This window comes from Hemibagrus wyckioides, linkage group LG07 (genome assembly GCF_019097595.1).
Source record: "Hemibagrus wyckioides isolate EC202008001 linkage group LG07, SWU_Hwy_1.0, whole genome shotgun sequence".
Taxonomy (NCBI): Eukaryota; Metazoa; Chordata; class Actinopteri; order Siluriformes; family Bagridae; genus Hemibagrus; species Hemibagrus wyckioides.
Window position 1 is genome coordinate 753,555 of NC_080716.1, and position 72,089 is coordinate 825,643.

At 40.0% G+C, this 72,089-nt stretch overlaps 4 protein-coding genes across 5 annotated transcripts in view; 2 read left to right on the top strand and 2 right to left on the bottom strand.

Moving 5' to 3' along the window:
- Positions 1–11,794: 11,794 nt before the first annotated feature.
- cdc73 (cell division cycle 73, Paf1/RNA polymerase II complex component, homolog (S. cerevisiae)) lies at positions 11,795–39,480 on the bottom strand. Its single transcript, XM_058394265.1, has 17 exons — positions 39,318–39,480; positions 38,136–38,241; positions 37,788–37,857; positions 37,644–37,706; positions 34,881–34,933; positions 34,709–34,797; positions 33,926–34,139; positions 32,319–32,417; positions 30,237–30,315; positions 29,244–29,308; positions 20,335–20,392; positions 17,059–17,094; positions 16,462–16,549; positions 15,963–16,124; positions 14,824–14,924; positions 12,782–12,923; positions 11,795–12,490 (listed from the first exon to the last, which is right to left on the bottom strand). Exons 1-17 carry the CDS (start codon positions 39,446–39,448, stop codon positions 12,454–12,456), a joined length of 1,593 nt encoding a protein of 530 aa, XP_058250248.1. The 5' UTR covers positions 39,449–39,480; the 3' UTR covers positions 11,795–12,453.
- LOC131355785 (beta-1,3-galactosyltransferase 2-like) lies at positions 22,512–27,330 on the top strand. The gene is made up of 2 exons (XM_058394266.1): positions 22,512–23,069; positions 25,993–27,330. Exon 2 carries the CDS (start codon positions 26,014–26,016, stop codon positions 27,202–27,204), a length of 1,191 nt encoding a protein of 396 aa, XP_058250249.1. The 5' UTR covers positions 22,512–23,069; positions 25,993–26,013; the 3' UTR covers positions 27,205–27,330.
- Positions 39,481–39,913: 433 nt separating the features above from the next.
- Positions 39,914–46,714, bottom strand: ro60 (Ro60, Y RNA binding protein). Of its 2 annotated transcripts, XM_058395807.1 has the most exons (10): positions 46,566–46,714; positions 46,349–46,464; positions 44,785–45,360; positions 44,462–44,682; positions 44,229–44,375; positions 43,994–44,131; positions 43,777–43,893; positions 42,512–42,628; positions 42,133–42,279; positions 39,914–42,034 (listed from the first exon to the last, which is right to left on the bottom strand). In XM_058395807.1, the coding sequence occupies exons 3-10, from the start codon at positions 45,347–45,349 to the stop codon at positions 41,882–41,884; spliced, it is 1,605 nt and encodes a 534-aa protein (XP_058251790.1). In that variant the 5' UTR covers positions 45,350–45,360; positions 46,349–46,464; positions 46,566–46,714; the 3' UTR covers positions 39,914–41,881. The 2 variants fall into 2 exon arrangements, with proteins under 2 accessions (XP_058251790.1, XP_058251791.1); XM_058395808.1 differs by lacking the exons at positions 46,349–46,464; positions 46,566–46,714 and adding an exon at positions 46,019–46,318.
- Positions 46,715–71,009: 24,295 nt separating this feature from the next.
- htr5ab (5-hydroxytryptamine (serotonin) receptor 5A, genome duplicate b) overlaps positions 71,010–72,089 on the top strand; it is a 20,220-nt gene continuing 19,140 nt past the window's right edge. Inside the window, exon 1 of the mRNA XM_058394154.1 lies at positions 71,010–71,109. The gene's annotated coding sequence lies outside the window, so the exon portion shown is untranslated. The remainder of the gene's footprint in view (positions 71,110–72,089) is intronic.

Below are 72,089 nucleotides of genomic sequence, written 5' to 3' on the forward strand. Positions count from 1 at the left end.
CTGTTATTATACATTATAGTGTACTGTTATTATACATTATAGTGTACTGTTATTATACATTATAGTGTACTGTTATTATACAGTATAGTGTACTGTTATTATACAATATAGCGTACTGTTATTATACATTATAGCGTACTGTTATTATACAGTATAGCGTACTGTTATTATACAGTATAGTGTACTGTTATTATACATTATAGTGTACTGTTATTATACAGTATAGTGTACTGTTATTATACATTATAGTGTACTGTTATTATACAGTATAGTGTACTGTTATTATACATTATAGTGTACTGTTATTATACAGTATAGCGTACTGTTATTATACAATATAGCGTACTGTTATTATACAGTATAGCGTACTGTTATTATACAGTATAGCGTACTGTTATTATACATTATAGTGTACTGTTATTATACATTATAGTGTACTGTTATTATACATTATAGTGTACTGTTATTATACAGTATAGTGTACTGTTATTATACATTATAGTGTACTGTTATTATACAGTATAGCGTACTGTTATTATACATTATAGTGTACTGTTATTATACATTATAGTGTACTGTTATTATACAGTATAGTGTACTGTTATTATACATTATAGTGTACTGTTATTATACAGTATAGCGTACTGTTATTATACAGTATAGCGTACTGTTATTATACATTATAGTGTACTGTTATTATACAGTATAGTGTACTGTTATTATACATTATAGTGTACTGTTATTATACAGTATAGCGTACTGTTATTATACATTATAGTGTACTGTTATTATACAGTATAGCGTACTGTTATTATACAGTATAGCGTACTGTTATTATACATTATAGTGTACTGTTATTATACATTATAGTGTACTGTTATTATACAGTATAGTGTACTGTTATTATACAGTATAGCGTACTGTTATTATACATTATAGTGTACTGTTATTATACAGTATAGTGTACTGTTATTATACAGTATAGCGTACTGTTATTATACATTATAGTGTACTGTTATTATACATTATAGTGTACTGTTATTACACAGTATAGCGTACTGTTATTATACAGTATAGCGTACTGTTATTATACAGTATAGTGTACTGTTATTATACAGTATAGTGTACTGGTATTATACATTATAGTGTACTGTTATTATACATTATAGTGTACTGTTATTATACATTATAGTGTACTGTTATTATACAGTATAGCGTACTGTTATTATACAGTATAGTGTACTGTTATTATACAGTATAGCGTATTGTTATTATACATTATAGTGTACTGTTATTATACAGTATAGTGTACTGTTATTATACAGTATAGCGTATTGTTATTATACATTATAGTGTACTGTTATTATACATTATAGTGTACTGTTATTATACATTATAGCGTACTGTTATTATACAGTATAGTGTACTGTTATTATACAGTATAGTGTACTGTTATTATACATTATAGTGTACTGTTATTATACATTATAGCGTACTGTTATTATACATTATAGTGTACTGTTATTATACATTATAGTGTACTGTTATTATACATTATAGTGTACTTTTATTATACATTATAGTGTACTGTTATTATACAGTATAGTGTACTGTTATTATACATTATAGTGTACTGTTATTATACATTATAGCGTACTGTTATTATACAGTATAGCGTATTGTTATTATACATTATAGTGTACTGTTATTATACAGTATAGTGTACTGTTATTATACAGTATAGTGTACTGTTATTATACATTATAGTGTACTGTTATTATACATTATAGCGTACTGTTATTATACAGTATAGCGTATTGTTATTATACATTATAGTGTACTGTTATTATACAGTATAGTGTACTGTTATTATACAGTATAGTGTACTGTTATTATACATTATAGTGTACTGTTATTATACAGTATAGTGTACTGTTATTATACAGTATAGTGTACTGTTATTATACAGTATAGTGTACTGTTATTATACAGTATAGCGTATTGTTATTATACATTATAGTGTACTGTTATTATACAGTATGGTGTACTGTTATTATACATTATAGCGTACTGTTATTACACAGTATAGCGTAGTTATTATACATCATTGTGTACTGTTATTATACATTATAGTGTACTGTTATTATAGTGTGCATTATTATGTACGATTTACAATCTAAGAGGGCTGGAAATTGTACAGAATTGCATGTTGTTCGTTTTTATTTATTTAATTATTGTATATTATGGTTTAATTATTATTATTCAATTCAACATGCTGAATTTAACTTGAACTGATTTTCGACTACTGAAGCCTCAAAAATCTCGTAAGGCCATGGCAGTTTTCCAGCACAGGTGTGTGGCCCTCTGCAGCTGGCGACAGACCTGCTCCTCACCAGAAGGTATGTATAGAAAAGACATTAAGCCATACATAGTCATCACTTTTTTCCAGATTCTCCCACTCAAGTTATGGAGGAGAATTTGGTATGTAAATATCTCAGTATATTATATCTGAAATATCTGACCTAAACTCTTTAGCCATTGCTTAAATTTTACTGCCGTATATGTAGACTGTTAATGTATATTTTTTTCATCATCTTGTTTTAGGCATACTGGCACAAGCTGGTGCTGTTCCCATCAGGCACAGTACTTCTATCAAGCATGGTCCCGACGCCGAACCCACATTCGCACCCTGGACATGGACCCTGGACCCTCAGCAACCGGCACTCCCCAGCCCAGCAGCACTCCACCCTCCGTGATGGTCCATCAGCCGAGACGTGTTCCTCCAACTTCAGCATTTCAGCCACCTGTGCCACGCCAACCACGTGCATACATAAGGTGAGTGGAAGGCTGACACTTGCAGAAAGTGTGGTCGTTATAGGACATCAGCAACTGGACATAGCCAGTACAAGGGCAGAATTTATTGTCCAGTGACAGAGATGATGACAAATGAGCAGTCGCTCAAAAAAATATATTATATATTGCTATCTTATAATTTGTCACTGTATTTATTGTTAGGGTACATGTAATGTATTATTTGAATTGCATTTGCACATGATTCAACGGCTGTATTGTCTCTTTGCACTTATAGTGTCTTTTGTCTTGCACTGTTTGCACAAGATGCACACGATGCACTTTATGTAGCTATGTCTTGTGCTGTATTATTCTTATCTTTGTAAAAAAAAAAAAAAAAAAAAGAATATTTCTAACAGTACGTATAATAATATGTCAGGAATTAAACAAGTTAATCCTCCAACAGAGTCAAGCTGAAAGACGTTTTCTTCTTTTCAGCTCTGCAGGTGTCGGTTTGTCCGATTGAGCCGTCGATACAGATCACTGTCAACACAAGCGCAACACAATATATCTGAATATTAACACTGCAGCACAGACAGTCCTACTCTACTGATACAGTTATTATTCTTATGAACTTACCCATCCGTGGGGACCTACAAACAAAAAAAACAGCCATCAGAGATCATCACAATAAAATCCACCAAATATTCATCCTTAATCAAGTTTTTTTCAATTGATCAAATAAACCTTGTTGAGCATAATAATAACCACAGGGCCTAATATCAATTCTGGAGGCTAAAGGACAGTAAAAAATCTCTCTTTGACCCTCCAGCAGATATTCTTCACCAAGACCAAGATGAATTCGGCTCCTGTCCAGTTTACGGTGCTGAGAAATTCAAAACAGTAATGAACCATTTAGAAATGCTGTAGAATTCTGTCCTCATTTATATAATGTGTGTAATTAATACTCACGTTTACACATTGGGAGATCTGTCCACTCTCCAGAAACACATCTTACTATTTTATGTCCCACTCGTTTATGTAATATCTTACAATGAACTCGTAATTCGATTCCACTTGGTAACACTGTGAAATATCCATTTTTAATGTGGGGTCGAGCGCCGCAATCACGGACTGAAATCAGAGACACTTTGTGTGATTAAAGGAATAATAGTGTATAATAGCACTTCTGTCAAGAGTTAAGCACGAGGAAGTTAGTCAGCATCCACTGTCTAATGTCCTTAACACATTCTTCAATCTGTTAGCGTAAAGAACTTTAAATGTATTGAATTCATATCTAGATTTTTGTCTGATACCTAAATCATCACTATAAATGAACGCAATACCTACTATGTATATAACTGTGGGCAGACTAGCTACAGAGTCGTTTGGTTTAATCCACGTTCCTGTGAAACACATTACTTTAAACTCCTGATCAGTAATAAGTTCATTGGCAGTAAGTGCTTTAGATGTAAGAGATCTATTTTTTAACAGTCTTAGCTCCAGATCAAAGGTGCTTTGATTTATGCAAATCAGATTTCTAAAATAAATGTTATGGTTTTCTACATTTTTGTTTAGCTTGGGGAACAGACAGTCTCTATGTTGTGAACCCTGGGTGATGACTTATTGTAGCTAGCAGACGGTCGGATTAGCCGTCTTGTCTGCTTTGTGGCTTCGTGGCTACCGATTAACTAGACCTACTCTAAGACACCCAGCCGACCCATTCCTATCTTCTGCATCCTCAACACTTGCACCCACTAGCTTCATATCCTCATTTATTACATCCATATTCCTCCTCTTTGACCTTCCTCTTTGCCTCCTGCCTGGCAGCTCCATGTCCAACATTCTCCTACCAATATACTCACTCTCCCTCCTCTGAACATGTCCAAATCATCTTAATCTGGCCTCCCTAACTTTGTCCCTTAAATGTCCAACATGAGCTGTCCCTCTGATGTACTGCTCCTAATCCTGTCCAACCTTGTTACTCCCAAAGAGAACCTCAACATCTTCAGCTCTGCTACCTCCAGCTCTGACTCCTGTCTCTTCCTCAGTGGCACTGTCTCTAAACCATACAGCATGGCCGGTCTCACAATGGTCTTGTCTACCTTCCCCTTGATATCACACAGAACTCCCGACACCCTTCTCCACCCATTCCCCTGACAACTGCTCCATCACCATAGCAAACAGGAAGGGGCTCAGAGCCGATTCCTGATGCAGTCCCACCTCCACTTTGAACTCCTCTGTCTGACCTACAGCACACCTCACCACTGTCCTGCTCCTCTCATACATGTCCTGCACCACTCTGACATACTTCTCTGCTACTCCTGACTTCCTCATACAGTACCACAGCTCTTCTCTTGGCACCCTGTCATACGCTTTCTCCAAGTCTATAAACACACAGCACAACTCTCTCTGACCATCCCTATACTTCTCCATCAATATTCTCAAGAGCAAAAATTGCATCTGTTGTGCTCTTTCTGGGCATGAAGCCATACTGCTGCTCACAAATTTCCACTACCTTCCTTAACCTAGCTTCCACTACTCTTTTCCATAGCTTCAATGTATGGCTCATCAACTTTATCCCCCTATAGTCGCTGCAACTCTGCACGTCACCCTTATTCTTAAAGATCAGGACTAATACACTTCTTCTCCATTCCTCAGGCATCTTCTCGCTCTCTAAAACCCTGTTAAACAAACTAGATAAAAATTCCACTGCTGCCTCTCCTAGACACTTCTAGACCTCCACCGGGATGTCGTCAGGACCGACTGCCTTTCCACTTTTCATCCTCTTCAAAGCCTTCCTGACTTCATCCTTTCAAATCTTATCTACTTTCTGTTCCACAGAGTTCACCCCTTCTACTCTTTTTTCCCTCTCATTTTCCTCATTCATCAGCTTTTCAAAGAACTCCTTCCATCTCCTCCGTACACTCTCCTCACTTGTGAGAACCTTGCCATCTCTATCCTTAATAACTCTAACTTGCTGCACATCCTTCCCACCTCGATCCCTCTGTCTAGCTAACCTGTACACGTCCTTCTCTCCGTTTCTAGTGTCTAACCTAGTGTACAACTCATCATACGCCTTCTGCTTGGCCTTAGACACCTCCCTCTTCACTCTGTGGTGTAACTCCTTGTATTCCTGTCTATTCTCTGCAGTCCTGTCCATGTCCCACTTCTTCTTGGCTAACCTTTTCCTCTGAATACTATCCTGAACTTCCTCATTCCACCACCAAGTCTCCTTATCTTCTTTACTCCTTCCAGATGACACACCCAGCACCTTTCTTCCTGTCCCCCTGATCACTTCTGCTGTAGTTTCCCAGTCATCTGGCATTCCTCCTTTTTCAGCTTCCACCACTTGGTTTTATTCTCTATCTCTATCTTTGACCTTTTCTTCTTACAGACCATCAAAGTCATCCTACACACCACCATCCTATGCTGTCTGGCTACACTCTCTCCCACTACCATTTTACAGTCACTAATCTCTTTCAGATTGCCTCTTCCACATAGGATGTAGTCTACCTGTCTGCTCTTACCTCCACTCTTGTAAGTCACTCTATGCTCCGCCCTTTTCTGAAAATAAGTGTTAACCACAGCCATATCCATCCACTTAGTAAAGTCCACTACCATCTGTCCTTCAAGGTTCCTCTCCATAACTCCTAACTTGCCCATCACCTCCTCATCACCTGTGTTCCCCTCACCAACATGTCCATTAAAATCTGCTCCTATCACCACTCTCTCACCCGTAGGAATACTCTCTATCACCTCATTTAATTCACTCCAGAATCTCTCTTTCTCCTCTAACTCACAACCTACCTGTGGGGCATAATCACTAACAACATTCAACATCACCCCTTCAATCCTTGTTCAGGACCACACCTATCCCATTTCTCTTACTATCCACACCATAATAAAACAGCTTAAATCATGCTCCTATACTACGAGCCTTGCTACCCTTCCACCTAGTCCCTTGTACACACAGTATATCCACCTTCCTTCTCTCCATCATATCAGCCAGCTCTCTACTTTTCCCTGTCATAGTACCAACATTCAGAGTTCCTATTCTCAGTCCTACACTCTTACCTTTCCTCTTCTCTCTCTGTCTACGCACTCTCCTCCCTCCTCTAGTTCTTCGACCAACAGTAGCCCAATTTTCCCCGGCACCCTGTAGGTCAATGGCGGCAAAGGCCTCAATCGATCCGGTATGAAATTCAGAGTACTGACGATTCACATGGTTAAATTTGGCAATGTTTTACGCCGGATGCCCTTCCTGACGCAACCCTCTCTATTTATCCGGGCTTGGGACCGACACAGAAGTCACTGGACTGTAACCCCCATGGCTAGACTACTAAGACAATAAGTCAATACTTATACATAAACTAGGTCATGAACATTATGGCTTTGGTCATCATGTTCCTCAGGAAGATAAGTTTCTGTGTGTTCTGGTTCCTTTCTGTTCTATAAACAGCAGGAAATTTCTAATTTACATTTATGCCTTTTTTGTTTTACGGCTTGCTCATTTTTCCAGAGTGCTGCTCAGCCACAACTATTATGGACTATTAATAGTCCATAATAGTTTGTAATAAGGACACTTACTTTTACAGACCGGCAGCCACCAAGTTCCATCGCCACAAACTGCGTAACGTGTTCCTTCAAACCTGTAGCCGTGGTCACATACAAATCTAACAGCTTCTCCAGAACTATAGAAGTTCTTTAAATCGCTCGTCGGCTCGGCGTTAGGTACACTTGGGGAAACACATGAATTCATGCCTAGAACAACAAACAGAATAACATTTTATTTATTTATTTATTTGCAGACATGGTGCAATTTACTTAATCTTCTAAATCTATTATATTACTATTATATTTCCTTTTTTTCTATTGCATAAGTAATTGGCACACAGCATGTTTAGTCAGGATTCCTGCTGAAAAAAAAGTAAGATAACAGGGTGAATATTATTCTTTTGGAGTGTCAGTGTTATTTTTGACAACTCTGTCCGCGATGATGGTTGATTTGAACATTAACTGAAGCTGCTGGATGTATCTGCATTGCACTGCTGACAGACAACTGGCTGATTTTAGATAATTACTTGAACACATGAACACCAGATTGTGTTTCTATTAAAGTGTCCAGTGAGTGTATAATTTCCAGCAAGGCTTGAACATTACTGTTATTTTTTCCAGAAAGTCCTTCCCAGAACTTGGATAGAATTACTGAAAGTAAACAGTTCTAAATCTAAAAATCTTCATCTTCTTCTTTGTTGCTCTTCTTCCTCAGATCACAGCAGAAAACCTTCACATGAACTGATGTATGACTGCAAAAACAAGCTGGGTTAATGATTTACCCTTCAGCTTCCTTTTCCAGAAACCACCAATCGTTTCATCACTCCAAATGCTGGCATGCCAAATAATACAAAACAAACCAATAGTTTTACAACTAAGATTTATCACATACATACATAATAACATGAGAAGTATCACAGTGTGCCTTGGACACTTTAATAGAAACACCTGTGACACACCAGGCAATGTTTTTTCTTCTTCTTTTTGGTCCAAATGAATTTGAATTTGAAATCTCCTTTGAGTTATTGGGTTTTTTTTGTACTATCAAAGTTCAATCTTTTAATCATTCTCTAGAAATCAGTTGAACACAGATGACTGACTGCTGGGAAAATCAAAAGTGGACAGTTTTAGGCAACGGTGCAATTTACAGCAGTGGAAAGGTTTTGAGAATTACATAAATATTAAATTTCACAAAGTCTGCTGCCACTTAATCCCAAAAAGAAGCCACTTCTCTCCAGGAAAAACATCAGGGACAGACTGATTTTCTGCAAAATCCCCTGGGGCATCTGTAAAGAAGCTGGTCCAGAGAAAGGTGAGCGCTGCCATCAGTCCTGTGTCATGCCCAGTGTTAGGAAGGTTACTTTGGAAATGTAATAGGTTACAGATTACATTGTTACACAAGTTACACTGTTTAAAATGTAATAAGTAGTGTAACTTTTCAATTACTTTATAAAAGTAAAGTAACTGATTACACTTGATTACTTTTTGATTACTTTTAAGTTTCTAATGGATATTGTCAACTAAATCATTTCCAAACATTTACACCAGGCAGGGTTAACCTTACAGTAGAACTCAACTCTGTTTACTGTTAGAATTTTAAATCTTTCATCACTTGAATTAAGATTATATTGATTTCATTTTAAGCACAGCCACCACAAAACCAGACTTCAGAACAAAAATTGTTTAATACTGTTTTAGGAATCAAATCTTTGCATAGCTATGACAGGACACACTGGCAAGTAACAATGCATTGGAAAAAAAACCCCGTTATATTAGATCTGACATTACCAACACATTTACAAGGAGGAAAAGTGTGAGCTATATATTTTCTGTCAAAGGGTTCATCAATAGAAGTGTGCCTGGTAAAGGAAGGTAGCTAGCAGCAGGGGCGATTTTAGGATTTTCATTGGCTCAGCCCCCAATGAGGGTATAATAATAAAAATAAATAAATAATAAATAAATAATAAAATAAGGTTTGACTAACAGGGTAGGATGGTAAACTTATTGCAGCATTCCACTGTATTGCATAGATATGTATAACATTTGAGTACTGAACAAACCAAATACGAGTCTTCCTGATCACACACTCGGCCTCTGATCCTCGCTCTGTGACGTCGCGGTATACATATATACACACATACATATATATAATATATCAAATTATCTCAACAGGTCCATTGTAATGCATGTGATAGATGGATGCATGCACAGTGTGTGGGAATGGACACTTTGCAGCTTCAAACAGCCAGAAAAAAAATATGGAAATACTGCTTGTGTGTTTAAGAAGACTACTGTGTAATAACAATAAAAAATGGTAAAGAAGAAAGGAGTTAAACAAATGAAGAAAATAAACAAATGAATAAAAATCAATGAAGACATTTTTTGGGATAAGAAGAGGTGTACCTTGTGAAGGTATCCAATTAGATTATTTTGGTACTCGTTTAGGGTCACAGGGTCACATGACCTAGAAGCTATTGAAGAAATAGTAGGGGTTTTTTTTTTAATAAAAATTAAAATAAAAATAAAAAAAGAGATTTTTTGGGATACAAAGAGGTGTACCTTGTGGGGGTATCCAATTAGATTATTTTGGTACTCGTTTAGGGTCACAGGGTCACATGACCTAGAAGCTATTGAAGAAAGAGTGTTTTTTTTTTAAATAAAAAATAAATTAAAAATAAAAGAAGGGATTTTTTGGGATACAAAGAGGTGTACCCTGTGGAGGTGTCCAAGTAGATTATTGTAGTACTAGATTTGGGTCACAGGGTCACATGACCTAGAAGTTATTGAAGAGATAGATATTTTTTGGGATAAGAAGAGGTGTACCTTGTGAAGGTGTCCAATTAGATTATTTTGGTACTAGATTTGGGTCACAGGGTCACATGACCTAGAAGCTATTGAAGAAATAGTAGGTTTTTTTTTTTTTAATAAAAATTAAAATAAAAATAAAAAAAGAGATTTTTTGGGATACAAAGAGGTGTACCTTGTGGGGGTATCCAATTAGATTATTTTGGTACTCGTTTAGGGTCACATGACCTAGAAGCTATTGAAGAAAGAGTGTTTTTTTTTTTAACCAGTCGTACAGAAATTTGTCGACGGTCCCTAAACTACCGCTTCCGAATGTCTGTCTAATGTCTGAATATCAATCTAACTTCACCGCGGTTGAGTAGAAAATGTTGGGGGGGGGCTTTAAAATGGCCTAGCGACGCCCATGGCTAGCAGACTAGCTAATTTGTTCTGAATGTTATGAATACAGGTCTTGAGTACTCTATGGGGTCGATGAACGCGCAGGCGCGTTTTAGTGGATTTTTTTCCACGTAGCAGCTACAATAAATCAACTGACCACTCCGTCACTTTTTATTATACAGAAACGACTAATATATCATTCGAAACTAAAGGGTCTGTTTTTACTTCTGTGCACTCACAATAATGACAAAAATTTTACATTTTAAATATATTATAAAATAAAGAAAGGCTAGTTTCCATACCTGCAGATGCTTCCTCAGGTTCAACATTGAAGCCTTTGATGCTGAAAGCATTTTAACAGCCGGCAAACAAATTTCCCACTGAACTGTTATATTTGCCCCTTATTGGATTTCAGGACGAAATTATTTTTAGATTTCCAGGACTGCAATGCATTTTTATCACTCGCCATGGTGGTAACTCTCAGACAGTGCATTAGCCTAAAGCTTTCCGAGGCAATGTGGATTAACATAATTGGCAGAAGCGCCGCAAATTCAAACCAGAGAACCAATCAAAATCATCAGAATAGCACCGCTTTAACAAACTCTAACAACAAATTAATATCATTCAACATATCCCAGTTTTTTTTTTTTAAAGAAAATACTGTAACTATTTGTAATCTTTAACATTTTCATAAGTAACTAATTTAATTACATATTTTTCCAAGTAACTGTAACGAGTTACTGTTACATTTATTTTGTCATTTGAATTGCAGAGGTCTTGAAAAAGAAGGGTCAACACTGCAAATATTGACTCCTAACGTAATAAACTTAATGTAATTGCCAATAAAGGTCTTTTGACCATGGATGTACACTTCAAAACATTTAATCTGTAGTGAAGTTTTACAACCCTGAAATTATTGCCCATTACTGCCACCTAGTGCAGAAAAAAATGTAGTTGCAATCGGCGAAAGTCCCAAGTCCCAAGGTAATTTTCTCATCATTAAGGTCTGGATAATAGAATGCTCTAGAACGCGTTCTTACTCATCTTGGTTTTAAACTGTCCTCAGAACTGATTTCTGCAGACACGGAAACCTTTTCACTCAGTTGATGTTCTCTTTAACTGACCAGGAAATAATTAACGAAACTGGACAAACTGCAACACAGCTGGTTGTAGTTTAAAAAAAAAAATAAAAATAAATAAATAAAAATCCTTTAATGCATGTAGCTGAACCATGTCTACACACCACACATTTTAAACGCACCTGTGTAATTGATATTAAACCATTTATTAATTAATACATTCATATTTGAAACATATTTTATGAAGGCGCCACTCAAATGGCTGTAGGAGAAAACAGGAAGTGTGTAAAGGACGAAAAGTTGGATGTGGAACTGCTGCAGTCGAACACCGAGTGACCAATCCAGCAGCCCTGAGCTACACGTGTGGGGTTGTGTTTCGGTTGTATTTGTCTTTGCCGTTGTCGAGTTTCGGAACTGTAGTGTCGTGTTGCTGTCAGTCAGGATCCTTCCTTTTACGTCTGTCCATTAGTGGATGTGCTTTACACCGCCCCTAGTGTGAAACCGTGCCACTGCGAGTGAGCTGACGAAAAGAAACCCAGCCTACAGCGAGCACTTTTACAAATGGCAGTTTGTTTTATTAACCTCAAGAAGGGACATTCTCCACTTTAACCATTTTACATCAGAATACTACAAAAAAGAAAAAGGAAGAAATCCCCGAAAGAAATGAAAAATAATGGAAACAGAAAATAAGTTCTAAATGATCTCACTTTCTCGCTGAGATCTTTTTTCTTCTCTCTCTGTGTCTCTCTCACACACACACACACAGTTGTTGAATGCCTGACAAAGTGCTGCTGGCTGCATCAAGGCCATTCCACACGTCACGTTTGTAGATGATAAAGCAGATTCAGAAGCGCAGGTGTGACTTGTGTTTCACCATGTACCTGTAACAAAAACACACACACGGGTAAAAAAGTATGTAGTGGACAGTGTGTACTTTTATTGTATTAACTGTTCTGTATGTTTACGATGCACAAAAACACACACACACACACAAAAGACACACAGATGCACACAAAAAGTACAAAGAGAGACAATGCACACAAAAGAAAAATGCATGCAAAGGCACATACAATCCTCTGCTTATCAGTATATTTAGTCTTTTATACAATACACACTCGTCTGTGCCCCACAAATCAGACAACCTCAGTGGAGTTGTTGTGGTGGTGTCGTACCTGTCCAGCGTCTCCCAGAAGCGCAGGAAGACAGGTCGGTCCAGGTGGCGTTTGTGGTGGCTCAGCTCCAGCACGGTCACGTCCCATTTCTGCACGTTGGGGTCCATGCGCGCCTCGTCGTACTTCAGGTGGAATGCTCGGACTGAGACAGGAGAACATGACACCGAGTCAGAACCAAGGACAGGATGGACAAGAATGGACAGGGTGAGGACAGAGCAAATCTCGCTAGAACGCTAGAGTCCAGGCACGACGCTTCATCCCTTATGCTCACTGCTTAAATACATCCATCTATCCATCTATCCATCTATCTATCTATCTATCTATCTATCTATCTATCTATCTATCTATCTATCTCTCTATCTAAACCTGTAACTGGAACCGTTTCGAAAGACGATCGTTTGTTTCCTCACACGGCTGTGATTTCAGCAAGTGTGTTGTAAATAAATTCTACACAAATCAGTCACGATGCTCTGAAGCAACTAATCAAAGCCACTGGCTTGGGCTTAACCCTTAGGAGTCGGCAAACCCGCCGGCGGGAACACTTGCATTTTTTTCTGGTAACGGTGAAAAGAACTTAAAATGCTCCGTCATTTTTGATCATACACATAAGTGTAGTACATCATTTGAATCTGTAAGGGTCTACTTTTATTCATGTACACTCACAATATCCACAAAACATTGTGCTTTTGTAAAATAAAGAAAATAAACAGGGTGCTCTTTCAGCCGTCTCGGTCTCCGCGAAAATATTTTTGAAACACGTCACTAAAATGAACTGAAACTCCGCGAATACTGCACACACAGACATGAGGAATATATCTATAGAACGCTTAAAGGGTTTACTTTTAAATGATGCAAGTCACATTGAAAACAAACATTCTCAGTTTATGTAACCCGTGTGAAACCAAGGAGAGGCACAGAATTTCTGTCGCACTTCATTATCTGATAATGACCTGAGGCAGGACACGCCCACATGCTATTCACAGGGAAAACAGTCTGGGTAATCTACATACAAGGCCACGCCACCGGCTTGCTGTTGCAGTTTTACCCTGCATGTATTTTTTTGGACAGTTTTTTTTTTTTAAATATATATATATATATATATATCCTACACTGTTTTTGTTTGCACCATTTTACCCTGAATGTCTGTTTTTACACTTTTTATTTATCTTGAACTGTTCCTGGGATTCTTACAAGTGAATCCTGAGTTATTCTAAATAAACTACAAACAAATGTTTTTGTCCTCAAATTATTTTCTTGTAGCACCTTCCTCAGTCACATACCTGACTGAAAGGGGTAATTATGCAGCTCATTATGCGGGTCTTTGTCTTCTCTGGTGTGAATTACAGCATTATTCATGATCATTCACACCTCCTCGATATATGGCCTTTCTAAACAAAAAGTGTCTTAGAAAATTTAAATGAATGTATTGTTTTCTGTGAATAAGTGAGCAGGATTGTCACATCATTCCGAAGTAAAAACTCCAAGCTACAAGATCCAGGTCACAAAAGTCTTGTACAAAAATGTTATAAATGTGTTTTGTGGTCTCATTTCAGTGACTTATTTTTCGTTGTTTTCAATAAATCACGCATAACTGTTATTTTCTCCAATATACAAACTTGTACATACATGCTGCTCACATATTATTGTAGCCCAGTTTGTGCTGAATACAGTGTAATCAGACTTTTATATTTATATATAGCCATTTATATCTTTATAAGTAACTGAAAAATACACAAATGTCAGGACATGTCAGAACTTCTTCAGGGCCCCAAAACACCTGCAGACTCCTAAGGGTTAACCATCGAGGTCCGACGCTCGATGTAGAAAGAAATTCATTTGCGTGTTCACTTGTTAGCTTTAGAAAGTGGATTTAGCTATTTTGGGTAGCTAAATCCAAAAACAAACACACAATGCTTTGGACAGGCCACGCCCACAAGTGACATTACAAACGACTGAAAGAGTTTTTTCTGTAATCCCTACGACAGCACGTGTCACTAGCGTTTCAAATTTTAAAAAAAAAAAAAAAAATCGAATCCACATACTTTTGGCGAAAATGTCCACAGGAGATCCGTCAGGCAGAAGCCACGGCCAGCCCTTAAACTGCCAGGCAGGACCCTGAACAAACACGGCCACCACACGGTCCCTGCAGGAGGAAGAACAAAACTTCATTAACCTCAGAAACCAGTACGGTCAGTTACCTTGTTTGGGATAATTATTACTGCTGATTTAAATATATTTAAAATAAAATATGCTATGAAATATTTTTAGCTTTATTAAACCTGGTCTGTTCAAATGAGCAGTTCCAAGAGTAATACCTTCAGGACATCATCATCTCCTTCTCCTCCATGCTGATGTCATGAAACAAGTCTACCAAACTATAAAGCAGGAGTGTGAGCGATGCTGGAATTTTACATCACCTCTAATTTTTGTAGTTTAATCATTGAAAAGTGATGAGATGAGAAGTGTAGTAGTGTGTAAAGAAAACCTTTCCACGCATTAAAACGCATCACATTTCAATATTTGTTGATGGAAAGTGAAAGCTCTCTTATCAGATCCCTCAGGTCCAGTTCCAACTGCGAGTCTGAGAACATCTGTTCTATCTAAGGAACTGCTTTGGATTTTTGGGAGAATCAAGCAGCTCATTTTACAGTGAAAGCATCCAAAACACAAAGAGACAACAGGACATGATGGCTGAAAGCCACGTATCCACCGTCCACGCGCACCACGGCAAATCCACGCCTATTAAAAATGCATAACTCAAATCTCACGCTCCTGCAGCAAGCCTTAAAATATTTAAGGGTTTAAACAATGTCTGACCTGCCTACAGTCTAATTTCCCCTGCTGTTGTTTCAAAAAACTAAAAATAGCCATAAAGACCTCGTTGGAATCGGAATTAATTATGAAAAAAGTGTAGCGCATTGACTTCATTAACTTTCAGAGAAAAGGCATAAAAACCTCATTTCAAGCGGAATTATTTCACTTAAAATGAACGGCTCATTTCTTTCACTCTCTCTTGCTTGCGATGAAAAGCCACCTAGTGGCAGAGAAGAAAGCAAACAAACAAAAGTGGCTTTCTTAAAAATGACAAAAGAACAGGAAATAAAAGAACAGATTTACATGTGATGAAACGACCCAAGATCTCTAGAACCCATAAGTGTGGGTGTGTGTGTGTGTGTGTTACCAGTCCTGAGGTGCCAGTTTGAGTGGCTGGTCAATCACTCGGTAGGGAACAGTGACGCTGAGGCTTGACCCTCCAGGCTGAAGCTGCTCTTTACGCCTCTGCAGCAGAACCTCATTGTCCCGCTGGATGCCCTGCTTCTTCTTCTCGTCGGACGTCACGAACCTACGAGCGAACAAAACGTAATTTCCGTATTTTTTTCTTTCCCCTCTGAGATCCGATGATGACCAGGTGACGCTCTGTATCTTAGAATATATATTGTGGTGTCACAACAGCACCGATCTGAAGGCGTTTCACAGTTAATGCTGGCAAATTAAAGCTTCATTGGCTTCACCACTCAAAGAAGGAAGTACTGTATCTTAACAGCTAAACCACTTCTTGCCCAACTGTCATGTCATGTGTGCTTCATTCGTTAGTCTCAAGTTTTCTCTGAAGTAAGAAGTGGCTTCACTATCGTGAAAGTACTCCAGCGAAAGCAAGGAGAACAGTTCATCCCACTTACTTCAGGTCCTGCAGGAGGTCCTTGGCATTGAGCATGGTGATTAAGGAAGTTGTAGCAGCTGGGATGATGATGATGGGAGTTCTCGAGCCTTCAAATAAAACAAACAAAAAACAAAAAAAAAAGACCTTTCTGATTTTCTGGGCTTACTTATTAAATGATTGGTCCATAAACAGGACCAAGTGAAGCTTAAAAAGATGAGGATTTCTGCATGAGCATTAAGGTTTCACACTACAATGCATGTCAATAGGTTATAAATGATTTACAGCAGCCACAGGCTTGATATGCTGCTCTGCAATTCAACCAGCTCAACAGTCAAGAGGATAAATAAATAAAACTGGAGCAATAAAAACAGCAGGGCGTGTGGCATCAGATGTTAAGTGATGCAGAGATGCTAGGATCCAATCCATCACCATTACCAAACAACTTTCGGTCGATACACTCTGTTCGGAATTGCTGTAGCGTAAATATTGACACAGAGTTCAGCACAGAAGTTCAGCACAAGATTAGACTTTAACAGCTTTAAATTCAGGAGTGAAACATTAACACCCTGATGCTTATCTAGTTCTTAGGAGGATGAGAAAGAAGAAGTGGCAGTACCTTTCTTTTGGTTTGGGGGAGGTCTTGCTTGAGAGACTGCAAAAAGAAAAACGCTTGAATTAGTTACACCAACGTTAATTCCATTATTCTAGAGTACACTTATGCCGGGGTATGTATAAATAGAGGAATGGGTAGATAGAGGATGGGTGGATGGATAGAGGGGGAGAGACTGGCATAGGATGGGTGGATGGATAAAGGATAGGGATAGCTGCAGAGAACAGGGGATGGATTGTCATATTTGGTGGGTTTGATAGAGGATGGGTAGAGGAATAAAGTTTGGGGAATGAATAAATAAGTGGATGGATAAAGGACACAGGGTAATGGTAGATGGATAAAGGGATAGGGTGGATGGATGGATGGATTGGGGATAAAAACAGGACAGGGATAGACTAAGGATAGGGGGGTGTTCAGAGAATTGGTGGATAAATAGAGGATGGGTGGAGAGACAGGGAACTGGAGGATGGATAAAGAATGTGGGTGGGTGGATAAAGAATTGCAGATAAGTAGAGGATGGGTGAATAGACACTGTACTGGTGGATGTGCGGTGGCCGTGTGGATGGATAGAGGATGTGGGATGGATGGATAGAGGATGTGGGGTGGATGTGTGGATAGAGAACTGGTGGATGGATAGACATAAAATATAGATGAGTGAAAGACTAGCTAGAAGATGAATGACTAGACATGTACAGATGGACTAGATGGACAGATGTGTGGGTGGATGTATGGACAGATGGATATAAGGATCATGGGTAGAGAGATAGACTGCTGTGTGTCAGGATTGTGTTGATGGATGGATGCGTCTGGATGTAGATGAAAAGATGGATGTATTGTGGGACAGACAAGTATGCATGAATGCTCTATGGCATTTCAGTGGATTCTTCTGATGGATAGACTGATACATGCAGTTGGATGAAAGGATGGATGGACGGATGGATGAACACTGATTGGAAGTACTGCACGACTTCGATAGTAAAATACGAGTGCGCAGGAGGAAGCTTATAAACGCTGCACATTTACATACTCTACTGATGTCCTGCAGCTATAACCAGTGATGTTCCTCCACACATTCTATTGATTTTTTTCCCTTCCTTTGAGGTTGTTATTCCTCTTCTTCCAGTAATCATCTTTAGCCTCTTTTATTCTCACTTGCAGCAAGTGAAAACAGAGAGAGAGAGAGAGAGAGAGAGAGAAAAATAGAGCAGGCTTCTTGTTCTCTTCCCTGAAGGCTCTTGCCTTTTGTTGGTTCTCGACTCCTGGCTTCTCGTTGAGAAATGAGGTTCCACAGATTCCAAGCAGACATTAAAGTCATCTGCAAGACCATCGACATCCTCATCATGTGCTTCTCAAGTCCCAGGCTGATGCTAGTCACTGAACACCGAGAGTGAGCCGAACTGTAGAACATCATCATACAGAAGTTCCAATGGTGTTCAGGCCAGTGAGCCCCATAGCAGAGCCGCAGCAGCAGCAGCCCGAAACGTTCATATCAAATTTCTTACAGCAGCTCTGCAACATTCTGGCTCACAAACAAAGCAGCAATCATGTACAAACATGTCATATCTAAAAGGGAACTAAAGGAAATGTTGTGAACAATGATTGCAATATGTACAGAAATAAACATCACCCAGCCCAGTCAAATAGGGTTGTTGTGCATCAGACTAAAATTTGCAAACAGAAAACCGCCAAAACTTTTTTAGCCTGAGACTGGTAATAAAATCTGATTTCTGTTGCCACTGGCCATGCAAATTTGCACCAGAACCATGTCCAGATATTTCCTTTATGTAAAACTACTAGATCTGCCAAAAGACAAGAGCTAACAAGACAATCTACGATTTACCTCCAGAGTAAAAAACATCTACGCAAAAGTCTGTGCGCTGCTTAAAACGTAGCCACTCTTTAATTACCAGCTAGCAGTTCTTTTATTTTACATCAATCCAAAGCCCACAGTTGTGCCGAGTTGTTTTTTTTAATCGGCTCATAAGCCCGGAGTTGTCCTGAACCAACCCCAAAGGAATGAACACAAAATAAGCACTAGTTTCACCTCCCATGACCTTTCCCCTTCAGTGAATCTGCTAGGCACATTTATCCACATTCTTTCCACCACTTTACCTAAGAAAAAAAACAAAAAAAAAACACACTAAAGCATAGTCGTTTGGTGTTGTCTCCTAAACAAATATCCATCACAGTTCCTTCTTGCTAGTCGAATGAGAGGGGAATAACGTAATGCATCCGTTTTGCTGTACACGTTATTAATATAGAGCAGAAATGTCGAAATGGGAGCAAACATCACTTCAGTCCAAACAAAGAAATCTGCAATGCGGAAGCGCAGTGTGAAAATCAGATTTGAGGAATAAATCAGATTTGCCGTGCTGTGTGAAGTCTCGGTGACGGCAGGGGTTTCTCTTTTTCCTGCTCTTTTCCTCTCGGTGGATGTCCTACTCAAATCCTCACAACGGCCAGAAAACAGCGTCCTGTGTAGTAATTGCTAAATAATCACCAGCACTACGGTGTCCTCACTTCCGTGATTACTTTAACTTCAATTTCCTCTGAAAGATGGTCAAGCGTCCCGTTTTAAGGAAATGAATCCCATATTGCTTCCCACGTGTCCGAGAGCTCGTACTCTCACATCTTCTCACATTAATCTACATCAGACAGGGTGAGAAGATGTGTCATAGAGCTCGACTTGGCCCATCTCTCAGTCACACACACACACGACACACTTTAACTTTCTGAAGCTTTAGATTTCAGCGGTCTTTAGAGAGCATTACTCTGTACAAGACGATCTGGAATTCTTCACCAGATTGTGTGATGGCTCGTGTTCACATCAACACAAGCAGTCTTCTGTCCAAGCAGCAGGTTGTGTTTACTTTTCGCCCTCGCCGCTAGCATTTCTGTAGTTCAGTATCACCCCATGCTGCCCTCATGGAGCTGCTCGTACTCAGAGTCGAAAAAGCTAAAAGAACTTTAATCTGCAGTGTTCATGGTAACGATGCTGTAATATAGTGTGTGAATGACCTCCAGACTGTGAGGGAATTTTGTAGAAGTGAAAATCAAGAAGTAGAAAAATGTGTGCAGCTATTGTGCAGATACAGTTAGCTACCGTTTTATTTATGAGACAGAAAGAGGGGGGAAAAAAACTGTGCTGATGCATGAAATTTGGCTTAAAAAGGCAATGCAATGCATGATGGGTATGTAAGCAAGTTAATAAAATGTCATATATAGCAGATGGACATGTGTAGACAGATACGGTTGGATGGATGGATGTGTACTCATCCCCACCTGGTCTGGGAACGGGCTGCATGGCAGGAGTCTGGGCCTTCCGCGCCGACGCTCCTTCCTGGAATGATATTGGAAATGTATTAATATTTCATAGTATCATATGAGGAGGTCAAAATGATTACAGGGGCCTTTAAACCAGAGAAACGATCATCACAGTAATATTAATATTCAGACCACAACAATTTCCTTTCAGCTGGAAAGTAACCAGGAAAAACATCTTTGAAGTACAAGAGCAAACCAACCAACAAACCACTCGGGTTTATAAATGTAACGCTGTCATCAATACAAACCCCACCCACACAAACTCCATCACAACAAACCCCGCTCCCACGAACCCCATCACAACGAATCCCGCCCCCACAAACCCCATCACAACAAACCTCGCCCCCACGAACCTCATCACTATGTTCCTGGAAACAGTGAACAGAGATGTTCTGTGAATTCTGCAGGACTGTTTATTTGACTTATTTATTTATTTTTTTAAAGCCACTGTCCTTCAGTACACCACACACACTCAAACAGATGCTCTGTGAACTTTTAGTCAGAAACGAAGAGGCACAAAAAAACAAAAAAAAAAAAAAACCAGTCGATCGTGTCTGCATTTGCATGTGTTTAGAAAACATCTGGATTTGATTTTGGTTTTGATATCTTTTCTCCTTTCTGCCCACGTGCTTACTCTGCGTCATGACGAGCCAATCATACCTTCTCCAAAGTTAGCGTTCATAAAACATTATTAAAAGCTACAGAAATACCGCACATTTGTTTAGAAAATCCATCTCTGGCACACTGTTTTGCATGAAACTCAAATTTGCAAGCAAAAAAAACACTAAAACATACACAACACCTCATCTGACTGGGCTGGGCAAATTTATGTACAAATCAAACATTCCCCTTAGCTTTCTTACACCCGACGGATTTGTGCAAAGGAGCAGCAGCTTGTTCCAAGAGCCAGAATGTGGCGGATCTGCTGTAAGACGTTTTATTGGTGTAGGAGAATAGGGAGAATATGAACACTCGGTGGTGGTCCAAAGTCAAACATTACCACCGTTAAAAATACATCAACATCTAATGTCCGTTTGGCCAGTCATCAAAAGCACCTCGAACCCCGTCCAACATCCGCTAACCCTCCCATGTGATACCATTTCTGTATGCGCTAGACAAACACGTTTAGAAATTTCCATTCCCATAATCCCTCATGGCAATAGATCTTGAGCTGGAAACAGCTCTGTACGTCACGTCAGACACGTTAGATTTAGATTGGATTCAGATTATTAGCTATTAAAAAAGATCTTGGCGGACGCAGAATTTTTAAATTCTAAATCTGGCAACCCTATCATAACCAGTTTATTCTGCTGTCCCTTCCCTAAGCATGGGGCAGCGTGAATCCTTCCCCAGCAGAGCCTCAAATTTTCTTTCTTTCTTTCTTTCTTTCTTTCTTTGCTTTCTCCATTTTCCTTTCCTTCTTTCTTTAAATTAGAGCAGTTCTATTTTGTACATTTTAAATCCTAATACTGTACTTGCAAAAAGGGGAGGATGTGATGAAAATGCTGCAGTTACATTATTGGCCTGTGTGGTTGAAAGAATCTGACGAGGAAAAAAAACAAAAAAAAAAAAAAAACCTTGAAGTGGGCGGATGAGACAATCCTAACGTTCCATAACTCTAGAGGAGTTTCAGTAAACATGGCAGCTAGCGTCACACTGGAGTCTGATGTACGAACCGTTGGCTAATATGGACATGCCTAAAAATTCCTCCAGGCTTTCGTCATGGTGTTATTCGTCAAAAAGAGAGAGAGAGAAAAATACATAACACATTGGGTTATAGAAATAACAACAGGAAGCCAGCACACTTCCTGGTCTTGTGCTTTTCATAGGAGAGATAGAAGACGACGTCCGAGTCTGGGACGGAATTTCTTACTTGGTTTTCGCAGGCTTGTGTGCAAAAGTTACTTTCTGTACATTTGATGATGTGTATTTTTTTTTTCTACCACCACCCTCATCACCACTTTTCTTAGTAAATCATTTGTGACGAGAATGACGCCTCGCCTTTAATGTAACACAGCATTATCAATTTAAACAAGATCCTGAAAAACATGCAAGACAGACACAGCTGGCAGAGAGAGAGAGAGAGAGAGAGAGTGAGAGAGACTGTTTTTCTGTGGCCTCTTAATGTGGTGGGTGGGAAGATAAAAGGGTCACGTGAGGGAACTGAAGTGCGCGCACATACACTCGCACATTTCCCTTCCCCCCAGCACGCAGCAGTGGTGCGAGGACAGCGAGGCAAGCAGGAGCGCAGACAAACGACTCAAAGCAGCAGCGAGTAAAAATAGCGCGTCAGACCCAGCTGCCGAGAGGAAGCACAGAGAGAGAGAGACGGAGAGAAGGCAGAAGCATGAGGTGAGGAAAAAGGGCCAGCGTTCTGCCTAGCAACACACACAGAGCCGTAGAAGATCTCCACTCCGAGCCCCGGCAGTCTCTGTTAGGGTCCCACCTTCAAGAATGACTAATCTGCACGAGGAGGAGTCTTAAAAAACACGAGGCCACGTTCTCCGCTGCAGGGAAAAACGGAGCTCGGAGGGGGAAAAAGCTTTCGGCTTTCAGACGGGTTCTGGACGGCGCTAAACGATGTGGACCAGAGAGCAGCACGAGTCGAGCTGCCAGCACGTGCCGGAGATATCGAGGCACACCCATGGCGAGCGTGGCGTTATCTCCCACCGCCAAATTCCCTGCTGAGAAAGGTAGGTACATCAGGCTGCGCTCCACAGCGCGCCATTCCAGCGCTTTATTTTCCCTCCATCTTCCTTTAACTCGCCTTCACCACACAGCCACATGAATGCAGAACTGCATACATGAGCGTACACACACACACACACAAGCATAAACCACCACCACCATCGCTGTCGTCGTCGTCATCATCATCAGGTGTCAGCTGAATTAGAAAAACATTCCCACATTTTTGTGCCAGCGTCCATCCTGTTTAAATCTGTAGTTTCACTTTAAGTGCATCTCTAGAACTAAATAAATAAATAAATACATAAATAAAGGCAGGCTAAAACCAAAACCCAACTCGCTCGTTGTCGGCTTTCTCCAAGCCTGGTGTTAAAGACACTAACAGGAGAAACGTCAAAACCGAGAGGAAAAAAATATATAATCAATAAACAGCTCCAACATCTGGATGCAGTTAGCAGATGAAGGCTGTGATGTTCTGAGCGTTTGGCAGATCAGAGCTGAGGAGGAACATCAGTTTGTATGAGAGAGAGAGAGAGAGAGAGACAGAGCTCTCTTTGATGAGTCAAGAACCTGCTGCTGTGTGTTCTGGTGGTGGTGTATACTGTAAGGATGAAAACAAAACGACTGAGTGAAGTGTTCACTTTAGTGTAAAAACCAAACCCTGGTTCAGTGCACACACACAGAGGAAAGGCTTTCACACACACGAGCATGCGCACGCACACACACACAGAAAAGGCTCTCTCACACACACACATTAAAGAACAACACACACACACACACTCACATTGAGGAAGAGCTCTCACACACACACACAGAGCTCCATCAGGTCTTTGAGGTTCCCTTAAAAACTCAGAGTGAAGTGAATCAGTGGAAGTGTGTTAGGTCATTGAACTGGGTTTCTGTAGCTGATAAACTGAGACAGAGTGAAACACACAGCTGGAGAAAAGAGGGGGAGAAAAAACTAAGAAAAAACCAACTGAAGTCTAGAAGTCTTCATCTGGTGATTTACACACCGGTGATGTGACTCGGGGTGTGTGTGTAGACTCGGTTTTTGGGTGTTCTCTCTATTCCAGATATTTCTCAAAACCTTTTATTGTTTTTTTGTTTTTGTTTTTTACCCCAATGGTCACCTTTGATCTTCAGCTTTAGCGTCTTCTCACTCACAAGCAGCTATTTGTGTGGAGTCAGTGGCCAGGCAGCTGTGGGCTGTACAGAAACTGAAACTATCTTTCTGAAGAACCAAAAGTGGCATAAAGGTTGTTTTTACTGTAAAGTTAACAATAAAAGCTGCCTCTAAAGGGCAGGGACACGGCCTCCTGACCAGCGCCTTGTTTTGACTAGCAGGAATCCATGACACGCCGCTTCATGCAGTAAATAGAGGAAAGGCGATAAAGCAGCTGCTGGGGGAGGTTTTGTTTTGGAATAAAGGGAAAACCGTGGCCTTAAAGAACAAAATGAAATCAGATGGTCAATCATTTGAATAGGAGACTTCACAGCAGCAGCCTGAACAACTTCACTCATGTTCTAGCGAGTTATAGTAAACAACCACCACCAACACCTAAACCCACATCAACACCACCAATTCCACCACCTCCAACACCATCAACCCACACCACATCCTCCACCAACACCAACATTTTTGGAAATACTGGATCCAGATAAACTACTCTAATCACCAGGATTGTTATAAACTCAAACCGAAGCTTCATTTCCCTAGACTACGCCCCCAAAAGTAACTGGACGCTTGAATGTTTCATATAAAATGCTGTAAATCTTCTAAAGTACTCGAGCTGCTACTAGTCAACTAAGTCAGAATTATTTTAAATATTAAGCCGTAAAATAAACAGTTAAGGTGATTGTCTGCTTCTGCATCACGTCCTATAGCACTGGAGCTCCTGATGACTCCTGATGATATCATAAATTAAAAAAAGTGTATTTTGTATTTTAACTCTGATTTTAAAGCTTATTTTAAATAAAACAATATTCAATGTTTAAAATGTGTCATTTCAGGTATTTTGAGGCATGTAAACAAAGAGGGATGAAATAAAAATAAATAAATAATATCTAGCTTATAATGTTTTTTTTTTATTAAACACCAGACCTCACATGCCATAAAGAGGAAAATAGAGAAAGGAAAAAAAAAGAAAGAAAGAGAGCAAGATAGAAATAACTTGACTGTTTTTGGGGTAAAATGTTTGTTAGTCTGTATTTTGTACCCTTTACTGACCAACACCACCACACAGGACTCGTGTCCTCGGAGCTCCGGCTCTGGCGGTGAATAACACCGGCGTGTTTATGGTGACCGCAGCAGAAATGTCGAGCTGTGTGAATAAACGAAGCTGGAGACATTTGCGTGAGTGACGACGTGTCACATTCGACCTTTCAGAAGAGCTGGAAATCAATCAGCCCCATTCAGTCACGCAGAAGGCTACAGTGTGGGCAGTGCCTCGATCCCAGACGATTAAAGAGGCAGCTCCAGCCTCAGCGGCTCACCGACATGTCCCTCAGAGGCAGAGTGCGGTAAAGAAATAACCAGACCAACCGAGACAGAAAGAGTAGTAAAGACTGAAAGAAAGAATGAAAGAAAATAATTAAATAACGAAAACAAAGGAAAGAAAAAAAATAGATTAGAAAAAAATAAATAAAAAAACAAAAACAAAACAAGTCAGAAGCAACATGAAAGAAAAACAATAAAACAAGCCAAAAAAAAAGAGAGAGAACGAAAACAGAGGCCGAAAGATGGATGAGAATTAAAGAGAGAAAGAAAGAAAAAAGGTAGGAAGCGAGGGAGGAAGTGCGGGGTGGTTTCTGCATGGTGATAAAGATGAAGAGTCTCGTTCCTGAGGAGGAGGAGGAGGAGATGTGAAATGTTGTCGAGACTTGTATCTGACTCGTGTCTCTGTGAGTAAACGAGCTCTTCTCTGCCCGCAGGTCTTCTTCCCTGGGGGAACCATGCAGTGCAGGCGTCGGCATTGCTATGCGCGGATCGCGGGATTGCTGGCTTTCCTGGGATGCGTCGTTCTGATCCTCTTCGTCCAACACATCTGGCTGACGAGGCTGAAAAGCCACATCACCACCCAGCCGACCTTCAAGAAAGAGGCGGAGACGCTCCCTTCGCCGACCAGGTTCCTGGCCAACGGTACCCTTGTCTCCACTCAGCCGGCGCTCAGAAGCGTCACGGGATCTAACCGGAGTTTAGCCAAGGAGGAAAACGCAGAAAGCATCCTGAAAGTAGAACCCTACAAGTACATCATCAACGAGCCGGACAAGTGCAGGAACAATAAGACTTTCCTCGTGCTGCTGATCCCGGTCGAACCGCACAATTCTGAAGCCAGGAACGCCATCAGGCAGACGTGGGGCAACGAAAGCATGGCTGAAGGAATAGTACGGCTCTTTCTGATGGGCGTGAAAAACACCACGAGGGATCCCGGGATGCGCGAGCTACAGCTGCGCTCCCTCAGGTCAGAAAGTCAGCAACATCGCGACATGATCCAGCAGGACTATGTCGACTCGTACTACAACCTCACTATCAAGACGCTGATGGGGATGCACTGGGTGTCCAGGTACTGCCCCAATGCCAAGTACGTCATGAAAGCGGACAGTGACATGTTCGTCAACACGGAGTTCCTCATCGAGAAACTCCTTAAAGCCAACATTCCCAGGGAGATGTACTTCACTGGGTACCTCATGCGAGGCTACAAGCCCAACCGGAACAAGGACAGCAAGTGGTACATGCCTCCAGAGCTGTACCCCAGCGGGAGCTACCCCACGTTCTGCTCGGGAACCGGGTACGTCTTCTCCGGCGACATGGCCAAGAGGATCTACACCACGTCCCTGAGCATACGCAGGCTGCATCTGGAAGACGTCTACGTGGGACTCTGTCTCTCCAAAATGAACATCGAGCCCATGCTGCCTCCCAACGAGTTCCTCTTCAACCACTGGAAGGTTTCCTATTCCAGCTGCAAATACAGCCAGCTGATCACCTCACACGAGTTCCGTCCCAGCGAGCTGCTCAGGTACTGGCAGCACCTCCAGAAAAACAAGGACCGAGCCTGCAAAATGTCCAAAGGACAGATGAACAAGAACGCCAATGTGGAGACGCTTCATCAGGCCAAAGCGGTGCTTCGTTCTAACGGGAAGTGACGGAGCTTCAGCTCTTTCTGTTCAGTTCTCAGTGGAATCTCCAGCACCAATGTCACCAATGAACTGTTTTTGGTAGTAAAACGCTGTGTTGTATCACAAGTAAGATTAAACACTGTTTGTAAGTGCTCTTATGTGATCATCCAGAAGATTCTTTTAGTTTCAAAACACAAAATATAATTATAAATATACATATATTTAAAAATGATGATAAAAACAAAAAGATCAAAAAGATCAGGACCGAGACCTTCTGAAGAGGTATTCCCAGAGTTAATCCGTGTAAATGACTGGTTCGGATCTAGGCTTCAGAGCTGCTCTCCATTCCTCTTGTGCAATTTTATTAACCGGTTTACAGCAAAAGCCTGGAATTTTATTCCCCCTCTCTCCCTCTCTCTCGTATTTCCTGCGGCGCAGTAAATCTGATATTTATCAGTTCCAAGAATTATTTTTATTACCGTTTCATCTTTACAGCATTTTTTCTCTCTCTATGCACTCTGAGGTTTACAGGCCACGCCCCCTTTCTCTCTCTTTTTCGGGGAAAAGAAGCCGCTTACAGTAAAAAGAAAAGTGTCATGTCAGTAAAAAGGATTGATGATTTGATTTGAGAGTGCGGACGAAAAGAAAAACGAATAATAAACATGTAGCTCTAAAATGTAGCAGGTACCAATATTAAAGACACGTGTCACTAACTCAGGGCCCCCCCCCACTATTGTAAAAGTACGGATTTCTTTCCCGTCTGCCTGAATGGAGCACAGATTTTTTTTTTTTTTTTTAATCGAGCTAAAATGCGTTAAGCCTTTAATCCGCTTCAGCGTGTCGGGATGCTCCGTGTGCTCGGCTGTAGAAACAGCCCCCAAGCTTCTCGTCTCTTTGTACTCGCTCAGCAGCTGTTCTGCTCCTCCTCAAGTCCAACTGGATTCTACATTTCATTTAGTTTTATTCGAAATTCTGAGAGATTTAGTTCCTGCAGCAGACGCAATTGAAAGAAGGCTTTTTTTTGTTGTTTTTACAGGATCTGCTCATCCGTAAAGATTTACTATTTTATTATTATTACTTACAGTCACTATGATCGAGATTTTCTTCACAAACACAAAGACACAAGACTCGTCACTCATGACGTGAACAAGATGGTCATTAACAGTTGAAGTAGTGCAGATGACCATCATGTTAAACAAATGTACTGAGGAATGTATTGAGACAGTCACCATGTTTACTGGCAAGCCAGACCGAAAGACCAAATACAACCGATAAACCGAAAATAAACCCAAATACAGCCGAAATAAACCCAAACACATCCCATATAGTCAAAATAATCCATGAATAACCCCATATACATCCACAATAACTTCAAATACATCTAAAAAAAATCCTACACTAAAAAAACTCCAAATTAAATCTAAAAAAAAAAAAAAAAAAAAAAAAAAAAAAAGAACAAAAAACAAATACTTAAAATAACTCTAAATAAATTCTTTAAAAAAATCCTAAAATAACCCCACCTTAAAAAAAACCCTAAAATAACTCTAAATAAATTGTTTAAAAAAAATAAAATAAGCCCAAAGTAAATAAAATAAAATGGAAAAATCTAAAAAAACAAAAAAAACCCTCATATAAAATGTCAAATACATCACTAAAATAAAAAAATAAGTCTTAAAAAAAACCCTAAAACAACCCAAATAAATTCCATATTAATGTAAACAAATAAATACAACAGCTAAACAAATCCAAAATACTTCTGAAATCATATCAATAAATAATAAATTACCACACATTAATTTAACATCATCCCAAATCTGTCCAAATGTAAAGCCTTGTTACTGTTCGAATTCCACTAGAGTTCATCTGAATCGCTCTCTAATGAAGCCAAGAGACTGACCGTGGGGATTAGCTACAGCTAGTTTTTAGCTCTTCTTGAATCATTCTCGAGAAACATGTGGGAAAGTGCAGGAAAGTCATAAAACCACCATAAGCTACTCAGAAAATAAACAAACAAAACCCCAGCCAATGACACGCAGTGTAAAGTTAAGGGGGGGACAGTCTCTTACCGTGACAGATTTGAGCGTCATGCCATGGTAGGTTCCCATTGTGTCGATTTTGAATCCCTCCGTTTCTGAGAGAAAAATAACAAGAATCTGTTTACAGACTAACAAGGCTTCATGTTATATTCATACACAAAAGAGAACTTCAAGTAAGGAGGCGCTTCACGGAAGTAGTCTCCAGTTTCAGAGCTTTATCTCCAGCAAGTGTTTCACCAAGAAAATGCAGAAAAAAAATAAATAAATCCTTGCGTCATTTAAAGCTGGCTGTAATCGTGGAGTATCGTGACGCCACCAACTACTACTTTTTTTTTTTTTTTTAAAGATATTGTGTATATTGTTTTTTTTTTTTAAATAAATATATTTACAAACTAAACATTATCAGATGAATTTTCAGTAGCAAAAGAAATTTCTTCACACATGGTGTAGATACACTATATTGCCAAAAGTTTTGGGACACCCCTCCAAATCATTGAGTTGTTTTTCAGGGCTTGGGCTCGGCCCCTTAGTTCCAGTGAAAGGAACTCTTAATGCTTCAGCTTCATACCAAGACATTTTGGACAATTTCATGGTTTGTGGGAACAGTTTGGGGATGACCCCTTCCTGTTCCAACATGACTGCACACCAGTGCATAAAGCAAGGTCCACAAAAGACATGGATGAGCGAGTTTGGTGTGGAGGAACTTCACTGGCCTGACCTCAAACACCATAGAACATCTCTGGGATGAATTAGAGCAGAGACTGCAAGCCAGGTCTTCTCGTCATCACAACATCAGTGCCTGACCTCACAAATGCACTTCTAGAGGAATGGTCAAAAAATTACCATAAACACACTCCTAAACCTTGTGGAAACCCTTCCCAGAAGAGTTGAAGCTGTTAAAGCTGCTAAGGGCGGGACAACTCCATATTATATTTCATGTGCAGGTAGACGTCCCAAAACATTTGGCAATACAGTGAACAGAAGTGGAGGAGAGAGTGTGACGTAACGGGACCCAGAACTCACCCTCTTTTCCTTTGAATCGTTCCTGATCGTATCTGTTGTACGCCGCCGGCACCGGCTGCTTATTTCGTACCGTCGGATCCTTTAAGGAAGGAGAAGAACAAAAAATAAACAATGAATCAGCAACACTGTAGAAGGAAGTCACAGCTTTATCACTTCTCTATTGATCTGTAAGATTTCAGGTGTCTCGAGGCAACAAAGCATATCTTAATGCAGGAGAATGCACTCTCATTATTATTATTATGATCATCATCATCAATATTACTAAGACTACTATTATATCTTAGTTTTGAATGTAAGACAGTTGATTCTTTTACAGAGCTTTTCTCTGTTTACACTCCCCTCATTCCCAGAAATGAAAGCTAGAGGATGGAAAATTTCATGCAGCTAAATTAAGACAACAGTGATGCTCTTGTCTCATGTAGCAAACATATTAAAGCCACACCTCGGTAAACACACGGGGGAGTAAAATGAACGTGGGGGCAGTTTTCCAGGCATAATTGAAGCATGCTTGAAAAAACAGAGAGAACAAACTTGCGTTTAATCAAAAAAAAAAAAAAGTGTTCATTAAACTGAATGTCACGCAAAGGATCTACTCCTGACGAGTCACTTTGCGATGTGATTCATTGGCTTGAAATGGAATCATTTTCATTTGATTCATCTTTAAAGAGGAATTTGGAATTGTAGTTATTTGAATGATTTACTCACATTTATTACTGTTATTATTATTATTACTTTAGAATCAGAGTAGTCGGGAATAGCAATCACGATTCAGTCAATGCTCACGACTCACGAATCGCTTCATGCTGCCATCACTGTTCACGAATCATGAACAGTGAATCATTCAATCCATAATAATGTCATAAACATTGATTATTGAATCATAATTCAAAGAATCACTGCATCAAGATGCTCATGACACAGGAATCAGAAATCATTTGATGCTCAAACCATTCATGCTGCTATCAGTTAGAGTAAAGGAATCATTTTGAGTGCATCAGGAATCATTTGATGCTGAAAGCATTCATACAGTCACGATAAGTATCATGTTCAGTGAATCAAATAAACGAGTCGTTTGATTTCTTGAGTGACACAGCTGCAGAGGGAGGACAGCTAATCCGGAAAGCTTTTAGTTTAAATAAGGACATTACATTTCCTTAATCCTTACAAAACCTGCTTTGAAGAAAAAAGAAAAAAAAAAAAAAACAACATCTGGCATGAGATCTGATGTCGAAGGCAGCTTTGTTCAGACAAAAAGTCCAATTTTTATAAGACAAAACAGGACAGATGTCCTTATTTCAGAAGCACACAAAAATAAATAAATAAATAAATCCAGGCAGTCTATTAGGAAGAGTCCATGTAGAACATCACATGGTGTTATACAGCGCATCATCAGCAGAGGCCTAATGGAGATAAGAGCCATCTGTGTGCTTAAAACACACGCCGTCTGCGCTTCATCCAAATAAACAGCAGACGCTGCTACGCTGGTGTGAGCGCTGCGCCGTGTCTCGCAGGTAGGGAGCCTAAACGCTTTGGCCTTCAGTGGGTGACATAATCGAGTTCCCCTCCTCAGCATGCTGGAGTTCATTTCAAGCTTCATTTCCTTGACAAATGGCAGCGACATGCTGGGAAATTGATAGCTTTTATACTGCCACAGTTATAAACAAAAAAAAAAGGGGGGGGGAGCAAAAAGGTCTGCTTTAACACGGCCTGGATTTCACAAAATGTCCTGTTTTAAACCTCGCTAAATGCAAAATTAATATTTTTTTCTTCCTCAGATAAAGTGGGTGGAGCTTCAATTCATATTCACTTGAACGCTGCTATATTTATATATAAATTAAAAAGAAAAAAGAAACGATACTTTGTAAGCGGAGAGCTCGGAGTTAACTACAGACAAAACAGAAAGGAATGTTCAATGTTGTGAAAACTGTCAACTGTATCACAGCTTGGGGAAAGAAAAAAAACCCCAAAAGACTTTAGAATAACAGATTATGAGTGTGGATTGAAACGGTGAGAAATCAGGAAAACCTTGCTTAAAGCTTCCTTTACTAAAAACAGGAAGTGACGTCCCCAGCGATCTCTTACCGTCTGTGTGGGGTTCTGCGCTGGTCTCTGCTCTGGAGCGCGGCCTTCCTCTCTCGCCTTCACCGACTGCAGGATGGCGAAGATGCTTTTGGAAAAGTTCTGGAAGGAAAAACAAAAAAAAAAGATAATAAGATGGGATTTCTGTTCTTTCTTTATTTTCATGGCCATGTTCCTTTTCTGTTATCAGAACTGCTGCACTTTTATTCTAGTTTCCAAACATGTGTTTATATGTATTTAACGTTTAACATTATTACAGTGATATTACCAGGGGGAGTGTGGGCAGAGGGTTTACGTAGGAAAAGGGCAGAGGGTTTTTGTGGGTTGAAGGGTAGAGGGTGTGTGTGTGGGTTGAAGGGAAGAGGTTTGTGAGGAAGGTTTTTCTGTGTTTCAGGGGTGTTGTGGGGGAGGGGCAGAGGGTTGTTTGTGTGAGGGTAAGTTTAATACGGTAAAACTTTGTTACATTGTGCGAGTGTTGTTTAATCGTCTGTAAAAACTCTGAGATCTCGCACTCTTACAGCGTTTTTTTTTTGTTGTTGTTCTTAACAAGAGCAGTGTTGAAGGCAGCAGTGAGAACGTGTGTGTGAGAAGATGTGTGACCTTTCCAAACACTTGTCAATCTTACACTGTTTATGAAACTCCATGGTGAATAAAACCACACTCAGCAACACACCAAACAAATGCATAACCCTCAGGTTCTCTAGTTTCAGGGCTTAAAATAACCGGTGTCAAAGTCATCAACAGCTACAGAGCTAGCAAGGTTATGGAATGTTCTGATTTGAAAAATACAGATTTCATTTTCATTTGACTCCAGCAAATAAACGTCTTTAAACCTTTGATAATAAAATAAATCAAAGTACTCAATAAAAGCTAAATGTTGCTCATGATGGACAGCAAGTCGAAAGAAAACATGCTTATGTAAGCTAGCACAATGATTTAGTCACATTTTAGACTATTTTTATTCTAAAACATCAAACAGGTCACGGGTCAAACTGGCAGGATCCAGTACACAGGGCAGGTTTTAATCACTAAGGTGCTGCCACCTGGGGGATGAGGCAGGTACTGCAGCTGAGGCACCTTTCTGAATCCGGCATCATTTCTAGGTTAAAAAAAATTCCCCATGATTTTAAAGCAAGCCTCTGTGCCGACGACCCCAGAGCTCTGAATTGAACCCAGAAATAAAAATATATCTGACATTCAGGCATTGTGTACTGTGGTGTTTATCGTAAAGCTAAAAAGCTGAAAAGAAAAAGTTGCACATGATTTTTACTGTTCCGCATGCAAAACTGTTGGCACCCATCAACATAACAGGACATAAGTTACAGAAAAACATTACACACCATGACTAAAATAATGCTTAAAGCAAACTGTTAGGCAGGGGAGCATTCGAAAAGTTTAAAAAACAGTTCATTCTTTCCCCAGAAGAGCAGTCTTTAGTCATCAAAAATGGGAGGGGGCTTCAGATAATATTTATTATAGGGGTGCCAATACTTGTGAATCAGTAAAACATACACTGCACTAAATAATATTTAAAGACTTCACATTTCAAACCTAATTATTTGAGCTCATGTTCATGAAGGGTGCCAATAATTATGGAACTGCCTGCGCACCTTGCCGCTGCTCTGTAGGATGGTGGTCCTGGTCCTCCACACTCTCTCTCTGCTCACGATGTCCCGGGTGACGTCCACCTCGGCGTCCACAAAGCTCCTCTGCTTCAGTGTGATGTCATCGTCCAGGTCTGTTTTGATGGTGGAGCGCTTTTTGGCCATGATTTTGGCTTTGATGGCGGCGATCTTCTCCACAGACATGGCCTCTGAGAGCGAGCTGGAGACATCACGGAAACACAAGCGCTACATTAGCATTCTGATTGGTCAGGAGCAGCTCTGACACTAGTGCGGGGTTCAGGTTAACATGCTAGTTCTAATACGCCAGCATTTCTATAGCGACAGCTCAGATTTTCTGTAAGGAGATGTTTAACTTCTAATTCGTAAAAGCTGTCATTTGATGTGACCTTGTTTCTTGTGATTGCAGCACAACATTAAACGTAACAAAAAAAAGGATAAAACATGACGTGGTTCAGTAAATAAAAATCTGTTATTTATTTATTTTTTTTTTCTTCAAATGGCTGTGGTGTGCTTCTGGAATTTTCCTCAGGTCATTTCTTTAGCGCATGTAGTGAAGAGAGGCGTGTTATGTTTGTAAAGGCGAGCAGAATAAGGGACCCTGTGCATCTGCCGCGGATTCGTACGGTACGTGGAAATTAGTTTTCTTAGGCAATTTGTTTACAGGCAAAGCAATTTTACGGCAGACGGCCTCTTATTTCTGCAGCATGACAACCTTCATCCATCTTCCTCTAAGTCTCTGTGGCTGTTTGATTACGAGAGCACACGTACCGGATCTGATCCGTCTGCACGATGCCTTCCTTATGGCCTTCCAGACGAGCTGCCAGACGCTCCTTATCCAGACGCACCCGTTCTTCATCCTTAAACACACACACACACACACACGTTTAAACCCTGCAGACTATACAGAGACCCGTCTTCAGAATGAACCTGCTTGGTTTACCTCAACTCGTGGCTTTTTCGCTTCAGAAGACACTTCGTCTGCAGCTCTTTTGACTGTTTCAAAACACAAGGGGTTCATTTTTGAGACAGGGATTAACTCGCATGATCGATTCAGAATGAAACTCTGAAGTGTAAGAACTTGAACAATTCCACAAATGATTTCTGTAATCAGTTGGGTAATAAAGTGTTACATAATTCCAAAGTCAGCTGGAGTCAGTACGATCGCAAGTCAGTATGTCACTCGGTATGACTGAAGTAGTAATTCAGTACGTCAGTATGTAATTCAGTACGTCAGTTAAATGATAATTTAGTACATCAGTGAGTTATTTAGTATGTCTGTGAAGCAGTAATTCAATACATCAGCAAGTCATTCAGGAGGACACCAAGTCATTCAGTACATCAGTAACAGCAATTCAGTGTTTCAGCAAGTCATTCAGTACGTCAGTGACATAGTAATTTAGTACATCAGCAAGTCATTCAGTACGTCAGTGAAATAGTAATTCAGTGTTTCAGCGAGTCAGCAAGTTATTCAGTAACTTCATTGAGTCATTTAGTATGTCAGTAAAAATAGTAAATCAGTACTTTAGTAAGTCATTCAGTACATTATTCTTTAGATTAATGAAAGTCAGTGAAACAGTAATTCAGTACATCATTCATTAGATTAATGAAAGTCATTCAGTATGTCAGTACATCATTCAGTAGATTAGTGAAACAGTCATTCAGTATGTCAGTACATCATTCAGTAGATTAGTGAAACAGTCATTCAGTATGTCAGTACATCAGTCAGTAGATTAGTGAAACAGTCATTCAGTATGTCAGTACATCATTCAGTAGATTAGTGAAACAGTCATTCAGTAGATTAGTGAAAGTCAGTCAGTATGTCAGTACATCATTCAGTAAATTAGTGAAACAGTCATTCAGTATGTCAGTACATCATTCAGTAGATTAGTGAAACAGTCATTCAGTATGTTAGTACATCATTCATTAGATTAATGAAACAGTCATTCAGTATATCAGGGCATCAGTCAGTAGATTAGTGAAAGTCATTCAGTATGTCAGTACATCATTCAATAGATTAGTGAAACAGTCATTCAGTATGTTAGTACATCATTCGGTAGATTAGTGAAACAGTCATTCAGTACATCATTCGGTAGATTAGTGAAACAGTCATTCAGTAGATTAGTGAAACAATCATTCAGTATGTCAGTACATCATTCAGTAGATTAGTGAAACAATCATTCAGTATGTCAGTACATCATTCAGTAGATTAGTGAAACAGTCATTCAGTATGTCAGTACATCATTCAGTAGATTAATGAAACAGTCATTCAGTATGTTAGTACATCATTCAGTAGATTAGTGAAACAGTCATTCAGTATGTTAGTACATCATTCGGTAGATTAGTGAAACAGTCATTCAGTACATCATTCAGTAGATTAGTGAAACAGTCATTCAGTACATCATTCAGTAGATTAGTGAAACAATCATTCAGTATGTCAGTACATCATTCAGTAGATTAGTGAAAGTCAGTCAGTATGTCAGTACATCATTCAGTAGATTAGTGAAACAGTCATTCAGTATGTTAGTACATCATTTGGTAGATTAGTGAAACAGTCATTCAGTACATCATTCGGTAGATTAGTGAAACAGTCATTCAGTAGATTAGTGAAACAATCATTCAGTATGTCAGTACATCATTCAGTAGATTAGTGAAACAGTCAGTCAGTATGTCAGTACATCATTCGGTAGATTAGTGAAACAGTCAGTCAGTATGTCAGTACATCATTCGGTAGATTAGTGAAACAGTCAGTCAGTATGTCAGTACATCATTCGGTAGATTAGTGAAACAGTCAGTCAGTATGTCAGTACATCATTCGGTAGATTAGTGAAACAGTCATTCAGTACATCATTCAGTAGATTAGTGAAACAGTCATTCAGTACATCATTCAGTAGATTAGTGAAACAATCATTCAGTATGTCAGTACATCATTCAGTAGATTAGTGAAAGTCAGTCAGTATGTCAGTACATCATTCAGTAGATTAGTGAAACAGTCATTCAGTAGATTAGTGAAACAGTCAGTCAGTATGTCAGTACATCATTCAGTAGATTAGTGAAACAGTCATTCAGTAGATTAGTGAAACAATCATTCAGTATGTCAGAACATCAGTCAGTAGATTAGTGAAACAATCATTCAGTATGTCAGAACATCAGTCAGTAGATTAGTGAAACAGTCATTCAGTACGTCAGAACATCAGTCAGTAGATTAGTGAAACAGTCATTCAGTACGTCAGAACATCAGTCAGTAGATTAGTGAAACAGTCATTCAGTATGTCAGTACATTAGTCAGTAGATTAGTGAAACAGTCATTCAGTATGTCACTTAGTAGGTCAGGGAAACAGTAATTCAGTACATCCCAAATCATTTAGTACTTCATTCAGTACACCAATGAGTCAATTAGTACGTCAGTGAAATAGTCAGTGCATTAGTAAGAGTGTAAGATAGTAAGTCAGTATGTCGTCAGTATGTTGTCAGTCAGGAAATGTCAGTATATACTACGTATTTATACTAAGTACTAAGTATGTGAGCAGGCATGCAAAGCAATCAGATCATCAATAATGCTACAGTAAATAAGTCAGTATGCTAAAAGGTAAATGAGTGAGTAAGTCAGTAACGACATAAACCCAACTATCTCTTAATGTTTCACGTTACAAACACGTCTCATGTATTCATGCATTTATCCCGTCATGTCGATTACATGACCTACCCTGTGTTGGCCGCTGGAGGCCGATCTCGATAGGTGCGCTTCTATCAATACTCGTCGATGAAGCTGAGAGAAGAAAAAAAATTCCATTTCTGTTATCATGTTTGTATAATAAACCAGTTATAACACCAGGGTGCTCACACTTACAGCTTTCTCCATTGAGATAAGACAGCAGGTCCTTCCTGTCCGGTCTCCTGACTACAGGAATGTTCTCTGTCTGCACCAGGAAGAACCAAAGAGAGAGAAGGTTACATTACTCTGAGGTTAAACCCCTAACATCCCCATAGATCTCACTCCAACGTAGCCACAAACCCCCCAATGTCCCATCAGACCCTCCGAAGTTCCCTCAAACATCCCCTCTGACCACCCCCACGCTCCCTCAAGGTGCTTCAGTCACGTTTCTTCAACACAAGCAGATCTATGTACTGCACATGCGGGAGACCTGAACAGATATTGTCTCAGGTACAAGTCTGGATCCAGACGCTGAGGACTTACGGCGGCTCGCCGCACGTAGGACGGATGAGGAAGGTGCACATTGTTGAGCAGGAAAAGGATGGAGTCCAGAGTGTAGTACTCCTTCGGCTGACCTTCTTTCCCTGTCCTGTAACGGAAAAGACGTAAAACCCAAGTTATTCCAGCAACAAAATAAAAAAATAAAAAAAAGTGTTTATCATTATAAATGTCAGATCATCATAAATTCCTGAGCGTGAATGAATTGCCACGTATGTGAACACTAATGTATGAGATTTATCTGAGGAAATATCGCAAGATTCAACAAAACTTCTCTTGGCAGAGGCAAGCCAGTTTTAGGGCTGAAAACCGTGGGGCTGTTATTTACGCGGAGACGTAGTTTCCTCAGGCATAACATTTATCCTTCGAGAAACGATGAAATAATGAAACTGATGTACAGGATTTGGCTGGGAAATGTATTATTTAATGTTAAGTCATAACCTCCTGGCAGAGGCAGGAAAGTCTTGCAGCTGATCTCACACAGCTGCAGCACTAACCAGCCAATAAAGTCATTGATGCTAATGAAATACAAGGAGAAAGGGTCAGTTTTAGGGCATTTATGACAAAAATAAGAACTAAAACGTTGTGTGTGTGTCTTTACAAACATGACCCTCAGGTGACTCGAAAGTTTGATAGCTAAACGCTTATTGGAGGGAAATGTACATTTTCGAGATCTCTCGTGTTCTCGCGATATTGAACGTTACCTGAACAACTATTTAACCAAACAACCGATCATTAACCTGATGTACGAGACTTGGCTGCTTAGTATCGCGAGAATTCATGTACAGCGTCCTCAGATGAACGTGCAAAACAGGAAACTAAAGGTAAAAACAAGTGCTTTTTTTAAAAAAATTGGCTGAAGTTTAAGAAACAGATTTTAGTTAGACAAAATGTTAAACTTGAGTATTGTTTGAGTTTACAGGTGCCAACTGAACATATTTGATATATAGTAAGTGCTAATGCGGTTTGTTTAGCTGTTAAACGTGTCTGCGATTCGTTAGTTAATTGCTTAGCTAATTAAAAAGTCTCGTTTTTTAAAAAAATTAAGCAACTTCCGTGCAGCGTTGACGTTCATGTTGTATGCAAAACTTGCAAACTAGCCATGTACCCATGTAGCTAGGTCAAGCAAACAACTAGGCGTGCAGATGTATATAAAGCGTGACTCACCCCCAGATGACATAGTTCGTTTTGACATTTTTCGGCCAGGAAAATTCCCCAAAAATAACTTCATCGCCTTTAGCGATGATCTCCTTCTTCTGGATGTTGTACTGTCGCAGCACACTCAACACGTCCGCCATCTTCCACTCGCCTTCACGCAGGAATAATGTTGTATTATCGAAGCCCAGTACAAATACACTGTCGGGGTCGTGTTCCAAACGCCTTCCGTGTTCACTCTGCACGGACCCTACTGAGGGTGTAGCAAAGCGGCGTTCTAGAACCTACCTAGTGCCCTATGCGATGAATTCAGATTCAGCCACGACGGGAGTCACTTCGATAAATGCCTGCGTGAAAATCGGAAACAATCGAAACGTAAAAATTTAAAATCTAGAAAATCCTGTGGGGTTTTTTTTTATAATGATTACAAATGATGTATAATTTCTAATTAATTAATAAATTCAAACGTAAAACATGTATTAATTGACATACTTTTATTCAGGCACAATACAGAACCACTCGTTAGGGAGAATCCATACAATCCTTGTATAGCAGGCGGAAGATGCGGCAGATCTAGTGCCCTACTCCTTCAGTGCACTATATAGGATGTAGTGCACTTAAGTAGGGAGTAGAGAGATGTATCCCCAAATGACTTCCCACTTGACATACTGTGCACTTTTTGAGGTGCAAAATCCCTTATTTCACAGCCTGTATAGTCTCTCTGTATAGGGAACACGGAGCTGAATCCCGAATGACTCCTTTATGAACATATAGTGTGATTTGACACTTCGTGTAAGGGCCCTAGATTAGGGATCATCCAGTGGACTTGCACTAGTTTCATCCCCATTGACTTCCTACTTGATATATAGTGTACGTCTATTAATAATAACACTCACCAGTAAAGAATTCAAACACCATTTCCTTGTTCAGTCAGTATTTTCTATCTCTGATTTTTTTTGTGTGTGTTTTTTTAAATGTGGTGGTCCCTTGATGCCATTTTAAAATTCTGTTCTGATAAAAATTCAGCCTTAAACTGTATCACTGGTTGGATTCAAGTTTTCTCTGATGCTTTCGACTCAAACATTTTGCTGTATTTTACAAGATTAGAAGTATCAGCACCCCATGTTTCCATCCGGCTTCTGTGGAAACACGGTCACACGACACAGTGAGAACAAACAAAACAATACTCGTGCTGTAGATATTTTTTTAAAAAGGTCTTTTATTAAGTGTTGGCTGTTTCCAGGCGTCGTGGTGTGGGCTACAGCGATTCACTGGCAGCGCAGCGAGGGCTTAAAGGATAGGTACGAAGCAGGATTCTCTACAGTTACAGCGATCACAGTGCGGCTTTATCATTTCGCAGGAAACTCATCGACTCCAGACTCAGTCTTTGTTCAACGTTCCAGATGATCATCAGCTAACATCACAGTTCGGTTCAAACCTCCTGAAACTACAACTAAAGTGCTACTGTTGCTAACAACAGCTGTGTTCCAAATCTCTTTACTCGCTCACTCTCGACAGAAACACTTGGCTAATCCACCACTTTAGCTAGTTATCTAGCTAGCTTCTGCGAGAGGGAGTTCTGAGAAAGGAAGAAAGAAATCTTCCAGCCGTTGATCAGCACATGGCTGCTAGCATAACAGAATTTGGCGGCTAGCTAACTAGCGGCTACATTTAGATTTCATTCGTTATTAGTTAATGATGTCAATGAACTCTGGTCTAACTATTAATAATAATAATTATAATAAAAGAAAAATAGTAACTATCACTGTAAATATATGTAAAATGTTCCCACGCTGACAAAATGGGCGGGGCTTAAGTTGCATGTGACTAGCCAAGTGCAAACGAGACCATGCTGAGAATAAATCCGAACCTCAGGAACCTGGTATTTGGCATAAAAGTGAGGCACGGTGAAGCGTTACTTCTTCCTCCCAAAGCCAAAGTTGTGACGTCATAAGATTTCAAGTTAGCAATTGGTCAGTTGAACACACATTTAAGCTCCGCCCACTCCGGCTTAGAAACGCCTATCACACACAGACTAGATGGAAAAAAGTACTGCACTGATATCTGCATTGATAACTTCAAAACACGTGTCTTAAATAAATTTAGTAATGTTAAAATGTTTTTTCAATCTAATAAATGTTAACAAAAAGTGCTCGCCAAAAAGAAAAAAAAAATCAGGATATTCAATTCAATCCAATCCACACTGACACAGCGACAACACAATTCAAGACAGACGTTTTTTGTGGTGCTAGTAGTAGATCATTAAACTGCCACAAGAAAATGTTACCGAAAAAAACACGCTAACAAATAATAGTAATAAAAAAAAAAAAACAGATTCATCTGCATCTTCAGTCGTTAGCTTAAGAGTTTTGCTACCTACACGCTACATCCTCTAGTCGCATGACTATGTCCAGGAATTTTCCCCCATACCAAAAATAAATGTGTATAATATATATTCCATAAAACCGAATGCAGTGTTGCAGCGGAATCGTGAAGTGTTTAACCGCTAAAATCTCCGTCCAGCCTGCTGGAGGTTTAAAAATGGTGTCATTTCGCTTTCCCATGATGCACCTTTCTCATATGACTCCTGTGATGAAGTCGCGGATGACGTCGGCGGTGTGCGAGTCGAACCCGCAGACTTCCAGCATGCCTCCGTCGTCCGGATCCACCAGGTTAAGGCTGTTTGTCGTCATGCCGCAGACGATCAGCTTCGCGGTTACGCCGAATTTCTGTATTTCAAGACAAAACCCACACGTTTTAATGGAAACAGTTTTCAAAATTAAAAAAAAAAAAAAAAAAAAGCATCTCTTGACTTGGGAATCTTTACCTGTCTGTACGTCCTGAGAGTCTGCGCTGGATTCGACCTCCCAGGCCAGGTCTCGTTATTGGTGAAAATAACAAACACGTCCACCACTTTGTCGTTTTCCGAAGCCCAGGTAATCGGCAGAGCGCAATCTGTACAGCTGCTGCACACCTGCACCACAGACAGGAAGTAAAACATTAACAAGTGCACCACAAACAGGAAGTTCCTATTCATTCCCGATGTGAGGAAGAACGTCCGAATCTTAAACGCTTGCAAAAAGTCCATTTGATCGGCTCTTTGTTTGGTTCATACCTCTGAGGTTGCCAGATTGTTATTTATTGATCTTTTAAAAGTAGAGAGAGCAGAAATCGGGGATAGGAAATGCGGAGCGAGAAACGGTCACCTGCACCAACTGCATGGTTATCTGGAGGAGAGACGAATCGGCCGAGACGGCGCATGGAACGACGGCTCCCTCCGAAAACAGCACCACCTCGGCACTGGGCTCGGTCCGTGTGATCACCTTTAAAGAAAGACACAAAAGAGTGAAGCCAAAAAGTGAAAGGTTGAACGGAATGTCTGAGACAGTGTAGAACACGTGAAGTGGTATTGCGTCGTTTCGTCAATTATGTAAATTCCATATGTTAATTATGCTGTCTATTTGAATCACATGAACCCAGGGGTGTAATTTCCACTGGGGGGGGCTGCATGAGGTGGATAGTTAGGAGATATGGAGAGATGTGACTGAATGGATAGGTGGAGGACAATGTTTATTTTTTTATGTGTGTGAGATTGTGTGCCAATCTTACATCCTACTTACCAAATAAGTAGTGTATCTATTGTGTTATCAATGTCCCCGTCCTTTTGGATTACAGAAGTAAGGATTACAGATGGTTATTCCTACCCTGCTACAATACAGTGTTGGAGGAATAAAAATGATCTACTTTAGGTATTTGTGATGCACAAAAAATCAGTAGCAGGAATGTAAATATTTTAATTTCTTCATTAACTAAGGGTGGTGGTTTATACATGAAAGACAATTAAGTAATCAACATTTTCATATAATTCCATATTAATGTTGCTGCTGTCTATCTGCAAGCACAATAGTGCTGTAACGCACACAGTTTTCCCCTGCAGGTTGGTGCATGTGTCTTTAACAGACGTCGTATGCAACAAGTGATTTATTTAACATTTTCAGCTACAGTGGTTAGATTAAAATAAAAGTTTTATTCACACCCAAAACATTAATGGTGAACATTTTATCAAATGATTCTCTCAAGCCTTTCTGATCAGCCCCAATTAAACAATAAAGAAAGCCAAACCAAAGTTACACCCTTGCATGAACCATATTCCTTATATGAATCATATCCATCAAGTTCTTTACATAAATCTTATTTGTTATACTAATAATATCCATCATATTCACTCCTATGAATCACGTTCTTTAAATGACACATGAATCATATTCTTGATATGAAAAACAGAAATCATATTCTTTATATGAATCATATCCTTGATATAAATCATATTCTTTATATGAATCATACGAACCGTGTTCAGGATATGAACCGTGTTCAGGATATGAACCGTGTATGTCACGGGTGTACATGGTTAGAGCTACACTACAAGTGAGTGAAACAGCTGGATGTTGGATTCTGGGTAAAACATCACCATGGTCATGGCTGCAGCTATGGTCACCGTGCTGATGAAGCTGCCGAGAGCAACGCTGCCGAGTCGAGAGCTCACGTCCACTCCAACCACGAAGCGCTTCCCCGTAGACTCGACGTTCTGTGAGGGAGAGGAGACGTGACACAGTACGTTACGCCTTCAGCGTTGTCTCTGATCGCAACCTGATATTGCCGCTGCATTCTAGAACATTCCTACTCACTGAGAGACATTTGCAGAAGGCGGAGTCTAGCGCTTGAATGACGTCTCTGTTTGGCTTCCACTTTAACTTCCCTCGCTTGTCGTGACCTCGCTTGTAGCTCTCCGCCACCAGGAGAACGCCAAGCGGATGAGTTTTAGCCTGGAGGAAATGACAACACCACCAGTTCAATTTTTCACATTTTTCTCCAAGATTTACATGCTGAATGGTGTAAACTGAGTGTTTTGGGTATGATTGCCTTCAGCAGAGCGTGCTCATCCTGAATCCTCTCACACACTGCGGCCGTCTCCGCACTTCCAGAGCACAGGAGTTTATCCGCACTCATTTTCCCAAGGTGTGTTAGCAGCGTGGAAAGGGACATCTCCTTCAGCAGAGCTTTCCACACCTTTATACACACACACAAAGACAGGAAAACACTTCAATCAATCTGTTGATGTGTATGTGTGTGTGTGTGTGTGCTTGTTCTCCCACCTCTCGGGACTTGAGGTGTTTAGTGAGGAGGTGTTCCCGCTCCAGTTTGTGCTCCTCAATCAGATGCGCCACCTCCAGCTCATCGCTCGTGTGCTTGATCTTCTCCACAGCCTCCAGATACATGAACACCTTCATCACGTCTTCGGTCTTCTCCTGCTCCCCGTACATCTCCTGCACCGCCTTCCAGCCTTTCGTCACGTATTTACTCACCAAAGTGATGGCTGTGAAACACAGAGACAAAACAAACCTGTAGCTGCAAAAACACTCTGTAGCATAAAGAATACAATCCTATCTTTGTGTGTGACATCATTTCCTGTCCTTACCATCACTGGCCGGCTTCAGATGCGCCAATCGGAACAGGTCCTGATGAGACCAGCCTCCTTTCCTCTTACATGCGGTGACGTGGTGTGCCAGTGTGAGAGCGTCGCGTCCATTGTACCAGTCTGCAACGGCTTTCCTCAGCGCTCGGCCCCACATGCCGCGCTGCCCGGCGCCGCTCAGCTCCTTCTTATACTGAACAAAACTGAAAAGCTCGCTCGGGGAAGCGCACACCTCCTTCAGCACGCCGTACGCCGCTCGCTTGGCCTCCACATCCGAGTGCTGCGAGATCACGGCCAGGGCGAACAGGGCGGGGCCCGAGCTCCTGACTCCTCCCCTCATGCTGATGTTCCGCACCTCCTGTACCGCCTCGCTGCCTCGTCCAGCCTCGAGCAGCCCGGTTAGGGACGTGACGCACTCCAGGCACGGGTTCTTCTGCTCGCGCGCTCTGTAGGTGGCGCTCTCTGAGCCGTAGCACAGGAAGCGGCGCAGGTGGACTTCCTCCGTCAAACTTCCTCCGTCACTAGTGCAGTTTCCTGTCTCCTGCTCGGGTGGAGATGACGGATCCATAGCGCCGTTTCCTGTGAAGATATGGTGCAGCTTGCATTAGAAATCTACTGGATTACTTCCATAAATAATGACAGCTGATCACGTGACCACACGACATGGCAAATACTACTCCAATCTTTTTTTTAAAAAAAATCATTAGTCATTTTTATAGCAGTTTATTCTCATAAACCAGTCCTTTAGTTGATTTGTTTAAAACGGCCAAGAGACGTATTTTCATTTTATTTCCATAAATCTTTTTTCCTGACCAATCAGAATCCAGGATTTAGTTTTATTATTTAAAAAAAAACCTGTAACAAGGAGAGAGAGAGAGAGAGAGAGAGAGAGAGAGAGAGAGAGAAAAAGAGATGTACAGGGTGGATTTGCAAAGATATGGATGGAAATATACTTCATATAATTCATTATAAATAAATAAAAACAAAAACACCGCGGTATCCGAACGCGAGCTCGCGCAGCTCCACCAAGCTCCCTAAAAGTCGCTTAAAGTCCACGCCTGTGACGTCATCAGACCATATAAAGCCAGAACAGACTTTTACTCGTTTTTTACGTAGAAATATACTTCCATATAGAGAGTCTCACTGGGGTATTTATTCGTTTTGATTTGGAAAACCTATTTATTGTGAATTATGCAGGAATATCTGGATGCTAGCCTTCAGGATTAGCTTAGCTCACCTTTTCGGACAAAATGTCTTCAAGCTTCAAGCACGGCATCCAGAATTACTATTCCACCCGACAAAACCTGGGGTCTTAAACACTTGAAAATCCAAAGAAAACAGGTTTAAAAGTTTTAAAGAAGCTTGCATTCAACAACCCTTTCAGTGATGAGGCTCCCTAGCTTATCTTAGCGTATCCCATCCGAATCACTTCAGAATCGGTTCTCCGATAACAAAACACCGCGGAGTGAAGCGCTTACAGGTGATATTTTCCCCTGGTCAGTAAACACAGACTGGTTTACAGGTCAACTTGTTTAAATGTTAGTGATGGAGTGTGATAGATACTTACCGAAGTCGTTAGGCAAAGTCTGGAAAAAAAAAAGGATCCTGGGAAGAGTCGATTCTTCGATTCTTACGCTAGGAATTCAGAGTCGACTCCAAAGCTTCGGATGAAATCGCGAGTAACTGTGTATAAAACAAGAGATGTGTCATTACAACGCTATTTAATTTTATTTATTTATTTATTTTTGAATACCCATACTGTCGTGTCCCGTCCTCGTACTTACTGAAATCGAGAAAACGATGGAATCAACTCCCAAAACTTGGACTCACAATCGGAGTCGACTCCGAGTCCAAATATTTCAGGGCTCGAACATCCCTACAATAAGATGCTCCGAAATTCCGGGGTCGTGTTCCAATCGGCGATCTCGCGCCCTAACTAGAGCACTTGGCTCGTGCCTGGAATTCCAGGCGAGTTTGGAGTACTGTATAGCGCTGTGTGTATTGACGTGCAGGTCGCCACAAGGGGGCAGCAAAAACAAACAAAGCGCTTACTATACGACCGGACACGCGGTGTAAGTAGAAAATCCGGCGTCCTGAAGGTGGCGCTGTAGCCACAGTGGATTTTACACACACACACACACACACACTTGTGAGGATCTTATAATTAGAAATTGCTGCTAATTCGTTATGGTAAAAACCTAAAAACGAGGTTCCCTCATGTTCACGAAGCTAATTAGCAAAAGCATGATAATTACTTCATACCACCATGGGCTAATTTAACCGTTTTGGAAAATACGTAGAGATAAATGAACAAATCAGCTTTTTTTGAGGTAAAAATTTGATATATATATATTTTATAATTAAAACAACAGCGTTCACCATCAAATCAAGTAAACAAACTAGCGAGCTAGCTAGCAGAACCTGACTATAAACACAAGTTCTACACAAATATAGATCATTTTTATGCCTTGGTGTTTATTACAGACATTTATATCACTTGTAGTTTTAATAAAAAAAAAATTAAAGCTACATATTAGCCAGACATTTCTAGCCTCCTGTGGACATTTGTTCTCCAGGCAAGAAGGAAAAAAACGGCGCCAAAACACACAGATCATTAAACTGTGCTTTATTCCTTACGTCATAAAATATTAATCAGCTGCTGCAGTGTGAATGAAGACACACTGCTGCCCGAACCCCCTTACATTCACCCCCCAAAAACCCCTCAAGCCATTAAACGCAAACCAGAAAGATGTGTGTGTGTGATGATGCTAACGCTAATGCTAATAAACGATAACGAACCGCTTGTTTATGTAGTAAACGGTTTGATGACTTCGGGGATCTCGATGCAAGCAGTAAACAGCGCCAATAAAGCAGGAGCGTGAACAAAGCCTCTGTGTGAAACAGATCAGGTTTACTTCAGCGATCCGTGACGATCCGCTGCAAAAGTATTGGCACCCTCCGTGCGTTTATAAACATAGTCACGAAGCTCCCGCCACCGCGCTTCACTCCCGCTGTGAGGATGTTCTGACAAGCTGAATTACTACCAAAGACGTTTCTTTTGTCCCAGAAGTTTTTTTTTTTTTGTCTGCGCTTCATTATTAGCAGAGAATTTAATAATCGTTGATAACAGTTTATCATTTCTTATTGTTCTTTTTCTTCTTTGTTCTTTCCTTCACTGTGTTAAAAAAAAAAAACCCCTTGAATTAGAATTTAAATTAGAATTAGATATAATTTCTAACAAACTTAATTTTTCCCCCAGTTCGTCAGTTCAAAAGTTGATTGGGATCGTGTATTTTTGTTCATTATTATAATTTATTCGCTGATAAACAAAAAACAATAAAATACATATTAAAAAATTCTAAATCAACAGAAATATTTATAACGTTAAAGCTGGTGTGTTTTTCTAAACGATGACTTCATATAAATGCTTTATTATTATTATTATCATTATTATTATTATTATTATTATTATCTGAATAATGAATAATGGAATGTTCATCTGCCGCATTTGACTTGTTTTATTACTTTGTATTTTTGTGTATGTTTGTATTTAAATTTAGAGATCTGTATTTCTGTTCTGTTACAATTTTTAAAGCCATTAAAACATTTTTTTGAAAGAGACAAGTGCAGTCTGAGCGAACGGACACCGGAATATAAAAACGAAACGAAACGAAACAAAACAGAACAGAAAAAAATAGAACAAAAACAAACGCACAACAGAACGAAAGGAAAGAAAAGTAAACAAAACAGAACACTACAAAAGAAAACAAAAAAATACAAAACCAAAAAAAAAAAAAAACAGATCAGAAAGCAACAAAACAAAAGAAACACAAAACGGAATAAAACAAAATGGAACAGAACAAAACAACTGGGGGGAAAATAGAGAACAGAACAGAAAAGAAACAAAAAAACTAAAACACCAAAACAAAAAAACACAAAACGCATCAGAACAAAAAAAAAAACAAACCAGAACAAAATAGAACAAAAACGAACACACAACAGAACAGAACAAAAGGAAAGAAAACAAAACAGAACACAACAAAAGACAACAAAAAAAGAAAACAAAACAGAATTAAACAAAACAGAACAAAGAACCCAAACAAAACAGAACAAAGAACCCAAACAAAACAGAACAAAAAACCCAAACAAAACAGAACAAAACAGCAACTTATCATCTTCTAATCCAACAGAAATGACCAGTGAGGAGCTGAAAATCACCTGGAAGCCGACTTTCCCCTGGAACGATCAGCGAAAAAGGACGCGAACACATGCTAATTACAGCTAATTACTCCCGGCTAACGAGGCTCGAGTCCGTGAATCTGAGAGGAGGTGCGGAGGAAAAAAGCAGAGTAATTAAAAACGACGACTCTGGTGGAAGCGTATGTGGTTAATTAGCCATGCAGCTTCATCTGACGCTTCACTCCAAACTGTTGACTCTGGGACGCTTCGAGTGCTCTCACTGATGGAGGAGAAGCGCTGAGGTTTACACGGCTAATTTAAGAAACACTACTGTCCATTACTGCGAGTGCTTATCCAAGCTAGGCTAATTCAGCGCTTCAAACTTTTGCATATGATGGTACAATGTGTAAAAGTTTAAATGTATTTACTCATAAATATGTGAAATTGTTCTAATGTGTACATTTTTAAATGTTTCAGTGTGAAAGTGTAAATGAGCTGTTGCTATGGAAACGACAGCGTACGACCTTCTGACCAGATCCGAGGAACTAAAGACGTCGCTGTTTTTCTTAATCACCTTAAAGACAAACCCTCATCAAGCTGTACATCCTGCCCCCTTGTTTAATCAGTCTGTCCCGTCTTGTCTTGTCTCATCTCATTCCGTCCTGCGTCGTATCGTCTTGTCCCATATCATCTTGTCTCTTATCATCCCGTCACGTCCCATATCGTCTTGTCTTGTGACGTTTTGTCTCATCCCGTATCATCTCGTCTCATCACACCTCGTCTCCTCTCATCCCGTATCATATCGTCTCGTCCTATCCCATCCCATATCATCTTGTCCGGTCCTATCCCGTATCGTATCATCTTGCCCCATATCGTCTCGTCTCGTCCTGTCCCATATCGTCCCGTCTGGTCCCATCCTATCCCGTCTCATCTCATCTTTTGTCCTGTTCCATCCTGTATTGTCTCGTCTCGTCTTGTCTTTTGTATCATCTTGTCTGGTCTCAACTTGTCATCTCTCTCAAGCGTCCTGATGGTTCCAGAAACGTTCACAGTTTGAGGTAATTATCCTTAAAGCAAGTCATCAGTGTAGAGGCGTAGTTCATTCAAATACTTTCTCATCATCAACTAGAGAGTGATAAAATATATATAATATATAGTCTCTCTTTTCAGATCGTAGTGAATGTTAAGGGGTTAAACGTTTTGCTTGAAAGCTATTGTCTCTCTCTCACACACACAATCACAGAAGCTGCTAAGTGGAAAATGAGACAATGACGATGACATTTACTCTCTGAAACACTGCGACTTTTTAATCCGAAACCAATTGTACCTGCTCAATTGTGTGAAAAGCTGAAATTCTGTCTATTTTTTTTTTTTGTGTGTGTGTGTGTTTTGCATTCCTGATGCAGTTCATTTCCTGTAAATGAGCCTTTATAGTTTTTTTTTTTTTTTTTATCCATGTACATTCTTACTCTCAGTGTATTAGTTCACTGAAGAAAAAAAATCTTACATCAAGTTATTTAAATTAAGGACAGGAGTCAACAAAGGAAAAGGAAATAAAACAGGACTGTTTGAATTCTGTTTATTTATTAAAATAATTGATTGCAGTAACATCAGAATGTAAACGAGTGTAATTATGTCACACACACACACACACACATTCTAGTGATTAAATCAGAAAGGTCTTCCTCCAGAGTGAAGAGATTTCTAAAAGTATTTCTTCTCTCTCTCTCTCTCTCTCTCTCTCTCTCTCTCAGCTGTGTTTTATCATCAGTATGGACATTGCGTACACCTTTAAGCGCTGCAGCACTCAATTTTGTTACAATCAGAGCTCAGACTCTGCAAATGAAACACAACCCCATTATACTAATCCTGACACACAGCAGGCTGAGATTAGCATCCGCATCAGAGAGAGAGAGAGAGAGAGAGAGAGAGATGGATAAAGATGGAGAGAGAGGGGGGATGGATAAAGATGAAGGGGGGGTGGAGAAAGATGGAGAATGGAGAATGATGGGGAGAGAGAGAGAGAGAGAGAGAGAGAGAGAGAGAGAGAGAGAGATGGATAAAGATGAAGAGAGAGAGGGGGGATGGAGAGAGATTGAGAGAGAGAGAGAGAGAGAGAGAGAGAGAGAGAGATGGATAAAGATGAAGAGAGAGGGGGGGGTAGAGATGGATAAAGATGAAGGGGGTGGAGAAAGATGGAGAATGGAGAATGATGGATAGACAGAGAGAGAGAGAGAGACTGAGGGAGGGAAAGAGAGATGGAAAGGGATGGAGAGAGAGATGGAGAAAGATGGGGAGAGAGATAGAAAGAGAGAGAGAGAGAGAGAGAGATGGATAAAGATGAAGAGAGAGAGGGGGGATGGATACAGATGAAGGGGGGGTGCAGAAAGATGGAGAATGGAGAATGATGGGGAGAGAGAGAGAGAGAGAGAGAGAGAGAGATGGATAAAGATGAAGAGAGAGAGGGGGGATGGAGAAAGATGGAGAGAGATTGAGAGAGAGAGAGAGAGAGAGAGAGAGAGATGGATAAAGATGAAGAGAGAGGTGGGGGGAGAGATGGATAAAGATGAAGGGGGTGGAGAAAGATGGAGAATGGAGAATGATGGATAGAGAGAGAGAGAGAGAGAGAGACTGAGGGAGGGAAAGAGAGATGGAAAGGGATGGAGAGAGAGATGGAGAAAGATGGGGAGAGAGATAGAAAGAGAGAGAGAGAGAGAGAGATGGATAAAGATGAAGAGAGAGAGGGGGGATGGATAAAGATGAAGGGGGGGTGGAGAAAGATGGAGAATGGAGAATGATGGGGAGAGAGAGAGAGAGAGATGGATAAAGATGAAGAGAGAGAGGGGGGATGGAGAAAGATGGAGAGAGATTGAGAGAGAGAGAGAGAGAGAGAGAGAGATGGATAAAGATGAAGAGAGAGGTGGGGGGAGAGATGGATAAAGATGAAGGGGGTGGAGAAAGATGGAGAATGGAGAATGATGGGGAGAGAGAGAGAGAGAGAGAGAGAGAGATGAAGATAGAGAGAAAGAGATGGAGAAAGATCAGAGGGTGAGAGATAGAGAAAGATGGAAAGAAATAGAGATATAGATTGAGAGAGAGAGAGATGGAGAAAGACAAGGAGAGAGTGAGAAAGAAAGATGAAGAGAGATAGAAAGACATGGAGAAAGATGAAGAGAGAGAGAGATGAGAGAAAATAGAGGGAGTGAGAGAGAGAGGGAGAGACAGATGAAGAGATAGAAAGAGATGGAGAGAGAGAGAGATATGGAGAGAGGGAGAGAGAGATGCTCTGTCGTTCCTCAGTTCTACCTCCAGGTTGATGTATTAAACGTCCTGTAAACATCAATAAGTGTAAATATGTAAAGATGTTTAGACGATGGATTTATTGTAAATTCCTCGGCGCTCTGCACCGGATCACACGCTGACATTTACAACCCCATAATCTTCTGCCAAAAACTCTCAAGTGATTTTTAATAAACATTCAGAAAAGTGATAGTGACATTTTCAGTAGTCGGAGGAGAGACGAGCGAATCAAATGTTCATCTTTTACGCCATCGGCTTGCTTTTAGCACAGCGAGGGACATGAGATGATAAATGAAGGTGTGTGTTGGGCTTTGGTGTGTGTGTGTGTGTGTGTGTGTGTGTGTGTGCGCTCCGTCCCAGGCGACTTGTTACACGATCACTGATGTGATGTAGGACAGACGTGTGATACGATGTGATGCATCATGATCCAGACAGCCGCAGAGGCCACGCCCTGTTCACCGCCTTCTTACTTCAGGGTCCAGCCCCCTTTATCACATAAAGCTTTATTACAACTTTATAACACGCTCTCCTTCCCCTTAGAGAATATAAATCAGGGAAGATCGAAGGCTGTGAACATTTTTCTGTTCTGCTGAGAGATTTATATTGAGGATCTGCTGCTGAGCCCCGAGCTGCACCCTGATACTACATCATAAACCCCTTCCTCTATTCCTTTATTCATTCATTCCTTTATTCCTTCCCTTTCTTCCCTTCCTCACCTCATTCCTTCTCTCTCCTTCCCTTTCTTGTCCATTGCTGATTCCGACCTGTTCTTTGATCCATTGTTTTTTTGTTTGCTCAGTTGTTTGTTTTTTCTCTTCTCTTCTCTTCTCTTCTCTTCTCTTCTCTTCTCTTCTCTTCTCTTCTCTTCTCTTCTCTTCTCTTCTCTTCTCTCTATACTCTTTCTATTTTTTCCTCATTTCTCTTTCCTTATTTTCCTTCAACCGGTTGCTCATTTTTGTATTTGTTCATTCATTCCTTCCTTCCTTTTTCTTTTCATTCATTCCATCCCTACCTATTCCTCTTTTCTTCCTTCCTTCCTTTTTCATCTCTTCATTTCCTTTTTTATATTTGCTTCCCTTCCTTCCTTCCTTCCTTCCTTCCTTCCTTCCTTCCTTCCTTTTCTTCTCTCCCCTTTCCTTCTTTATTTCCTTAGTTATATTGTGTGGTATATAATACCCACTAACTAAGCACTAGAGAGTTGTGAGGTTTGTGAAAGTTGTGAGGGTGGTGAGGGTTATGAGAGTTTTGAGGTTTGTGAGGGTTCTAAGGTTTGTGAGGTTCTTCATGGTTGTGAGGTTCTGAGGTTTGTGAGGTTCATGAGGTTTGTGGGGTTTTTGTGGGTTGTGAGGTTTGTGAAGGTGGTGAGGGTTATGAGAGTTTTGAGGTTTGTGAGGGTTGTGAGGTTCGTGAGGATTGTGAGGGTTTTAAGTTTTGTGAAGGTTGTGAGGTTCGTGAGGATTGTGAGGTTCGTGTGGGTTCTGAGATTTGTGAGGTTTGTGATGGTTGTGAGGTTTGTTAAGGGTTGTGATGGTTGTGAGGTTTGTAAGATTTGTGAGGTTTGTGAAGGTTGTGAGGTTTGTGATGTTTGTAAGATTTTTTATGGTTGTGAGGGTTGTGAGGTTCATGAGGTTTGTGAGGTTCATGAGGTTTGTGAGGTTCGTGAGGTTTATGGGGTTCATGATGGTTGTGAGGTTTGTGAGGGTGTTGAGGTTTGTGATGGTATTGAGGTTTGTGATGGTTGTGAGGTTTGTGATGGTTGTGAGGTACATGAGGTTTGTGGGGGTTGTCAGGTTTGTGAGGTTCATGATGGTTGTGAGGTTTGTGAGGGTGTTGAGGTTCATGAGTGTTGTGATGGTTGTGAGGTTTGTGAGGGTGTTGAGGTTCATGAGTGTTGTGAGGTTCGTGATGGTTGTGAGGTTTGTGAGGGTGTTGAGGTTCATGAGTGTTGTGAGGTTCGTGATGGTTGTGAGGGTTTTGTGGGTTGTGAGGTTTGAGAGGGTTTTGTGGGTTGTGAGGTTCATGAAGGTTGTGAGGTTTGTAATGGTTGTGAGGTGAGAAGCTGGTGAGGAAGGCTGGACAGAGCTTTGTTGGTATCAGGTCTCTCTCGTGTTTTGCTGACATGGGATCAATAACGCCTCGTCTCTCTCTCTCTCAGTGAACCTGGTCCGCTGAGCCTCAGAAATAATCAGAGGCATGAATCAGATTCGGGACAAGGCCGGAGAGAGTTATTTCACAGCTGGCTGATCTGCTCCGTGACAGGCTTCATGGAGTTTTATAACGAGAGGAGGTCAGTCGCTGATCTTCACACCGCAGCATTGCTCATCAGACAGACCGCAGCACTGCTCATCAGACAGACCGGGATATCAGCAACTACATCTAATCCGCTTGTGCTGCTTCTGTCTGATCTAAACAAATCTATAACACCCTCACTCTTTCTTTCTTTCTTTCTTTCTTTCTTTCTTTCTTTCTTTCTTTCTATTTCTGTACTATTCCTTGCTTTCTTTATCTATCTATCTATCTATCTATCTATCTATCTATCTATCTATCTATCTATCTATCTATCTATCTATCTACTTTGCTCTCTTGTAATTGATCAGTTTGTCATTTTTTCAATACTAATTTATTTCAGTGCAAACTGCACACCGGGGTCAATATTTCCACAGTTCAAGGGTTTACTTGCTTCTTTCTTTCATTCTTTCTTTTTTTGCAATACATTTATTATAGTAATCCCCCTCTATATCGCGATTCATTTATCGTGGTCTAGGTATATCGTGGATTTTTATTTGGAACATTTTTTTTCCGGATTTTCCCAGTATATCACAGTATCCCCAAACCTTAGAGTGAATTGTAATTTATTAATAAAAATACAATTATTAATAACAAAATATAAACATTAAAATAAAGTAAAATGTTAATAATATATCAAATACTGTACAGCGTAGCGTTGTTTAGGAAAGCGCGGTACAGGGATGCTGAAAATTCAAGTTTTTCTGCACGCCTTATTATGTCGCCCAAACGCTTTGCACCTTCTAAGGCTTCTGGCAAGGAATATACATACAGTACTCACTATAAATGTGATATTTCTAGGAATTTACTCAAAAACCAAATGTTTTCTGTGCGTGTTTAAAGAGTGTGGCAGGGTAATTTATGGCTTAAACAATAAAAAAAAGCATTTGGGGGTGGCGTCCGTGTATCGTGGATTTTCATTTATCACGGGTGGGTTTGGAACGTAACCCCCGCGATAAATGGGGGATTACTGTACATGTATAATTTTGTTGTAATTATTAATTTATGACTAATTTATGACTAACTCAGTTTTATTATAGTTAAAATGTTTCTGAAATACTTTCTTTCTTTCTTTAGATAATTGTTGATGATGTGACTCAAGATCAGTGTGTGTGTGTGAGGTGTTGCGCTGCATAACCTCTCTGAGGTTAGTGAGGCTTGTGAATGTTGAAGGAATCGCAACATCTCAGTGTGTTATTGTGGGTGGATTTACAGATTTACAGAAAAACACTTGGGGTTTTTCAGCAGCATCAGAACAGACAACCTCCTGGTCTTTATTCCTCATGCGAAGTCACTGACTTTTACACTTTTTTTTTTTTTTTCACCAGGTCTGAACGTTGTGGTGTTTGAGGAAGTTTGTTGCAGCTGATCTCTGCAGGCTTTTTTTATTTACAAGGCAAAAACAAAAACAACAAAAGGAGCATTAAAAATGATGTCCCGTTCGACCCAGCATACTCTCTATACAATTTATCACATTTAGCCCCTCAGGTTCCTTATATGGTCATTGATTCCTGTACCTCTTACTACGTTGCCATGGCGACCAGCTCATTGAATATCACTTATTGCTTGACTCTCTGGCTAGCTCATCTAACTGAATCAATATGTTGCCAGAATCAGTATTTTATTTGTCCTTTACTAAAAAAAAAAAAAAAACAAGAAGACATTTCTGCAATGAAACCCAAGAACATTTCAATTAAAACTCCACTGGTGTAAGAAATGAAATTCTATTGTGTAATTCCATATAAATTCAACTTACTATTATTAATTTCATTCACACAGACACGAATGTGCTGAGAGCTCATGCTGTCAGATTTCACTCTGTCACAGCACGGAGGTGGAGATGGAGATGCAGTTGGAGACATGGGTAGAGATGGAGGAGATGGAAGTAGATGTGAAAATGGATGTAGATATGGAGGTTGAGATGGAAATGAAAATTGTATTATAGAGGTAGATATGAAGTTAGAGGTAGAGTTGAAAGTGGAGATAAAGATGGTTTTGATGGAAATATAGATAGAGGTGGAGATGGAGATAGAAGTAGAGGTGAAAATGGAGATAGAGATGATACAGCCGTGTCACTGACTGTCTTCAAACAACGGCTGAAGACCTACCTCTTCCTGAAGCACTTAAACTAGCTCTCATTTTTCCCTGTTTTTATGTATTGTTATATGTTCAAAAAAAACCCACAAACACACCAACTCAGTTTTAGCACTTTTGTATGTCGCTCTGGATAAGAGCGTCTGCCAAATGCCAGAAATATAAATGAAAATGTGATGGAGATATAGATAGAGATGGAGGCGGAGATGAAAATGGAGATAGAGATAGAGATAGGTGGAGATTGAGGTAGAGTTGAAAATGGAGGTGGAGGTGAAAGTGAATATTGAAATGGTGATGGAAATATAGATAGAGATGGAGGTGGAGATGGAAGTAGAGGTGAAAATGGAGATGAAGATGAAGGTAGAGGTGGAGGTGAAAGTGAAGATAGAGATGGTGATGGAGATATAGATAGAGATGGAGGTGGAGATGGAAGTAGAGGTGAAAATGGAGATGTAGATGAAGGTGGAGGTGAAAGTGAAGATAGAGATGGTGATGGAGATGTAGATAGAGAAGGAGGTGGAGATGAAAATGGAGATAGATTTGGAGATAGAGATGGAAATGAAGGTGGAGGTAAAAATGGAGATAGAGATGGAAATAAAGGTGGAAGTTAAGATGGAAGTGAACATGGTGATGGAGGTGGAGATGGAGATATAGATGGAGGTGGAGGTGAAAGTGAATATAGAGATGGTGATGGAGATATAGATGGAGGTGGAGGTGAAAGTGAATATAGAGATGGTGATGGAGATATAGATAGAGAAGGAGGTGGAGATGAAAATGGAGATAGATTTGGAGATGAAGATAGAGATGGAAATGAAGGTGGACGTGAAAATGGAGATAGAGATGGAGATGGAAGTGGAGGTTAAGATGGAAGTAAAAATGGTGATGGAGGTGGAGATGGAGATATAGATGGAGGTGGAGGTGAAAGTGAATATAGAGATGGTGATGGAGATATAGATAAAGAAGGAGGTGGAGATGAAAATGGAGAAAGATTTGGAGATATAGATAGAGAAGGAGGTGGAGATGAAAATGGAGATAGATTTGGAGATGAAGATAGAGATGGAAATGAAGGTGGACGTGAAAATGGAGATAGAGATGGAGATGGAAGTGGAGGTTAAGATGGAAGTAAAAATGGTGATGGAGGTGGAGATGGAGATATAGATGGAGGTGGAGGTGAAAGTGAATATAGAGATGGTGATGGAGATATAGATAAAGAAGGAGGTGGAGATGAAAATGGAGAAAGATTTGGAGATATAGATAGAGAAGGAGGTGGAGATGAAAATGGAGATAGATTTGGAGATGAAGATAGAGATGGAAATGAAGGTGGACGTGAAAATGGAGATAGAGATGGAGATGGAAGTGGAGGTTAAGATGGAAGTAAAAATGGTGATGGAGGTGGAGATGGAGATATAGATGGAGGTGGAGGTGAAAGTGAATATAGAGATGGTGATGGAGATATAGATAAAGAAGGAGGTGGAGATGAAAATGGAGAAAGATTTGGAGATATAGATAGAGAAGGAGGTGGAGATGAAAATGGAGATAGATTTGGAGATGAAGATAGAGATGGAAATGAAGGTGGACGTGAAAATGGAGATAGAGATGGAGATGGAAGTGGAGGTTAAGATGGAAGTAAAAATGGTGATGGAGATGGAGATATAGATGGAGGTGGAGGTGAAAGTGAATATAGAGATGGTGATGGAGATATAGATAAAGAAGGAGGTGGAGATGAAAATGGAGAAAGATTTGGAGATGAAGATAGAGATGGAAATGAAGGTGGACGTGAAAATGGAGATGGAGATGGAAGTGGAGGTTAAGATGGAAGTGAAAATGGTGATGAGATAGATAAGATGGAGGTGGAGATGAAGATGAAGGTAGAGGTGGAAGTGAAAGTGAATATAGAGATGGTGATGGAGATATACATAAAGAAGGAGGTGGAGATGAAAATGGAGAAAGATTTGGAGAAGAAGATAGAGATAGAAATGAAGGTGGACGTGAAAATGGAGATAGAGATGGAGATGAAAGTGGAGGTTAAGATGGAAATAAAAATGGTGATGGAGGTGGAGATGGAGATATAGATGGAGGTGGAGGTGAAAGTGAATATAGAGATGGTGATGGAGATATAGATATAGAAGGAGGTGGAGATGAAAATGGAGAAAGATTTGGAGCAGAAGATAGAGATAGAAATGAAGGTGGACATGAAAATGGAGATAGAGATGGATGGCGTGTGATTGCTGGTGATTAGTGAGACGTGATTGCTGGTGATTAGTGAGGTGTGCAATTGCTGTTGATTAGTGAGGTATGTGATTGCTGGTGATCAGTGAGACGTGTGATTGCTGGTTATTAGTGAGACGTGTGATTGCTGGTGATTAGTGGGTTGTGTGATTGCTGGAGGTCAGTGAGATGTGTGATTGCTGGTTATTAGTGAGACGTGTGATTGCTGGTGATTAGTGGGTTGTGTGATTGCTGGAGGTCAGTGAGATGTGTGATTGCTGGTTATTAGTGAGACGTGTGATTGCTGGTGATTAGTGAGGCGTTTGATTGCTATTGATTAGTGAGATGTGTGATTGCTGGTGATTAGTGAGGCGTGTGATTGCTATTGATTAGTGAGACGTGTGATTGCTGGTGATTTAGTGAGACGTGTGATTGCTGGAGGTTAGTGAGACGTGTGATTGCTGGTGATTATTGAGACGTGATTGCTGGTGATTAGTAAGGTGTACAATTGCTTGTGATTAGTGAGATGTGTAATTGCTGGTATTTAGTGAGATGTGTGATTGCTGGTGATTTGTGAGGCATATGATTGCTGGTGATTAGTTTAGCATGTGACTTGCTGGGGTTGATGGGTAATGTAGTTCTGTGCTCTTTCTTTCCGTCTTCCTGTTCTCAGGATTCAGGGTGAGCGGAACCCTGGCCAGTAACAGCTTCTCATTAATATTTCCTCCAGAGTGACAACTTTCCACAGCACTCTGTCCTGCCGCTGCGCTAACCCGAAACAGATGGCTAGCTTCCCACTCGCGATTAGCGTACTGTATAAGACCTTAATTTGCATGCGCTCCGTATTCTGGCAGGAATGGTGGGTTAATGAATGCTCCAGTCTCGCCTCGGCATTTACACCTGCTGTTTACGTCTTCAAGCCACTCTCCTGCACCACATGCTAATACGCTAGTCCTGATTTTGGAGCTTAAAATAAACGGGTTGCTATGTGGGTTTTTTTTAAACAGCCTTTTTAAATTTCCTTGTATTTGCATCAATTGACTTGGAGATTAGTGTAACATAATGGATTTGAGTTAAAAAATAGCTTGCTGCTCGATAAGAACTGTCAATAATCAATATGCTAAATTGGAAAAAGTCAGGAAAAAAAATCAGGGATAGAACTTACTGACTACACCATTTTAATGCTGTCAAATATAAAATGAAACAATATATTTGCAAGAAACAAGTAAAAAAAATAGGTCCAGTCGGCTGGTGGAACTGAACTTGAGCCCGGCCCCTTATTGAGCAAGAGGTTTCTATTATTTAGCTAAATTTAGCCAATACAGTCATTGCAAAAACTCTGAGTTTCTTAATCTGAGTTTCTTAACAGCATGTGGTAAGAATTATCGCATCATTAAAAGGCGAGAAAGTGAAAATAGATGAAATAAAAAAGTGAAGTTAAAGGAAATGCTAATGGATTAAGCAGGAATGTCGGATAGGTGTCAGGCTTTCTGACAGAGAATAAAAAGAAACAAAACGAAGTGTCCTTGTATGTCTGAAAAAAAAATGAAACACCCCAGAAAGCTGTGAGGTGCCTGATTCCAAAAATTCTCTGTTCTCTCTGATCTTTTAACAGATTTAAAAACCTAATTGCCTCCTGATGCTGGATGAAGCCTCAGCCGCTGTAATGACCCCAGAGCTTTAATAGAAGCAGAGTTTTATTCTTTCTGGAGCCTTGGGTACGCATTGATTTGGTCTGGAGCCTTTTTTGAGTTGGGAAAAGACGGATTTTTAAATATATTTTGTATGATGTATTTCTCTTCCTCTCACAAGAGCTTTATCATAATGGCTCCAATGATTTAATGAATTGATTTTTTTTTTTACTGTGTTATTACTTTCTTTGCTTTTCTTTTATTGTTTATAACATTTTTATATATTTAATATATAACAATTTTACATTTTCTTTTCTTATTTATGATATGTAATTCATAAATTTTATTTTGTAATTATATACTATATTTAATTTCATTTTATTTAAAAAGACTCTTATTATTTATTTTTAGAATTCAATTAATCATTTATTTCATTATTCATTTTCTTTTCTTTTTTATTCTTGTTATTTTTTTTTCATTTTTTAAAATAAGTCATACTATTTATAGGACATAATTGATCATTTTTATTATTTTTTTTATTCTTTTCTTTACTATTTAAAAATTTGATTACACTTTTAAAATAAATCTTTTTAGTTCTAGGATTTAATTAATTTGTTATTCATATATAATATTTGTTTAAATTATTTACATTTTCTTTTCTTTTTAATTTATTTAATTTTGTAAAATAAGTCTTTTTATTGACAGAAATTGATTAATTATTTATTTAAATGATTTTCTTTTTCTTTTCTGTTTTTCATGTTTCTCATTTATATTAATTAATAATTGTATTATTTTCTTTGTTTAATCTAGCCATGGCGGTCACAGTACAGTGACTTCTGTGTCGGTCCCAAGCCTGGATAAAGAGAGGGTTGTGTCAGGAAGGGCATCCGGCGTAAAACATTGCAAACATGATGCGAATCATCAGTACTCTGAATTTCATATCGGATTGGTCGAGGCCCGGGTTAACAACGACCGCCACTGGCGCCGTTGACCTACAGGGCACAGGTGGAAATTGGGCTACTGTTGGTCGAAGAAGTAGAGGAGGGAGGAGAGTGCATAGACAGAGAGAGAAGAGGAAAGGTAAGAGTGTAGGACTGAGAATAGGAAATCTGAATGTTGGTACTATGACAGGGAAAGGTAGAGAGCTGGCTGATATGATGGAGAGAAGGAAGGTGGCTATACTGTGTGTACAGGAGACCAGGTGGAAGGGTAGCAAGGCTCGTAGTATGGAGCAGGATTTAAGCTGTTTTATTATGGTGTGAATAGTAAGAAAAATGGGGTAGGTGTAGAGAGTGTCAGATAGGGTGATGAGTCTGAAGTTAGAGATTGTTGGGGTGATGTTTAATGTTGTTAGTGGTTATGCCCCACAGGTAGGTTAGACTACTCCCACGGGTGAGAGAGTGGTGATAGGAGCAGATTTTAATGTTGGTGAGGGGAACACAGGTGATGAGGAAGTGATGGGCAAGTTTGGAGTTAAGGAAAGGAACACTGAAGGGCAGATGGTAGTGGACTTTGCTAAGAGGATGTACATGGCTGTGGTTAACACTTAACACTGCTTTGTTCACACTGTATGATGGATCGGTGACAGGAGCTTTCACACTGCATGACTACACAATAGGAAGAATCACCGACAACTCTGTCTGGTACGCAAACTGTGTTTCGTAACCGAATGTATGCGAGAAGTAATAAGGAAATAGCGCAAGATCACACGTGATGTCAGAGTGGAAATGAAACCCCAAACTGCCCTCTGCCCTGTATCTCGCTCTCTCATTGGCTGTAGGTCATCGCCGAGGTAAGTTTCAGTCAAAGCTCCTTTCACACCGCACACTGCACGCCAACAGGTCCAGATATTTAGACTCATCTGCGACTAAGTCAGACAGAGTTTGATCACTCGCATGCACGCGCTCCGCTTTGCCTTGATTTTGCTAAAGTCGGTGACTGAAAAGTCTTGCAGTGTGAACTCGGCATAAAGTGGTAGTGGGAGAGAGTATAGCCAGAAAACATAGGATGGTGGTGTGTAGGATTGCTTTGATGGTCTGTAAGAAGAAGAGGTCAAAGATAGAGATGGAGAAGAAAACCAAGCGGTGGAAGCTGAAAAAGGAGGAATGTTGTGAGGAATTTAGACAGAAGTTGAGGCAGGCTCTGGGTGGTCAGGTAGTGCTGCCAGATGACTGGGAAACTACAGCAGAAGTGATCAGGGAGGCAGGAAGAAAGGTGCTGGGTGTGTCATCTGGAAGGAGGAAAGAAGATAAGGAGACTTGGTGGTGGAATGAGGAAGTTCAGGATAGTATTCAGAGGAAGAGGTTAGCCAAGAAGAAGTGGGACATGGACAGGACTGAAGAGAATAGACAGGAATACAAGGAGTTACAGCGCAGAGTGAAGAGGGAGGTGTCTAAGGCCAAGCAGAAGGCGTATGATGAGTTGTACACTAGGTTAGACACTAGAGAAGGAGAGAAGGACTTGTACAGGTTAGCTAGGGATCGAGATGGGAAGGATGTGCAGCAAGTTGAGTTATTAAGGATAGAGATGGAAAGGTGCTCACAAGTGAGGAGAGTGTACAGAGGAGATGGAAGGAGTACTTTGAAGAGCTGATGAATGAGGAAAATGAGAGGGGGGAAAAAAGAGGTGAACTCTGTTGAACAGAAATTAGATAAGATTTGAAAGGATGAAGTCAGGAAGGCTTTGGAGAGGATGAAAAGTGGAAAGGCAGTTGGTCCTGACGACATCCCGGTGGAGGTCTAGAAGTGTCTAGGAGAGGCAGCAGTGGAATTTTTAACTAGTTTGTTTAACGGGTTTTAGAGAGTGAGAAGATGTCTGAGGAATGGAGAAGAAGTGTATTAGTGACGATCTTTATGAATAAGGGTGACGTGCAGAGTTGCAGTAACTGTAGGGGGATAAAGTTGATGAGCCATACAATGAAGCTATGGGAAAGAGTAGTGGAAGCTAGGTTAAGGAAGGTAATAGAAATTTGTGAGCAGCAGTATGGCTTCATGCCCAGAAAGAGCACAACAGATGCAATTTTTGCTCTGAGAATGTTGATGGAGAAGTATAGGGATGGTCAGAGAGAGTTGCACTGTGTTTGTAGACTTGGAGAAAGCGTATGACAGGGTGCCAAGAGAAGAGCTGTGGTACTGTATGAGGAAGTCAGGAGTAGCAGAGAAGTATGTCAGAGTGGTGCAGGACAGCAGTCAGAGCTGGAGGTAGCAGAGCTGAAGATGGTGAGGTTCTCTTTGGGAGTGACACGGTTGAACAGGATTAGGAACAAATACATCAGAGGGACAGCTCATGTTGGACATTTGGGGGACAAAGTTAGGGAGGCCAGATTAAGATGGTTTTCTGGACATGTTCAGAGGAGGGAGAGTGAGTATATTGGTAGGAGAATAATTAATTAATAATAACTAAAAAATGTATTTAGTTTAATTTAGAGGAATCATTTTGAATGATAGTATTAGCAGAATTTAGCGCCTCTTTAATCTGAAGTCTCTGTGGTTGAGAAACTGATGGAGGCTGAAGGACGAGCTGAAGGAGGCAAAATCGAGTAAAAGTTTTCCTAAAAATGGCCGTCCCCCTAGCAGAGACGTGGCAGGCGGTATGCTAAGCGCACATGCAGATTAATTATTCACGTGCTTCCTGTTGGTGAGAATAAAGCGTATGCTCTCCGGCTCACCTGCAGAGACTGGAATAAAATCATCCATGAAATGAATCAATATAAAATCCACCTCAGGTTTAGCCAACAGTGAAATCAGCACTGCTTTTCCTCGATGCCAGATTCAAACAGACAGACAAAAGAAATTTATTTCAAACTTATTTTCACTCCCAGCTTCAGTGATCAGAACACAAGCCGTCGACGCTTCTACACTCGGGCCAAATGTTGCCTCTGCTTCCTGCTCCGTATCTGACCTGCTATTAGCCTGGCGCCCGTCTGTTAGCATTTCAGATCCTCGGCTAGCGGCCCGCTGAGTCAGAGCTCAAGCTACAGGTCAGAAAACATCCTTCAAGGCATTTTGTCAGAATTACACTTCGAGTTTGTTTGTTTGTTTGTTTGGTTTTTTTTAGCATTTTTTTTTAGCTCCTCAGGATTAGCATGACTCTCAGCTCTAGTCATTTGAATGCAGGTGTAAGAGCTCGAGCTCGCAGCAGCCTACCGACTTCATATCGATTCCGACTGTTATATCTGACCGAGTTCAGGCCAAAGTGTTCTGCTGCTTAAACATTCGCCTTGAGCCGTGTGTTAGCATTTCAAACAATTCCAGAGTGGTCCATCAGCCAGACGGAGGAGGTCAGCGCAGGGGCTAAAAAGCTTCATTTGAAAAGCAATGCTGTTCGAAAAGTAAAATGAGTTTCCTTTTTCCCTCCATGAGAGGAGACGAGAACACGGAAAGACAAAGATACTGTATTTTTAACCTCGGCTTTCACCTTCCCTCGGGTTCCTCCGCCAGTCCCCGCTGTCGGTTCTGCTGGCGGCGCTTGCTGTGATGCCAGGCAGCTCCTGAGGCGAGACTTCTTCCTCTGACTAAGTTTGAAACAACAAAGTGTTCTGAACTTAACTAGCTACCAAGCGTGGGTAATCTTAGCTAGTCAGAGAACCTGAAGAAAATCAGAACAAATTCCAGTAATAGCATTTATTAGACGGGTATTAGAAATATTTGGATGGATTAAATTTTTTTTACCTCAGCTTGAGATTCTTACGAAAAACATTGTACAGATTTGTCGATGGAAAGTTTGTTAGCTAGCTAGTTAACTAGCTTAAAAAAAGATTATTGTGCACATTATACAATTTATATCATTTGTAAACATTGGAACACTTGAACTAGCCATTTTGTAGACATTTGTATGTATTTTGTTTTTAACAATTTACAGTTGAGGATAGATGATGTCATACTCCTCAATTTTTTAAGCTACAAAATAACTTGACTACGTTGGTGTCTACTACTGGTGTTTGCTTCGAACAATGAATTGTATTGTTGCAGTGTTTCACTGTCGAGTGCTAACATAAGCTAGCTGTAATCATGTGGCATGAAAGCAGCTAGCAATATGAACAATATTGATGAAAAACGTATGCTTTGTTATAATGAGACCGTCAACGTTTTGAGGCAGCTGCATGAATTATTTCGGACAGCTCCGTCTTCGCTCGGCAGATCGGCGGTGGTATAAATCAGACTGACGTGAGACACGGCTGTTGTATGGATCCGGAATGTTTGTCCATAATGCTGTGTTGCAGGCCCAGGAGGATTATATTTCTGATGTCAAGGCTACCATGGAGATTGATGAAAGGCAAATTAAGGACTGGACAGCGATGAGGAATTTCACCTGCACGTGAAGTTAACCTTGCTGAGGTGTAGCCAAGCAGCACGACAGCAGCATCGCTAACCAGAAGCTTGTGAAGCCTTTTGATCAATCTGTATGTGTGTGTTTTCTTTCCGAACTGCTGAGGTAGATAAGAGGGCTGGAGCTACTGCAGTATTTCCTGAACACATTGAACACAAGCGACTGTACCAATTTTGAGTCTTTGAGCCGCGAGAGCAGCCAGATTTCTCATTTCCCATCTTTCCCTCTAACAAGACTCTGAGGCTTTCACTCTGATCCGCAGCACATTCCACATTAATTTTTAATTCTGTGTTCACATCCAGTACACGGGTCACTCGCTTCTCTCTGCGGGTCAGTCCGTTTCTACACCCACTCAGAACATTTACTCATGTCCTCATTCTGCAGGCTGCTGCTCACTTGTTCACTCATTCACTCATTCAGACTCACTCAGATAATCAGTCATCCGTTCAGTAAATCACGCTTTCATTTAGCAGACTGAGCAAATCACTCATTCATTCACTCTCTCAGCAAATCACTACTTATTTACTCTATAAATCATTTATTCATTCACTCACTAGTTCGTTCATTCATTCATTCATTCATTCACTCACCCATCAATTACTCCCTCACTCATTCACTCATTGCCCATTCATTAATTCATTCATTCATTCTCTTAGAAAATCTCTCACTTTATCACTTACTTAATGATTCACTCACTCACTCATTCATATATTCATTTTGTAACTCAATCACTGATACATTCACTCACTCATCATTCATTCATTCATATATTCATTTGTGTACTCATGTACTTATTCATTCATTCATTCATTCACAATCATTCACTCACTCATGAACAGATTCACTGATTCTTTCAGTCATTCATTTATTCACTCACTCACTCATATATTCATTTACTCATTCATGAATGTATTTTTTCACTCACTCATCGTTAATTAATTCCTCCCTTCATTCATATATTCATTCACTTACCAATACATTAATTTTCTCACTCAGTCACTCACTCATTCATAAATTCATTTTGTTACTCACTCACTCATACATTCACTCACTCATCATTCATTCATTCACTCACTCATATATTCATTCATTCATTAATTCATTTTCTCACTCTCTCACTCACTCACTCACAGATTCACTAATTTTTTCAGTCTTTCATTTACTCACTCACTCACTTACTTACTCATATATTCATTCACTCATTCATAAATTGATTTGCTCGCTCACTTATTCATTCATCCACAATCACTCACTCACTCACTCACTCACTCACAGATTCACTCATTCATTCAGTCTTTCAGTCATTCTTTTATTCACTCACTCACTCATTCATTTACTCATTCATAAATTAATTTGGTCACTCACTCATATATTCACTCATAACCCATTCATTCATTCACTTACTCATATATTCATTCATTCACCCATTCATAAATTCATTTGCTCACTCACTTACCCATTCATTCATTCATTCATCCATTCATTCATCCATTCTTTCAAACTTACTCATTCTTTCTTTCTTTCTTTCTTTCTTTCTTTCTTTCACACTTACTCACTCACTGACTCACTTACAGATTCATTAATTAAGTCACTCACTTATTCATTTATTCACTTATGCATTTACTCACTCACTCACTCACTCCTCCTTCTTATGTTCCCATTCATATGACTCCAGAATGCTGCTTATATCCTGTACATTCAGTTACAGCCTGCAGTGCGGTGGAGGACTGTGTGAATATATATATATATTTATAATCACAAATGTTTATTTATTTATTTACTTATTGCCTAGAAAACGTTCTTTTGTCTTCTGATTATTCCGTTCTGCTAATTCCATTTCAGCACAAATGGATTTTGCTCATCCCTAAAGGGGTAATTATCCACTTCTCAGCTCGTATTTAAAAGACGTGTGTCAGAATCCTTGGGTGTCGTGGAAAACAGGCTGCAGCAAACAGAAGACCGTCTCTGACTTTACATCGCTACGAGGTCACCAAAAAATGTAGAACACTTTCAGATCACTGCCTCACTTAGCTTCTCTTTGGCTGTGCTCCAATTTACTGCTCTGCTAATTATATAGCAAACAGGAAATCATTTTTTATTACTCTCTGTAACTTTAACTGGTCTTTAATCTCATCACTTTTTCCCCAAATGGGAGGGAGGAGCTTAATATTTGATTAACACTATGTGCATCAAATGCATGCCTGAAAACCCGGAACTGAAAGATTCATTAGCTCAAATGTTTATATGCTCAATGAAACAGAAACAAATCTAGGTCATAAGAAAAAAAAAGATTCATTGATTCATACACTGAGTCAATGAATAATTGAATCTCAGTTATATCTGATAGAGTCACTGATTTATTCAACACTGAATGACACAGGAGTGAATCAAATGATTCACTGACTCAAAAACTGGTCCACAGGAGGCTATATGAAGTGAATCTTTCTTGTGAGCAAATGATTCACTGACTCAAAACTGGTCCACAGAATGCTATATGAAGTGAATCTTTCTTGTGAGCAAATGATTCACTGACTCAGACTACGAATTACAGGATGGCAGATGAATTAATCTCTCATCTGACCAAAAGATCCAGTGATTCAAACACTGATCCTCAGAGGAAGAGCTGAACAAATCTCTGCCATGACCAAATAATTCACTGATTACAATGAACACTAGAGGCGTGAATCTCACTCCTGATTGAAAGATTCACTGAGTCAAAACAGAGTGAAAGATGAGATTCACTGATTCAAACACTGATCTACTGAACACTAGAAGTGTGAATCTCACTCCTGATTGAAAGATTCACTAATCCCCAGAGGAATTGCTGAGCAAATCTCTGCCATGACCAAATGATTCACTGATTCAAACACTGATCCACTGAACACAAGAGACATGAATCTTACTAATGCCTGAAAGATCGACTGAGTCAAATGAATCTAATGAATCCCGCTGACTCCACTGATACGCCTTCTCTCAGTGCACCACTTGACCATGAGGTTTTACTGTTTCTGGAATTACACTTGAACTTTTTTTGAAGGAGGTTAGCCTTTCAGGAAATGGCGGGGTGATTGAGTGTCACCCCAGCGCTAGAGCCACTGACCTTTGCGCTAAAGTAGATGACCGAGACGTACAGCACCCTGTTTTACTGCCTCACCGACTAAAGCAGTAAACCGCAGATCATTTCAGAGACATAAAGCACTGGAGTTGTTTTTCTGTCTCGGTTCCACGGGATATCAGGTGCCTTACGGTTACGGTGTGCCGAGGCCGGTAAATCATTTCACACACGGAGATGAAATATCACCGTCCTGACACGTCGCATTAAATCCCTCAGTTTGATTTAAGTTTGGGAGGAAAACGTGCTTTGCTGCATCAGTGCTGCAGCAGGTGGTCAGATGAGATTTTAGCACAAAGCACTTCTATCAGGAAGCCGACCAATCACCTTCAAGAGATGCAGAACGTGACGGCGCAACAGGTGAGCATTGACTTCCTGTGTGAGCGGCAGGTTTAGATCTGCATAACGGAGAAGATCTCCACTTCTCCAGCATCACCTTCCTCCTCATCAGCCGCACTCATCGGGTTTCACGTCGTAATGCAGCCGAGTTCCATTGTTTCATGAACGGCGGTAACCATGGTAACAGCATCTGTCACTCTACTTCAAGCTGCTGTTTTCTTCTAAGTAGAATAAAGTCTCCCTGAAGGTCTGCTGGAGTTAGATGAATTCAGAGTTTCTGATGTTTGTTGATGTAACGGGTTTCGAAAACTCAGGGTCACTTTCGGTTCTAAAAATATCATAAAATTCTCTTCTATTCTATTATAATAAAGGTGAGTTAGACTCTAAACTCTACTGGAGTGTGGCCAAGTTCTATTCTATTTCTATTCTGTTTTGTTCATAGAGACGTATTTTGTTCCAAACTTTATTGCGAATACTATTGTTTTAATGGCTGTGTTCTGTTCTATTCTATTCTATTCTATTCTATTCTATTCTATTCTATTCTATTCTATTCTAGTAGACATACTTAGTTCCAAACTCTATTGCCGTGTAGTTCTGTTCTATTCTAAATTAAATTCATTCTATCTTCTAAACAATGCTACAATGGCTGTGTTCTATTCTATTCAAATAAAGACATATTTAGTTCCAAACTCTATTGCAGTTTAGCCATGTTCTGTTCTATTCTATTCTATTCTATTCTACTCTATTCTAATAAAGACATACTTAGTTCCAAACTCTATTGCAGTGTAGCAGTGTTCTGTTCTATATTAAATTCATTCTTTCTTTTAAACATTATTTTAATGGCTGTGTTCTGTTCTATTCTGATACACAACTAGTTCCAAACTCTACTGCAGTTTAGCTGTGTTCTATTCTTTTCTATTCTGTTCTGTTCTTTTATCTTCTATTCTATTCTTTTCTATTTTATTCTATTCTAAAGACATACTTAGTTCCAAACTCTATTGAATCTTAGCTGATATTCTATTCTATATTAAATTCATTCTTTCTTCTAAACTTTATTTTAATGGCTGTGTTGTGTTCTGACCTATTCTATTCTATTCTATTCTATTCCAATAAAGACATAACTAGTTCCAAACTCTTGCAGTTTAACTGTGTTCTATTCTATTCTGTTCTATTCTATTCTATCAGAATGGAGGCATTCTTCCTTTTAAACTCTATTGTAATCTCCTGTTACTAAATCTCGTGTCTTCTCCTCTGTTATAACAGATACACTGTTTGTTTTTAACTCTATTGTAATTCAGCCATATTCTATTGGCCTGAAGCCTCTACAGTCGCTGTGTTTTAATATGCGAACCATCAGGAGGATCTCATGAATATTCCAGCAGCCACGTCACATCAGACATCACAATTCCTCAAAATATGCCTCCAGAGAGACTCGATTTAGCTACTCTCTCTCTCTCTCTCTCTCTCTCTCTCTCTCTCTTTCCCTCTCTTTGATTGAGATTTTCAAAGACCGATCGACACACACACACACACACACACACACAAACATACACACACATATGCCTGTGGGGAATAATAAAAACACACACATGCAATTCCATGTGTGACAATAATATAAATCCTGCTGTTTTATTCACTCGTCCTCTGCTTTCGCTCTTCTTGTCAGAATCACACCCCCCAACCCCTTCCTGTCCCCCATCCCCCCCCACGTGTGTGTACTTGGTTTGATCCGCGCACAGCTCCAGCAGCAGGTACAACACTCGCACTTCACACACTCCGCTCAGTCTGCATCTCTCGCTGCAGCGACACTGATGCGCTGAAGCCGAACGCTGATTATCTCTGGAATTGTGGGTAAGTCATGCTTTATTCTTCCTGGCCAGGCCCACTCCTACTCTTACATAACAATGTGTGCTTTTGCTTGTTTTCACTGCTTTTTGCCTGTTATAATAATAATAATAATAATAATAATAATAATAATAATAATAATAATCACTGAATAACTGAAAATCTGGAATTTTCTGAAAATATTTTGGAATTCTTTAAAAAGAAAAAAAAGAGAAAAAAAATCTTGCATATTCATTAGTTAAGTTCCGGCACAGTTTCCATAGAGTGTTAACTGCTTTGTAGAGAAAGTCAGCTTTTCCTTACGTCTAATCTTTTCTACCAAAGAGACGATTTGATCTGAAAATGGATCGGGAGCTTTCGCACAAACTTGTTTGGCACTCAAGTGTGTGTGCTCTGTCATTCAAACAGAGAAACTGAGGACAAAGTGAATAAGAAAAGATAAGAAAACAAATTTCCGAATGAATATTTCACTACTTTTTTTCTACTCTATTTGTAGTATTAAATGAAATAAGAAAACAAAATTCGAATTCGTTTCTATGGCAAACTGCGTAAGACGGCGTGTTTCTAAAAAGCTTTTGATGCTAATTCCGAACGGAATTTTCGAGCAGATGTATTTTTTTCCCATCTGTAAGTGTGTTGCCTGGTAAACATGAGCTTTCACGCCAGTTTGCTTTCGCACCCCTGGATCCACTGCCTGCTCCACTCCGTGACAGATTTCATCTTTTTTTTTTTTTCCCCATCTATAGCCTCATTTTTTTATTTATTAATTTTTTTTGCTCGTGTCTCAAGCTGTGCTCCTCAGTAAACCCTCTTCGCTCTGTCTCTCACCAATATGCCACTTTCGTCCCCTCGCTCTGGCGACTCAGCTGGAAAGTGCAAACTCCACCTGTGCATATGCTTTTATTTCGTGGAGGAAAAAAAAAAGCAGCCAAAAGAAGAGCAAAAGAAGAGTAAAAAGGTTTTGGGGGCGGGGCAAAGTGTGACAT

What these genes read in the sequence shown, in the direction of transcription:
- LOC131355785 (XM_058394266.1), top strand. Translation starts at nt 26,014, where the DNA reads ATGCAGTGCAGGCGTCGGCATTGCTATGCGCGGATCGCGGGATTGCTG.
- cdc73 (XM_058394265.1), bottom strand. Translation starts at nt 39,448, where the DNA reads ATGGCGGACGTGTTGAGTGTGCTGCGACAGTACAACATCCAGAAGAAG. An exon ending in GTGCAGACGGATCAGATCCG is followed by an intron (nt 34,140 to 34,708) that starts GTACGTGTGCTC and finishes TGATGTCTCCAG; the next exon opens with CTCGCTCTCAGAGGCCATGT. An exon ending in TCCCCCAAACCAAAAGAAAG is followed by an intron (nt 16,550 to 17,058) that starts GTACTGCCACTT and finishes TTTTATTTGAAG; the next exon opens with GCTCGAGAACTCCCATCATC.
- ro60 (XM_058395807.1), bottom strand. Translation starts at nt 45,349, where the DNA reads ATGGATCCGTCATCTCCACCCGAGCAGGAGACAGGAAACTGCACTAGT. An exon ending in TCTGAAGCCGGCCAGTGATG is followed by an intron (nt 44,683 to 44,784) that starts GTAAGGACAGGA and finishes TGTGTTTCACAG; the next exon opens with CCATCACTTTGGTGAGTAAA. An exon ending in CTCTCAGGACGTACAGACAG is followed by an intron (nt 42,035 to 42,132) that starts GTAAAGATTCCC and finishes CTTGAAATACAG; the next exon opens with AAATTCGGCGTAACCGCGAA.